We start from the raw sequence: 60,948 nt of genomic DNA on the forward strand, positions 1-60,948 counted from the left end.
CAAAAAAGAAAATATTTTATGAAATTTATTGAGCTAAAAGTGAAAAAGTGATCCTTATTAGCAAGGCTAAAAATAAAAGGGATCGAGTTGATGTACAAGCTCATAAACATCATGAGATCTGTTCTTAAAAATGCTTCTAGGGGATCTATGGATGCCTGAACTCCTGCTGTAAATGTTACCTAAGATCCTATTCTGGATTTCCATTCATTTGAATCAAAATTTGCACTCATGTTATGAATAGAAAAAATCAATGCTATTTCATTTGCTAAAAGTTATCCAGTAACTCTAGATTAGTTTTTGCTAATAAATTCAATTCTTTGTTTCAAGTTTGACTATACATTAACATGCGCTGTTTGTACAAGGACAAGTCACAAAGATTTCCAGGTTTTAAGGAGAAAATCACATGTAAGTTTTTTGACATTTATTACTGTTTTATTTCTTACAACTTACTGTGATTTCTTTATAGAGCATTAGATAAATTTCTTTATTAACTTAAAAAAAAATTGTTTTATTTTACAGAGAGTTTATGCTTCTCCAAGTCGAAGGAGTATGGAGTGTAAAGGAGAAATGGAGGAGATAAGCTATCCACATATATTCTTCACTGTAGATAATTATGATGAGGTAATGCTGATGCTTAATCTTAGGAACCACTGATTTAAGAACTGACACATTTTAATAAACACTGGTCCTAAACACTATACAAACATCTTTCCTTCCCATTCAGAAACTTTGGTTTTCTGATCAGTTCATGAACAAGCATTGACTGTATTTAAATCTGTGCATCGTAAACTATATTTCATTGAGTATTTCAACAAATGAATTACTGTATTTTCTTTTAGTTTTTTCTCATTTTACATGGAACATGGGTAATCTATATGTTTCACCAAAAATTTAACCAAAATGATTAAAGAAAAATTTAATATAAAAATGTTTGCAAATGCTTTCATTATATCTTTATTCAAAAAAAAAGAAGAAAAAACCTTTCATGAATGAATATTCATGAAATTAACCATTCAAAAATGCCATAATTATTTTTCAGGTATTTGAGGACATAGTTGTGCACGATGGAGAAATGATGTGTGTTGAGCTTGTGGCAGCTGATAAAGAAGGTGGTTTCCAAGGGGTTATATTTCTGAGATCCATACATTATGATGCTGTGAAAAGAGTTTATGATGCTAAGGTGATTTTTGCAATAAGCTATTACTCATTACCATTTTATTAATTCAAAATTCAGTCATTTTGCCATGTTTATCAATGATTTCATTTGTTTGGTGCTCTTGAAAAAATTTGTTTCCTCCATTGAGGATGAAATCTTTCAATCTTTTTCTTTCTACAAAATATGATAAACCTTCTATTTGTTCATCTTTTATGCTGAAGACCCCAATAGTTAACCTATTGGGACTTTTAATACTTCAACTTTTAACAAGTGCATCTTGTTTAAATACATTTTTGAAATGTATTTATTATATTTTTAGGCCATTGCAAATTTGCAAATCAGAAATCTATATTACATAAAACAGTATATCAAACATCTTTTGAAACTGTAATCATATTATGCATAGCATCAATAAAATAGTCTGACTTTTGTATAATGTCTACTTTATTTAATTTCACCCCATCTAATAACATTAGTTTTTAAGGGTCTGTAGCAGCAGCAAAATTGTCAGACTGGGCTTGTTATTAAGCTTATGAAATGATTTTCATTTTGGTTTCCAGTAGTGATGTTGTGCCAAGGTCTGGCTGTATTGTATGCATTACTTATTTTCCACTTCCTCTCAATGTTTTTGTAGAAACTTTTAGTTTCTGTGTTTTAGAATTTGAAATGTTGTAGATGCAACACACATAGATTGAAAAAATGTTTCAAGTTTTTGCTAAATTTCCTGTAACATACAAAAAAAAAAGGTTTTTCTAAAACAATTTCTTATTCTCTAAAGTACTGTTCAGTTCAGTCATAAGAAATATTTCTGAATAAATATTGCATAACATATATTTAACAAAAATTGAATTTCCAGGCTAGCCTATCAACTCGAGTTGCCCAGAAAGTGTCCATGGGATGGTATCAAGGTCAACAGAGAATGGAATTCGTCAGAATGCGAGGACCTCATGGCAAAGGGCATGCACAGATTGCAGTGTCTCGTGAAAAAGGTTCTGGTGTTGAAACTCCATCTTCTGAACCTGGATATTCAATCACGGATTGTGATTGGGAAGAACAAGAAGTATGTGTAATTTTAACTGTTGTTTTATTTGTTCATCATCAAGATCTTCATTTTAAATACAATTTGAATTATAATCTGAAAATGAAGGTTGCTGCTCTCATAGTAATGAGTGGATCCAATAGCATGTGATGAATTACTTGGATCTGAGAAATTATGTAGAAATTAAAACATGGAATTACGCTTGTAGGTTCTTCCAGTTTATTTAACAACTCTTTTTTTTCCCCCTTGCAGGATAGTCCATATATGCAGCGTAGAATGTCAGATCCTAGCTCAAATTTAAATAACTACATTAGGAGTTGGAGAAGCCATCAAGACATAAAAAAAGCTCAGTCAGAAAGTGAAGGTGTCGATTATTATTCAAATGGCATTACCGAAATAGAAGCTGGCGATCTTAGAGATGGTATATAGCCAATATTCAGTTTTTTCCCTTAAATTCACCAAATTACATTTACCCATTTCATTAGATCAAATTAGATCTAGATGCATACTGAATATGTAAGAAAGTAGTTTTATGTTAAAACTAAACCCAATCCCAAATCTCATAAACAAAAGTCCTCAACTAATTTGCTCTTAATTTAATTGTTTTAAAACCTGATAAATGTGCATAATTGTTTTATATTGGTAACATAATGAAAACACTTTTTTTCTTCAGTATTTTTATTGCACGCGAAACATGTCAACTATCTTAATTTTAAAGCAGATTCCACTATGAATATAAACTATATTGAGGGGAAAAATATTTATTTAATTAATTTTTGGTGTAAAGTTTTTATATTTCTCAAGCATTTATTCTCTTTTATTCAAACAGAACTTGATGACACAACATACAATCGATTGTGGACTATAAGAGGTTTCGGACAGGCATACCATTTCTGGAAAGAATACAGGAGAGCCAGTTCACCTGCTCTTCATGCTTATCTAACTTATGTGACACTGCCATGGCATCATATAATTGGAGGTATTAATTATCACATATATATATTCAATTTTGTGTGGCAAGAATAAGTATTCATGTAAATTAATTTTTTATTGTTCAAGAATTTTTTGATTTCTATAAAATACTTCATTTATTTATTTTATTTTTTAATATCTAAAAGTTTTCTTTTTCACTTGGTATATGTCTTGGTTTATGTCTAAGTCCACCTCAAGCAGAAATAAAAGGGAGGCAAAAAAACATTGAGTAAAAATCATGTTATAATTTCAAAATTAATAAACATATTTCAAAAATGACAACTTATTTGAAAAGAGCAATGACGTAATAATTTAATATGATAAGACCTGGTGAGGGGAGAGCAACAAAGTTTTCAATGGCAAAGAATGTTAAGTTAATACTGTAGCAGAACTTACATGAATTCATGGTTAGGTTCAACAATAATTAATTCCAAAGCAGGAAGCCAGTTTGGAGAACTGTGAAATCAAATTAGAGCTCGCTATCAACGCCATTTAACATTAAAAACTGTCATCAGTCTATTTGTCTTGTTGAGAGATTTACATCTTAACCGGGTAGCATGAGTAAGGGTTTTTTTGGTTTTTTTTCAAACTGAGCACAACTCAGGTCTATCACCATGGGCAATTTACTACCTAGTGAGTTGTGCTGGAAGTGTAAGTATGTGTACCTAACAGTCTAGTGTTGTGCATGATTTTTTAGTACTGCTATCTATATCTCAGAAGTGAAGTGAGTGAAGTGTAATGACTGAATATTTGTACTGTTTGTAGGACTGTTGCTCTCTGTGGCGAGACTTTTTAACGGGGAGATCGGCTCGAATTTGTGCCTTGAAGTTGGGAACCACAGAAAATCAACTTCAGCCGACCACCACTGTGGTGACGGTGGGGCTCTAACCCGGGTCCCCACGATGCGAGTCTGTCACTATGACCACTCGAACACCGCAGCGGCCATGAGTAAGGGCTACTGCCCCTTATCCAATGGACTTGTCTTTTCAATCCCCATGTGAAATTCTTTACTCTTTCAGTGGCTGAATTCATGATTGTTATTTTCCTGGATAGCAACATTTTTGCCTGAGCGATGATTTCAAAATAGCCCTGACGGTTTTTTCTTCAATTTCTAGAAATATATTTGGATTATTTTTTTGTTTTACTTAATTATAAATGATAAGTAGGCTTATTTGTCTCAATATTGATTTTTTTTATATTTTCCAGACCTTCTGAATTTGAAAGAGCAACCTGTTCTGACTTTCTAATGTGCTAAAGCTTGGGAAAAGAAGTAAGTATTAATTAAAAGGATGGGATTGAAATTCCTTTATTAGTACAATATAATTATTTGTTTGTTATGTGAGCAATGATATATCCTTAAAAACATATTTTCCCTTTATATATTTTGTATTTATTTCTTTATAGATGAATTTACTCATGTGCAGATGGATTCCCCCCCCCCCCCCCAAGTTGAAAAAAAAAATTTAGATTATTCAAATAAATTGCTTGTCTTTGAAGAACAAGCATATATTTTCAATGGACATTTTTATATGAAAAAAAAATTGAAACAAGAGTATTTTCGCTATTTCATAATGTTAGCGTATGTTGTACAGTTCCCATGTTTATATATGTATGTGTCCATATCTCATTGGCAATTGTGAGGTTTTATCGCAAAATCTAATACAAAAGTACCTGCCAACTAAATCATGTAAAAATTATGAGAAATTTAAACATGTTAACTTCAAGTTATCCACAATGTTATATGCTAGGTTCTTATATACTGATGCCACATTTTTTGGTGTAACATTTCTAATGCTCTGAACCTTATAATAGTATTATTTCTCATTGATGAGGGTGAACAAAATAACTATTCAAAGAATTTCTTGTGTGTTCACGGTTTCGTATAAAAAATACTTGGTACAGATTTTGAAGACTTTCTCTTTCCACTTCAATTTCTTAAGTGTTTTTTTTAGTTCCATGTCTTTCTATGTCAAAGATTTTTGTGATATTGATAGAATCACACTATTTGTAGACAAATTAATGACATTTAGATGTAAAACTTTGTGGGTGCATATTTTTATAATATTTTAGCACACAGCACAAACTCTTCTGAGCAGTCAACTATTAAGCTGGTTCAAATAGATTGAAGAAAATGGTTTGAATATTTGCGTACACATAAAAGAATACTAGCATTACTTATTTTACACTGATAATAATTGTACGAAAGGTGTTGTCACTTTATATTTATTGTCTTCATATGTGTGTACTAAGATTGTATAGCAGTGACAGATTTTCTTGGTTGTTTTTTTTTTTTTTGTATGTTTGTTTGTTCGTAAAACACAGTTCATTTCAATTGTTAAAAATGCATTCATTATCTTGGTGCCACTAATTTAAACGTCCTACAAAAGTATTTGTTGTATATATGATAATTTATTTGAGATGTTTGTGATATTTTTCATTCAATTATTTTTATGTCTATTTAGTGCGAAAATGTTATGTTTGAGTTGCATTTTAATGGACTCTTTAAATTGTTTACTTTTATATTTGAGAATTTTATGTGATAAATGTCTCCAGTTTATGTCTCCCTCTAGAAAAGATGTAAACTTTGTGTTTTTGTTTCATTCTTATTAGTATATATGTGATGACAATTTTATTTGTAGGAACAATGTTTTAAATTTCTATGAGTATAGAGTCTACTAGTGTACTTCTTGACACCAGGCTGTTACCATTACTTTGTACTTTCATTACATTGGAAAGATTTTTTTTTTCCTTTTCATTTTTTTCTTTTTCCTTTGCCCTTGTCTTATCTGGATAACATTGTCAGCTGTGATTCACTACTCAGGTGAAAATAGAGTACTGACTGTGCGCAATGAAATTTCCACACACACCATGTGTGCTTTATTCTAAGGGCCACCTCACATGGGGATACTCAAATCGAACTCGAGTAACCTCATCTTGAGAGTTGGGTTAACTTCAACGAGTCAAGTTGCTCGTTCTCCCTCACATGGTGCTATCAATCAATAAATATATAAAAGCCCAGAAAAATTAATAAAAACAATGCTGTGCTTAGTTCACCTACTTATTTCCCTGCACTTTATGAACCGGGGTAGGAAAAAATCAAATTTTTAGTGATTCTAGCAGTTATGAAGTTGATATTTTGTTATAATCATAAATAATTATCATCCTACACTATTATTTCTGCAAAAAAGGGAAAAATAAAGAAAATTATGGGTACATCCATACACTGAAAATAACACTATTCGTTATGTATCATTCATCATACACTATTCATTGCAGCGAATGGAATCAAATTCCTCACATTCTATAGAATTAGAGAAAAGGTCTTTTCTCTAATTCTATAGAAAATTCTAAAGACTGGAATATATGAATCAGCTGATTGCCTGTGAGCCCTGATGTGTGACTGCTAATAAATAGTAATCCTTAAGGTAAGTCAAATTCATGTAAATATCCATTATTTTGAGGGAGTTGTAGTTCTAAAAGATGAGGAAGCTTTACTTCCTAAAGAGCTGATTATGCTGCTACCATATCGAGAGAAAAACAAAGTGTTTATTTCAGAGGATACCATATACTCCCACATGCATGTGTGTGCATGACCTATATTTATATTACACGCATTCCATTCAAGAGGGATTTGGGGTTAGGGTTGCATCAGAGAACATTTCTGTAGAAAATACAAGTTATATAAAATATAACTGTGTTTATATATATTGTTGTAAAATTCAGCGCCAGGTTACTCCTAGTATAATCTCAACTGAGAGACAAAAATATGAAGAAATATTTCAAAAGTTGTTACTTTTGTTGCATTCGACTGGCATTGTGTTGCCAGTGACTCTGTCACGTAGGATATTTTGCTGCTAATACAGCAATATCCTTGTGTGAAGAGCTCCATAGAGATATATATGTTCTATCCTCTGGATACAATTAAACTTTAATTGCCATTTAATTTAAGTTTTCATTAACAATTAACTTAGTTAACAAGTTATTAACAATTAACTTTACAATTTAACTATTTCCTTTGAAGTCACACTTGCCACCTTAGCTCAGTGGGTGTGGTCTCCAAGCTGCGGCATGATGTCACTGCTCTGATACTTTTTAGTACATGCTGAATTCATGTGGCTTATTTCACTATTTTAAGTGAGTGAGTGATTTCTTATTCATGAGGTTTTTTGTCAGTTCTGTGTTAGTTTGGTGATTCTTTATATTAATTAGTGATAAACAAATATAAATTGGTGTGCAATTGCCAGGCTGATCGTGATGCTTGGATACTATAGGGCCCATGAAAGATGTTCTTGAAGATTGAATCATAAAAAGTGACTGGCACACCACTCTCTGACGAGGCAATATGTCAGGAAGAGCAAATTAGTGGAAGTATATATAGAGGGTGTACAGTGAACAAATGCCCCACATGTTACAGGATAGAACTATTTTCCATTGTTTTCCCCGATTCTTGGGGGGTATCTTCCCCTCTGAATTCACACAATCAATGCTTTTAAAAGTTACACCTTATTCAAATGAGAAATCAAAAAGACTACTAAAAATTATCAGAAAGCTCAGAAGATAATTGAAATTATCTGTCTCGAGTTGGCTTTCACACTCAACCCAATAAAATTCAATGTTTGTATTTCAACTGAAATGGATTCAAGAAAAGTATTCTTAGTGAAAGTTACCTCATAAAAAAATAACATCTCTTGCTTTTTGAATTTTTAAATGGTTGAAAGAAGCTAACCAATGAATATGCAGATATTAATGATAATATATGAAAAGATAATTTTGAAAATGATTCAGTAAAATGGGTAGTATAGCAATTACAAACTATCCTAATTAACAAGGTAGCTAAGCAGGTTTATTCATTTCTGTCAAGAACAATGTGGGGGGGGGGAATTGTTTCAAGACGCAGCGGTGTGTGGGAGAGTCCCAGAGTTCCCACTTATAAAATTAGAAAAAGTAGGACGTTGGAAGGGGGTGCTTCCCCCAGGATAACATATGATCACAGCATAATAAAAAAAAGTCCCCCAAATTTTAATTTTTTTTTTAAATACAAAGAAAAGTTCATAGCACTATTTCAGTATCCTATAAGATTGACTCGAGCCAAAGCAAAATGACTTGGTAACAAAAACAATTTTTGGCCAAAACAATGTATTAGCAACCACAGATAATTCTTTTGTGTCTCCTCACAATATATATTAAATTCTTTTTTTGGAGTCTTCCACCGTACAGTCTATCAACTTTCTTTGACAATGCACAGCAAATTATGAAGATGTGTACATTTTTTAAGAATGACGTTCTTTTGAGACCACTTCCAAAAGCACAGTGCAAAATATGCAAATTACAAGGTCCAATGAATATTTCAAGTCAATGTGAATTCCAAGGTAAATAAGTCAAGGTGAACTGCATAGTTTCACTGCACTGCCATCCTTTTTTTTAAAGTGGGGCGCGGTAGCCCGGTCGATAAGATGCTTGCCTCAAGTACCAAAGGATGTTTAGAGGTGTCGCGAGTTCGATACCCGGTTCATCTTTGTCTTTCCTGACACAGGGGTACAACAAAAAACGGCGACTTGACCACAGCAAAAAATTGCTACCGCAGGGAGTTCCCCCATCGAGGGGTTAATGCACCAACCTCTCGATGAGTATAAAAAAAAACAAGCCTGCCCTTCGGAATCGGCAATAAATTGTAGGTCCCGGTCTAATTAGCCCTCGTGTGCAGAAAATGACCGTGGTGCGACAAAAATGATCAAATTTTTTAAAGTGATTTATTTATGCCATTTAATACCAGTGTAATCATTTTTAACAAATGAAGTGCTTCGTTTCTAGCTCTTTGCAGAGCTGTGGAGTTGTTCATGTCTCTGCATATCCTAAAACTACAGATGACAACTGAATCGTCGTGGGTAGTATCGGAATCACTAAATCTATAGAATAAGCCTACGTATCCAACTGCTTTGTTATGCAAACTGTTATTTCACCTATTCCCCAAATGTGCATCATAATTTTGAATGATGAATATTAGTTACTATTCAATGAATGAATAGTCCAAGACCATGAAGTAACAAATACAAAATTATTTTTTTCCATACAGACAGAAGTCTTAATGACTACTCTAATTATTGAACCCTCAAACTAAGCAAATATGAAAAATAAACAATAATATTAATACATTAATATTACAAATAAAAACAATGTAAAACAAATTGGTCCACATACACCCCCAAATAATCTTAAAAATGATTCAATTTCTGCTTTGGTAGAATCATTAATTGCAATCTACTACATTTGTATTACTTGCCAAAATATTAATGATTCCCTCCTCAATCAAAATCAATTACACGATAGCATTTGGTAAAAAAGTAGGACAAGTGGACGCCCTGCAGCCCTTATGATATAGCACTCCATTGGCTTCGCAAATGGAATTGTCTTTTTGTATGCATGAGAAAAGAAACTTTCTCCTCTTTTGCAAATCATCAGAAATGGATTGAGCAGGCATTGAAAGCAATCTATACGAGTATCATCTCGTAGATGATAAGTGGTTTTAAGGGTTAAACAGGAACTCTGAGCTTCGATTCAAACACAAACTGAGCATTGATGTCTCTAGCTTCTATGGACTATGTTCAATTTAATTGACTCTAATTTTTCAGTCTTATCAGCTCATCATAGAGCATAAAATGATTTGATTGAACATTTGACATCATTGGTGAAAAAAAGTAACCAGATAACAATTTTCTTTTTAAAAATCACAAGTAAACGTAAATTTGCCCCACATAAATAAATAAAACACACTGCAGATTTTTCATTGACCATCAACTTATTTTTATTTCATTAAAAGTTTCTTTGATTCTTTTAGTTTTTCAGTGAACCCATCTATATTATGTACTAAAAAAATTAAATATAAATGTTTGGTGTAACATGGCCTCTTACTTGTCCTTGCACGAATAAAATACATCTGATCTAACATAAATGCCAATTACTTATGGTAAAGAAAAGAAAGAAAATTTATAGCAAGCCTTAGGGAATGTCGACAGTGAGGAAGTTCATTAGCTTTGGGTCAAAGTGATAGAATAAGATAATTTATGTATACCAACTATGTGTTACATATATTTTTCTAAACAGTATAAAATTTTATCGCAACAAATTTCATTTATTCTGCACACATTGGGCATTCAGATATTGCCAGAATTATTAGATGCATGCTGTGAAAATACAAATGTTTTTCTTATATTTAATGAAAGTTGAATTCAAGTTTTTGTCCTACTTGTGTTTTGTTATTGTGACTATATATTTAATTATTCACTGATGCACAGTATGATCTTCCATTTCATACTTACTTTGTGAGTTTATGTTTTGTATATATAAAAGATCTTTTATAATATAAACCTAGTCTTTGAAATAAATTTGTCAGTGTTTAATAATAATGTTCAAGTCATCGAAAAAACCTCAATATTTGTGATACTTACCTGTACGAGAGAGAACTACAGGAAGTCTGAGGGGTAAAAAAAAACCCATGGCAATATATTAACATTCAAAGTGCCATTTTTTTGCTTGTGTACAATATTCCTGTTTTGGCCAATTGTCAAATAAAAAGCGGTTTATACTACGTACTGTACACGTACAATACTTTTCTTGTATGTTTGTGTAATGTATCAAGCTTTAATAAAATGTGATATGGAATTTGGGGAAAAGATTCAGTTTCATGAAATATTTAGTCGAACCTCTTTAACTTAATACTTGTATCACTTTGACCTCCTTGTGGGAGACACCATTACTCAACAGTTCATGCACATTCCATTGCAGAATTTCTAATGAATCCGTACATGCTCGGATGCGTTTTGCGTTGAATGTGCTCACCCCCTCCCCACATTTATATTGTCAGAATCGTGCTTGTTTTGTGTTCTTCCTGGTGCTGCCATCTATGTTTTGAAGTGGAGATGGTAAATGTTTGTATTTTCATATTATGTAAGTATCATGTTGAAGGTTTTCTTGCTCTCTTTGGAGAGGCTTAAAATAGGAGACTGTCTTATACATTTGCACACACATCAAAGTTGGAAAACAAACTTCAGCTGACTACCACTTTGCCGCCAACTGGGTTTGAACCTGGATCCTCATAGTGAGGGTCCAGCACGATGCCCACACAGCGGCTGTGCAAGACATTACTATTAAACTGCATATGCACCTCATTCATATTCCACTACATAATTTCTAATGAACAGGTGCAAGTCGGAATGTGTGTGTGTATTGTAAATGCAACGTGAAATTTGTTTCTGTGAAATGGTTATTTGTTGCTTATCAGGTTCTGGCTTCTGAATTTGGAAACAGGCAAATTGACTGGTTTTTTTTCTTGTGTCACACATGAATTTTTTAATGTTATAGGCCTGATTACTCAGTGGAGAATTGCATTTATGCCTCGTAGTTCGCGTGGTAGACACTGAACAGTACTATAAATTATTAAATGTACATCCACCTAGCTAAATGAAATGCTTGCAGAGACCTCAAAATTAGTTCTAGAAAGTTATAAACCAGGATTTGACAAATCCAAGGTGCTGGTTCAACTAAAAAATTGACATTGGTGTCTAATGTTTTTTAACCCATTTGCATCATAAGCACATATATGCACTGAATTTTCCTGGCCATTAATCACCAAAGCGTATATATGCGTGCTAGTTTTTTATGCATAAGAACAAAACACTAGAGTACTATCATACTATATAAAACTATTAAATTTAATTTTTCAAATTATTTTCAATGTGTATATCTTCATTGAACTAAGCATTATAAATTCTTTGTGTACGCCATTTTGAAATATTTAACTTTATACAATAAAATTTTGGTGATATGGACCAATTTTACACTTTTTCGAATGATGCAAATGGGTTAATGTCCTATAACTGACATAAAATCATCTGGGATTATGCCACTGACCCCTATGCTAGCAGACATGCTAGGTCCTGGACAAGTCAAAGTATACACTATTTTAGACAGATTTTGATGGTAAGGTTTAGCTTTCTTTTTTTGGAAATTTTGCTGACAATTATTCCCCCCCCCCAATTTGTCAAGCCCCGCTGTAAACATTTAGTAGTGACGTATCCATACTTCCTCGTCAGCAGAAACTAATTTTAGGCAGTTTCACACAGTTAAAAGTAAACATAAAATTCCATATAACCTCAAGGACTGAGGAGGTTAAGCTAAATGTGCATTCCATGGTTTAAAGGGTGACGAAAGGAATTTTTGATAAAAACGCACAAATTAATTTTCCTATTATAGTTTCACAGCAACAAGTTTCAACTGTAACATTAAAAAAATGTAAGTGCTACAGTTTCGTTAAAAAAATAATTTACTTTTTTCTAATTACGTAACTATTGCATACAACTGGTATATAAAGGGTGTCCTAGAACTCTACTATTAAAAAAGAGATAGGTAATAATGCATATCAAGGCGAACAATTTTTGCAATCCCAGGGTCACAACCAAGGCTGGCCAAATCTCCAAAAATTTACATGCCTGAATCAATATTTTAAATGCTCACAAAATGATACTCGATACTATTACTGGATTTACTTATTGGAAAAATCATCTCTTAAAAAGAATGCACAAAATGTTGCCATGTAATATTTATTCACATAATTTTCCTATTCAACAAAATAATTCATACAAAGATACATAAATTTTTAATATAAATCATATGTCTCATTACTACTGCGACTTGACATGATCAAAATCAACAGTTCCTCAATGATATTTGTCTTACCACCTTTTGTCAGAAATTTTTTCTCCTATGGCCTCCTCTTTATTTGAAGACGTCCCAATTAGATCAGGGTGAATTTTTGGACTATCGATGCTGATCCTTATAAAATTAATGCATTCACCAAATTGGAAATCTATGATAATTTTTTGCACTGTTGTCTGAAAAGGGGCCGTTCAAGTATTACGTAAGCAAATTTTTAGCCATTTTTGACCCCCCCCCCTTGTCAGCAAAATTTCGTCATCAGCTCTGACTCACATTTTCATAAAGGGTGGTTGATGATGTAAGCATTATCCAAACCCCCATCCCCCCCCCCTTGTCATCAAAAGTCAGCAAATCGGAAACCCCCCCACCCCCGATGATGACGTAATACTTGAACGGCCCCAAAGAAGTAATTATTCTTCACTTCACTCACATGAAATCGTAGCCTATTTACATTCCAGGACCGGGCAGGTACAAGGGCCGCTGTAGAACTAGGCCACAATATAAAAGGCATTGACTACATAATTCATGCCAATAACTTTTTATACAGTCCCTGTGTGTCCCGAAACCTGATTAGAAAGTTGTTACCTAGTCTTTCCTGATGCCAACAAAAAAAAATTCCCCATTTCTAAGTGCAATATTTACTGAGATATACGCATTTGAAAAAATGGAGGAAATTAAGGGAACAGTATATTAAATGCGGAAAAACCATTTTACCCACATTTATCACTGTTCTTTCCCAAATTCTACACTTAAAACATGGAACTTTTTTGTTGGCATCAGGAAAGACGGAGCAACAACTTTCTAATCAGGTTTTGGAGCACACAGGGATTGTATAAAAAGTTAATTTTTTTTATTTTAATAACTACACAACCCCTTGCAACATGAATATTTATAGTTATTTGAAAACTTTTTCTAATTGGAAGTATACGTCTGGAATCAAATTTTCGCCAGTAAAATGTCATACCTCCATTTGCTATGCACCCCTTATAAAAGCTGATTGTATTTACCAGTTTTTACTATTTTCACCATGGTAAACTGAAGAGCCAAAAAAACTGGGAGCATGCGTATGCAAATAAAGAGATATGGAACCAATTAGAGTATGGCACTGCGGGCGGCAACGCCTATATAACACAACAAGTGTCTGGCATATTTGTAAGATCGGTTACTGCTGCTACAAAATATGGCAGGTTATCGAGATTTAAGTGAGTTTGAATGTGGTGTTATAGTCGGCGCACGAAAGATGGGACATAGCATCTCCAAGGTAGCAATGAAATTTGGATTTTCACGTACAACCATTTCACGAGTGTACCGTGAATATCGGGGGAATCCGGTAAAAAATTAAATATACGACATCGCTGCGGCCGGAAAAAGATCATGCAAGAACGGGACCAACGACGACTGACAAGAATCATTAAACGTGACAGACGTGCAACCCTTCTGCAAATTTCAATGCTGGGCCATCAACAAGTGTCAGCGTGCGAACCATTCAACGAAACATCATCGATATAGGCTTTTAGAGCCAAAGGCCCACTTGTGTACCCTTGATGACTGCACGACACAAAGCTTTACGCCTCGCCTGGGCCCAACAACACCGACATTGGACTGTTGAGGACTGGAAACACGTTGCCTGGTCTGACGAGTCTCGGTTCCAATTGCTTCGAGCTGATAGACGTGTACGGGTATGGAGACAACCTCATGGACCCTACATGTCAACAGGGGACTGTTCAAGCTGGTGGAGGCTCTGTGATGGTATGGGGCATGTGCAGTTGGCGTGATATGAGATCCCTCATACGTCTAGATACGACTCTGACAGGTAAGCAAGCATCCTGTCTGATCACCTGCACCCATTCATGTCCATTGTGCATTCCAATGGACTTGGACAATTTCAGCAGGACAATGCGACACCCCAGACGTCCAGAATTGCGACAAAGTGGCTCCAGGAATGCTCTTCTGACTTTAGACACTTCCGCTGGCCACCAAAATCCCCAGACATGAACATATCTGGGATGCCCTGCAACGTGCTGTTCAGAAGAGATCTCCACCCCCCTCTTACTCCTACAGATTTATGGACAGCCCTGCAGGAATCATGGTGTCAATTACCTCCAACACTACTTCAGACATTAGTCGAGTTCATGCCACGTCGTGTTGCGGCACTACACGATATTTGGCAAATGTACCAGTTTTTTTGGCTCTTCAGTGTATTTACCGGTAAATATCTAGTTTTCACCAGTGAAAATTCAACCCTGCACTGGTGGTGGATGAAATAAACATGATAGCGGGGGCTGGGAAATAACTGAAACTGGTGTACAAAATGCACTAGCTTGCATAGTTGAGAAATGAAAATGTCGATGCAAAAGAACACACAAAACGACAAATTCAGCATTTTGAAAAGAAACACAAATAACTAGCAATATTGCAATTTATTTACATTTTCTTTTGTTAAATTCACATTAAAATGTACCACAAAATGAATGTTCTCTCCTAACACTCTTTCAACTTCTTCAAAAGCAGCTGAGCGCCAACAAATGTTTTCTTTGATAGCTTTGAATGGAAACCGTCCATTGCTTTCTTAATCTTCTCGACAACAGATGGAATACCAGTTTCCAAAATACTGAAAATAAGAAGAAAAAAAAATTGTTTTTCTCAACCCTTCAACTGGCAAAAGAATTCCATCTTTGTTTTTCATTATCATATTTTCTTTTAGCTAAACAAATATTTGTTTGAAACATATTTATTGAAGAATCATTATCACCCTGCGAATAGCAGTGTGTGACTTTTCAAGTCACATTTGATTTGTTAAAAAAATAAAATTTTATAATATGTGCCAATTTACAGACTTGTTTATCACGTGATGACATATTTTGCATCAAAGAGAACATGTTACACGAATAAAAGGAAAAACTATGGGATCTTTTTTTGTGATTGCATCCACTGACTATAAATAAATGCAGTTTTCCCTGGACATATTTTTTGCAATCCTAATTTTTTTTTTTTTTGATAATTGGTAACTTTGCTTGCTTTTGGCATCATATTTGGCAACAATTACCGATTTTTCTTATTTTAAATCCTGATTTCTCATATTTTTCCTGAGAAAACAGGGTCAGCCTGGAATTGCAAGGACTGAAAGAGTATATTCTTTAGGGATTTTCCATTTGAATGAGCACAATTTGAAGACTTTTAGGGATTTTTCTATAAAGATACAAAAACTATCTCTTCACAGACAAATCGGAAGAATCTGTGATTTCTGATAGAAAAATCAGAAGCATTGGCACCTATGTAATATGCAGTCGATTGCTCAAAAGATTGATAATTGAGCAGCTAAAAGGTTAAACTGATGAAACATAGAAATTAAATTATCAAATAATTATATAATATTACATATTATTATATTATATTTACATTATAATATTATTTTTCAGTAGTCTTGATAATTCAAGCTGAAGGGGACAGGGGCCACCTTGGATTACTTAAAACTCAGATTAGCCAAGAAATATGAAATGGCTTTCTGAATGGGGGGAGGGTACTTCTACTCATACCTATTTTGCTCTTAATTCATTACATAACTGCCAAGACCCATAGACTTTGGTTAAAGGAGACAAACAAAGGGGACAATGAAAGTATTAACCTTTAAATGTGCAAAGGGTCCTTTAAACATTCGTTATTGCAGCGAGTTTCAAGATAAAATTTAGAATTGCTTTTGCACGTAAGGTGAGGTTATATTCTTTCCATTTTATATTTTGAATTTGCTGGTAGATGTCCCAATTAACAACCCCTCTACGTTGTTTATTGCAAAGCATGTGTGGCTGTGGCTTCGCTAATTTGTTAAAATGCTTTGTGTTTTTGTGGCTCTTTTTTTTTTCTTTATGAGTTTTTTCTTATTATAGTTTGAATCACAAAAAAGGTAGTTATATATTTGGAAAGTAATATTACTTTTCAATACATTTATTTTATATGTGACTTTTGAAGCTCTGTACATCTCCTCTTTGAGACCCTGTATGAGCAAGTAGAACTCAAAATTGATTTATTTTCTAATGATTTTTCCAGCTTTCTATACATGTCATTCACTATGGAAAAACTATCAGCTTAAAAAAAATGCATTTAAGGATCGAATTTTTGCACTACAAATCTTACTGTAGAGGATCCTGGGATCTATCAGAGAGCCCAGTCCGCAGATCAAGACAACCTACAAACTGAAATTACTTGCATTTGTGAGGAAAAGGGGACAAAATGAAAGAAAACTAGTGATTGCCAAAAAACAGGTTGTGAAAAGGAATTCTGAACATTTGTGTTGTTCCTTAGATCCTTAAAGCAAGATATTTTGCATTGTCTGCAACAAGCTCTCGGCTGATTGGAAATGTTCTGCGGTAAAAATCACCATAATAGTGTGTGTTTTGTACACTTTTCTCAAAATTCTTTCAGATTGTTCTGCAGTAGCACTGACTGTTCTGTGACCTATATCACAGATTTTGGCATATACTGCTTTAGGGCGTTGGATTATCCAGAACCTTGAATCTGTGAAACATGTTACTAAGTGTGTGATTTTCAACCAGAGTTAATTTTCTAATGGGGAAAAAAGACACAAATCTAAATATCGAAAGTGCACCAATGATTACCCCCATAGATGACCATGGCAATCATAATAATGGTTTTGACAAATTACAAAAAAGTATAGTTATGAGAAAAAAATTCAAGTGACAAAACACATACACACCCACCAATAAGTAAACACTCCCAAATTACTTCTTCAAATCGTGGCTTTGCTTTGATTGGCAGAGAACTTTAACCAAATTTAAAATTATTCTAGTTGCCAGGTGTTTCTTTTTCTAAGATTCTATCTGAATACAAATCTTCTTGAACAGGCAAATGGAGATCTTTGATAATCAACACTTTGAAAAATTATGTTGAAACCCTAGCCTATCTTACAAACTTGCATTTTTCACTAGGATAGTTTCTTTAAAATGCAATATATGAAATACTGAAAAATATATTCACTTTGGAAATAATTTTAAGTTTGATCAAGAAATAGCAAAAAACACAAATTGCTACATGAAAGTTATTACCATAATAACGTGAAACAGCCTCTGTTGCAGAGTGTCCATGATTGTAAAATTGCTGCTGATGCTTCTTCTATCAGGACTTCGGAAAATGTTTCTTAAAAATATCAGAAAACACATATAGAAAAAAAAAACAAGAAAAATCATTCATAAACATGAGAAGTAAACAATCTAATGACCTTATCTAACAATTTTTTAATTTACAAGTATCGATGATGTTAAAGCTAGAATTCAAGATATACAGAAGACTGGATGTTGTGAAGATATTTATTATTTGAGATGTTGATTTTTTAAGGAAGGAAAAAAACTCTCTGCCTCTACCGGGAGAGGCAGAGAGTTTTTTCCTTCCTTAAAAAAATCAACATCTCAAATAATAAATATCTTCACAACATCCAGTCTTCTGTATATCTTGTATTAACAAGTGGAGAGTGACATTCATGTCATAAAGCTAGAATTGTTCAAAAAAAAAAGCACGTGTTTCCACCCTGTTCTTTTTTCATGAAATAAATTTTTCATCCTGTTTCATGCGAAACATTTGCTAGCAAAATTAATCATTTTTAGCAAATGTTTATCCTTTGTTACCCGAATTACTCATTCGCAGGTCAAGATACAATAGTATAATCAATTCCTCAACATTAATTCCTACCCACGATTATAAGATACAGCAGAACCTTGTTAAATCGGCATGCCAATAACTCAGACAATTATTATTCTTATGGTTGGCATAATGCTAAATTCAGTAGGGAGAAACCTCTTTAACTCAACACAAGATAGCTAAATCCAGCTTAAGTCAATTCCTGATGTGCTATCACAACAGACCAATATATGGCCTGTTAATAAATTCTCACTACATTTCTCTGGTATATTTCAACAATTCTTTGTTTCATTGTGTTGTTTTTTTTTTTTTTTAAATGTTTGCAGGTTAAAAATACTTCCTCATACATTGGGGTCCATTTTCCAAAGCCTGGAAACGTGACCTGTGGACTATGAAAGTCATAAATAAGCGTGAATTAAATTTTCGAGTGAGATGATTGAATAAGCTAAAAAATAATGTTTTTTAAGATTGAAAATTAAAAAAAGAAAATGAAAGTCTTTGTAACTTTCTGCAATTGATCTGCTCACTCGCAAATAACCAATATTTCGATACTTTTGCTTTTTTCACTATAATTCAGGATTATTCACAAACTTCTCATTAAAAATTGCAGATAATTTTTCTTTATCAATTTATAGATGATGGAATGGAATTATTCAATTATGTATAAGTACATGTACATAAATGATGTTTAGAAATTGGGAGGGAGAGATCAAATGAAAACTTGCTAACTTCACATCCATTCAAGCCAACTCGCTCATCAACATTTTTGGGGCGAAGAGTTAGAGGGTCTTCTGTATAATTTCTTTGTTTTATTAAAGTACTTAAATCCATCATTGTTTACAAAGTGTTATTTTATAGAAAAAACTGATGAAACTGTGTTGAACAAAGCAAAATATGTAACACATTGACACAGATATTTTTTGGGATGTTATGATGGGGTAAAAAAAGACAAATGTGAACTTAGAAATATGGAAATTGCCAGGAACTTTCATTTTTTTTATGGGATAAACAAAATTATACCACTTACGCCCCACAGCATCACCATCAGAATCCTTATCATCATGAAGTATTTTCTTTAGCACATGGTGTGATCCAGGACATTCTATGATGTGACGATTTTTATTAGCTGTCGAATACTCTTCAGCAGCCAATCTGGCAATACACTTATATGCTTCCAGATTATGTCCTAAAAATGGAAACATGACTTATGAGAAAAGCTATCAAAGAGATTAATACAGTCCACATTCATTATAACGATTCCTCCATTGTTCCATCAAAAACGTTGATATTATATTGGGTGGTCATTATATTGAAAGGAAAAACATAGATAATTGACTTATGAAAATATTTAGGATTTATCCTATCGGTTGCTCTAATGGGGGTCATTACAATAAGTGTGCCAACTGTACTACAAATTAATAAAAAAATTATCCCTAGCAATAATAGTAAATTGAACTTTTAATAGCACTGCTGAGGTGTGTTGGTACTTAGCACTCCTCAACTTAGAGGTAGAAATTTAGCATATATTCATGAGTGTGCAGTAATAGTGACTTACGTGATTTTCCATGGGACATTTACGATCCTTTAATTAAATCATAATTAATAATTATAATGGGATTTCGATTGAGATGGAACAGATTGTGATAATCAAGCAAGACTATTTATTGTCAGACCTACCCACCATGTAATTATGGGGTATTGCTGGAGATGCACAATAATACACATTGTAAACAAGACGTTTTCTATGACAAAAGAACTAAAGAAGTTTGAATGCTTTAAGAAATACTTTTGGCGTAAAAATATATGCTCTAATATAATAATCTAAGTATAAGATTCTGCCCCCCAATGGCTGACCTCCATTGCAAATTTTTAATACAATTCACATATACCATAATTTTATTTATCACGAGTTGAATCATAATCTCCCTTAATAAAGGAAGAACAGTGAATTTGAAGACTATAAAGCAACATTCACTTAATGTGAAAAGTGAGAAATTGTAATAGACGAGACATATTGTCTACTAATGAGGTATTAAGTTATATATACACACACATATATATATATATATATATAGTGTGTGTGTGTGTGCACGCGCGCATACAGTAAATGATTTTTTAATTGGTGAATGCTGAAGGACCCACTTTGGATATACATCACATAAATCAAGAACCTCTGTGTTATATATGTTATATAATACTGTGTTGTCAGAAGACATTTTTCCCATGAAATAGGGCAATCAATCTCTAACAAATAAGACTCATTTTCAAAAAAAAATTTAAACATTCAAGTTATCAAAAGCTGGACACATGCTTAGTAATATGTTAAACTTGCATTGATGTTTATTTTTTTGCCTATTATATTTTTGAATTCAGTTTGGAGATCCCTTAATGATCATCTGTCTGGTAATCCATAGATCAAATTTTACAAATCACTAGCGAACTGTTGATCCTAGAGGCATATTTCAGATTAGAAAAAGTATCCACATAGCATGTAGAACTCCCATACAGATAAGTTACTCATGTTGCAAAGAGTTGAATAGTTGCTAAAATATAAAAATTAACTTTTTAAACAGACAACCTATCCTCAAAAACTCAATCAGGAAGTTGCTGCCATCTCTCCTGGAGCCACAGAAAAATTTTGCATTTCTAACAAAGAAAGGGTCCAAATGTGTCATTCTTAAAAAATTGTGAAAAAATAATACTTCATCTCACCTAGAAACACATATATAAAAAATTAGTGCCAGAGTTCAATTATTAAAGCCACAAAAAACTAAAAAATGTTGGCCACTCGTCACCTCTCACACTTCTTGTCGATATGTATAAAATTTTCTTTTCACTCTCTAGCTCCCCTTTGTTTTCTTTTGAATACTGAGCAAGGAGAAGAAAAAGAATGGAGGGGGGGGGGGAAGAAAGCAATGGGAAACAAAATAGCATAATGCATAAGCAAAAAAATAATCCTTTTCTTAAATTTAGTGCTTTCGCGTGCACATTTCCTTCTTCCCCTTCCAGCTCCTCTCTTCTAGAAACCAGTTATTTCTCTTTTTTTGTGTATGCTGTACCTGATCATGTGTTGTTTGAATGACATCACTAACACTGTAGGGTTATGGGATTTTTTTTATTTTTCTTGGTCTCTATTGGCATTTAAAATATTGATATTTACATATTTTTTTGACTGACCCATAATAATTCTGCAGGATATTTTTATTTTTGTGCATATTTTAATAAGTAGAATTAGTGGTAACTGTTTCGAAACGTTTTGACGATGACATCTTTGGACCCTTTCCTTGTAAGTACAATATTCACAGATATTTGAATTCAAAAATCGGAAAAATGTTGGAAAAGAGCAGCATAAACTAACAGATGTTTCTTTTTCTCGTTTATGCTTCTATTTCTTAACCTTTCTCTGGTATTTAAATTCAAATATCTTAGTGACCTTAATTTATAAATATAGAATTTTCTTTGTTTGGCCTCAGGAGACACAGGGCAAAACGGCGGCTTGACCGCAGGAAAAAATTGCTACCGTAGGGAGCCCCCCCCCACCCACTCCCGAGGGGTAACGCACCGACCTCTCAATGAGTATAAAAAACAAGCCTGCAGTTTGGAATCAGCAATAAATTGTAGGTTCCGGTCTAATTAGCCCTCGTGTGCAGAAAATGACCGGGGTGCGACAAAAATGATCAATGACACAGGGCAACAACTTTGTAATTGGGTTTTTGGACAGGGTTTTCGTTAAAAAAATTAATTTTTATATTTTAATAAATATACAACCCCTTGTAATATGAATGACTCATCTGAGGTCCATCCATTATTTGGATACTTTATCTAATTGCCTCTAGGATCTATGGTTTGACAGTAAAATGAAGTTAGGGGAATTATGGAATCACTCTCTATTACTTGATTGTCTTTTACACATTATCATAATAATGAACTAAAATAAAATAAAAGATAAAAAAAAATAATATATAGTTTTGTATTGTTTTCCCAACACACTAAATTTTACAAACAAAAATTAATTACAGACTCCAAAATATTTGCTTACATTTGATTGCTCATTAAAAAAAACTTTTGAAAGAAATTTTTGTTATGCAATTAAATAGTGAGCAATCAAATGTTCAATCAATAAAAATTCCATATTTGTAAACTAAGGTAAAAGTAAATCCTAGGTATTAGCGATGATCATGGACCAACCAAACTTATATTAAACGTGTTTGACGATATGCAAAAAATAAATATATATTACCCCTACTTACCCCTAGTATGTTTGAGAACCGCATATGCAAACCAGGAAAATGAATTGTCTGATGAAAAATGCCCAGGAATGTGATTTGTCACAAGACTCACCAATGGTTCAACAACACATTTTCGTAGTTCTTCTGCCCTAACATTAGCAGTTTTTTTGCTAATGAGAAGAATGAAACAAAAACACCATAACACTGTTTTTAAACATGGAATTTTTTTTTTATGAAAAAAAAATAAGGGGAATTTTTTTTTTATGAAAAAAAAAAACCAACTAATTTTTACTTTCAATTTAGCAAAAATGCAGAACTATAAATACTAAAATGAAGAATAATCATGTTTTCATGCGCATAATGTGGTTTTTCCTGACTTTGAAAAGATTTGGGTATTCAGCATTTAGAAAAAAATTAACATAATGTACATAAATGTGTTTCACATTTACTTCATTATTCTCAACCTCTTTATTCTCATACCACTTTAAACAATTTTTTTTCTCAGATGCTTTAACCCCCTTAAAGATTACGGACGAGATATCTCATACTCCTGTAAATGGAAGAAATATATCCAAGCTCTCCCTGCTTTCAGGGCTCTTTATAAGTAACTCTGTGAAAGAAAATTGTCTTTTTTCTTTTCTTTCACTACAGCATTATATTTTCACCTTTTCTCCCTTGCAATGGTTCAATGACAACTAAAAAAGAGTGAGAGAGAGATTGGATGACATACATAAAGAGAGAGGGTAGCTGTGGGAAGAAGAAAAATAGAAAACCAGTTTTTTTCCCCTTTATTCCCCTTATTTAAATAATGATACTTTTTCAGGTTTATTTCCATTAGTTCAACTGCATGTTATTCAAATTTGTTGCTAAAAGCTTGTACACAAAGAGGTTAACAGTAGAACTCCATAGCTTATAATGAAAATCTCGCTATTATGAATAATTTGCAAGTGATTTTCAAAACAAAATTTTTGTTTATAGCGAGCTATTTATGGATGAACATCTCTTAGAACACATTCACCATAATAACAGAAACTCTCAAACATCATGTGTTTTGCTTTCCCCTTTCTTTAAGAATTGTAAATAAAATGGACTGCAAAGAGGGATATATATATATACAGTGGAATTTCAATAACTCAACATCTATTATTCCCTTTGGTGGTTGATACAATACTAATTTCAATGTAAGGGAAACTCTCTAATTCGACACAAGTTTGGCTTGACTCCGCTTAAGTCAACTAAGATTTTTGTCCTTTTACCATGACTGGCTTTTACTATTGCCTGTGTGTTACCAGTTCTAAGAATGTTTCGACATTATTCGTGGGTATTTTGACAATCCTTTGTTCTCTATAATGGGTCCCTTTTATGCGTTGGGGGCATGCCTGTGAAGAATGAACATTTGAAACCTCTTGACCAGCTTATTATTTTAATGGCATCTCCAAGAAAGGTCTCATTCCTTTCATTCCAAAGGTCTTTCATAGTAAAAAAAAAGTGTGGATATTATCAATATCTAACAGGGATAAAATTTTTATCTATTGGGAGTTTTGATATTGTCTGTTGCAGAGAATGTTTTTGGCAGAACTTAGTTTTACGATTTCTTATTAAAGAAAAAGAACTAAAACCTGGTTAGAAGCTGAATATGTCATTTGGTTTTCATCGTGAGTATCGATGGCCGTGAATGCAACAGTTCTACGCGAACTTCATACTTTAAAATCAAAAATTGCAATTTTGAAAACACTAAAATCGGAAAGAAAACTCGGAGTGAACTCGCCAAAGAATATGAAGAGTTACACGGAACACCATTTCAACATTGACATTTGCTAAAAATAAGGGAAAAATTTTGCCCTCATTTGAATCTTCTTATGGACCAAGCAGAAAATACATTAGAAATCAGGCTTCAGTGATGTAGAAGGAGCAACTCTTTTGTGGTTCAAATCTGTTAGATCTCACTCAATCCCATTATCAAGACCAATAATTCAAGAAAAAGCAAAAGATTTCACAAAAAAAGTCTCAATCAAGGGTATTTCACAGTGAGCAGTGAATGGTTGACCCAATTCAAAGATAGCCGTGGCATTGTTTTCAGGAAAGTTTATGGAGAGAGTGTATCTGAATCTCAAGAAACTGTTCAGAATTGGAAGAATGATATTCTCAAACCAATGATAGGAGAGTGTTTAAGATGCAGATGTGTTTAATTGTGATGAGAGATTTATTTTTTCGACTTTTCCCTAACAAAACTCTTGCCTTCAAAGGAGAAAAATGTGAAGGATGTAAAAAACAAGGATCTTTTGACAAGTATTTTGGCAGCAACCTCAGATGGTTCTGAAAAATTGAAACCGTTTAATTATCGGAAAATAAAAAAACTTGCAGTGCTTTAAAAAGTTTAAACTCATCCAGTGGACTATGATGGTAACAAAAATGTATGGATGACATCTGAGATTTTCGAACAATGGTAGAGGAAGCTAGAAAATTTTCAAGTGAGAAGAGAAAAGTTTTATTTATTTTTGATATATATATATATTTGCAGAGCTCATCCAAAAACTAACGGACCTTTCAGCAATCAAATTATGCTCTTTACCACCAAATTTAACAGCAATTTCACAACCACTGGATCAAAGAATCATCCTTTTTTGTTTTAGATGCTGTTGAAATGATTGATTAGGCATGAAAGTCAGTCACATGTGCATGATTCAAAACTGCTTCCGTAATATTGGTTTTTGTTCTGAGTCTTTGAAAAACAATATTTCTCCAAAAGGGCGGTAACTAGGATTTTTGCCGTCCGGGCCAAACATTATTTTGATGCCCCCAATATCTCACCATGATGCATTAAAAGCTCTAGATGTGACACGTCGCTTCCTACCCAATCAGGAAAAAGCCGAACAATCGCGGGATAAACTGAATAGTGTATATATATATATATATATATATATATATATATATATAGAAGAATTTTTGTTTTCTCTTCGGAAAGAAAAACAAATAAATATACATGATATTACTTTTCATGAGGTAAATTTTTTTATATGCTTTGATTCTATTATGAAACAACCCAGAATTAAAATGAATGAGAATTAGCATTTTATTTAATGGAATTGTTTGAATGTATATAATTACGTGCACAAAAACGATCAGAAAAAATTTAGAGTGAAACCTTGCTAACTCGGCATCCCCTTAAGTCGACATGTTTGTCGATACTTTTGGGGTGTCGAGTTACTGAGAGTCTACTGTATATACATATACACAGGGTGTTTCAAAAAGAATTATCCGATTTGAAATGCATATATTACTAAAAATATTGAACATGGACACTTAAGATTAATTTTATATTACATGGGTAATTATAAAGTTTTTTACAAACCAAATTAAAGGGGCTCAATATGTTCACCTTGGGATGCACGGCATATGTCTATACGGTAGTCAAATTCGTCCCAAACTTTCGCGATGTTTCTATCTACTGCTGCTGTTATGTGTATCTTCAGTTCAGCTAATGTAGTTGGAAGGGGAGGCACATAAATGCAGTCTTTCATAAACCCCCCACAAGAAGAAATGGCGCACTGTGAGATCTGGCAATCTTGGGGGCAAGTGATGTTTAACTGAATTGTCAGGTCCCTTATGGCTAATCCATTGTTTAGGAATGTGATTGTTCGAAAATTCTCGAATATTCAAGCTCCAGTGTGGTGATGCCCCGTCCTGTTTGAAAATGAAGTCTCCAGATTGGTTTTTAACTGTGGGAAAAGCCAATCTTGACAAACACTGAAGTGGTGACTGTAGGAAGAGCATTAGCACTACCTGTCTGCAACTGCGTGAAACTTGTGAGCTTTCCCTCTTTCTACCTATACGTTATTCGATCAAAACGGATTAAAAGCTGAATAGTTATGATTTTTTTTAAATCGGATGATTCTTTTTGAAACACCCTGTATTTAAATCTCTTCACCCTATTCGTAGGGGCTTATAAATGGGACATGTCAGTACCTCCCCCATACACAAGAAGATTGCATGCTCTATATTTTCTTCTCTGTAAAAGAGGTGGAAAGGGAAAAACACATCATTTTATCTGTAGGTGTGGTGGTTTGGCTGTTGGGACATGACCTCTGGTTTTGACAGTTATTTCCCTTGAAAAATCCCCCTTCTCCAATTTCTTGGAATCTTCAAAAACTGGACATAGGGCAAACAGGTCTCAATCTTCTATTATTGGAGATTTTTATAGTGAAACAAATACTCCAGTTGTAGAAACTGCTGCATTCTGAAATATGCAATGCATAAGCATGGCATATTTCAGCAAAAGTGGTTCAAAATAGAAAGAAAAAGAAAGGTAAATTTATCTATTTCGTTCTTACCCCATCATGTCTATCCCCCTCCAAACTAAAAGTTATTTATAACGAGAAGCCCATCATAACAACAATTTCCTCGATTTTGAACTGTCATTATAACAGACTTTTACTGTATCTAAAAATTTTTTAATCAAGGCATTATGAGATACCCTTGAAAATGATAAAAAGGCCATCAATTTGTTAAGTCCCAGAGTAAAAAGGCCACCACACACAATGTCATGTTTAAAATTTGAGATGTGCCAAATATGGCACATTGGGCATTCTAGCGTTAAGATGACGGAAGGATTGCAAAATCCCTATAGGTCACAACGTGTGTGTGTGTGTGTGTGTGTTTATTCTTTCTCTTTTTGTTTGTCTATACTGTACAGTTTGATGTTCACTGTGTTTTTTGTATTTTTGTCTGATTGTGAGTGTATTTGAAAAAAATGAAAAATAATAATCTTGTATCATACCTGTATGGATTATCATCACCAATTTTGAGAAGTTTTATGATATCAGGCACGAAATATAAAGTGTTTCTTGGACTAAGTAGGTAAAGAAGAACTTTCTTCCCGTGCACATTCTCAGATATATCTAGACAGTTAGTTATCAGATCCTGAAAATATATGTAAGATATATTGGTGGGAGGAGGAGATATATTATTAAACAAACCAGGCCTCATTGATGCACCTCATTTGCATTTGGATGTACTCATTTGAATTTGATTCTCAAAAAATTCTTGGAGCACAATGTAGAAAATTTGTTTAGCCAAATTTGTATTAGAAAAATTTACCACAATCAATACTTACAGATATTACATACTTCTGCACCAAAACTGTGTCATCTACACAATCAAATAATGCCAGCAAGACCATGTGGCCATGCTCTTCTTTAGCAATTTTCACAACATGTGTTTTGAAACTCTTGACTATTGCTTTCCGATCCTATATACACAACAACATTATAACATAAGGTATAATATTATATTAACATAAATAATATATTAACATAAATAATATATTAACATAAATATATATTAACATAAATAAACAAAAGAAATGTATCAGAAATATAGTTATGTGCAAAAAATATTTAAATTTGGTTAACTGCAATTACAATCAAATAATTCATACATCAAAATTTATCCAGACCTTTTATAAAAAAAAATTCTGACTACAATTGTTTCAAAAGGGGGAAAAAATAATGCCAGTAAAAGTTTTTTGCAAAGCTTTCCACCCCTGTTCTAACTTAATACATATTAATATAAGCAACAATATAACTCATAAAATATCATAATTATAACCTCTTACAATTATCTGCAAAGTGAAAAATGGCCTGATTGTCAATATGTCGATTGAATATGAGTTTGATTATGATTCACAAAGATGATACTGGACCTTTCAATTGTTCATGTTTTATCAATATAGGCCTGTCTCAATTACGATCAGGATAATCCAGCATCAACTGTATATACATATGCACACTAGAACTTTGCTAATCCGAAAACCAGATTAAGCTGAGCGGTTCTTAAAAAAAAAAAAGATCATGTGCATGAGAAAGCTAAAAAATAAATAACAGAAAAAAGCTAATGTTCTTAAATTCTGCATTGTAACATGTTAAATATGGACAAAAAAGCATGATCACACCTCACTGCCTTGAAAAAATTGCTCATCTTCATTTTAAGAAGTGACATACAGTATACCTAGAAGACAATGCAGCGTTTATCTATGGCGCTACAGATTAGTCCACTCCAAAGCACCGAACAGGCAATCATCAATGTTCACAGTATACCGTGATGCCCTTAAGAAAGCTTGCAGATGTCGCCAGGAGAACGTTATTGTTAAATGAAATTATCCAGTCTTAAAACTGTAACTCCTACCCCACCCATAGGGATACTCACTATTATCACAGTTTTAAAAAAGCCATGTTCCGGTCAGTTCAGACTAGCGGGGTTCTAGTGCACATCATATTTATTTGAATAAGCAAGTAAACACAAGCACACTGTGAAGGGAATTGCCTAGCTTCTATAAATAGAACATTTTTTCTGACAAAATCAGTCATGATCACACAGACATACACTCAAAGATAAAACTGTGATGAACAACCATTAAAAAAGAATTTTTTTTTTTAAGTGTGATCTGAAAGTATCATAATCTAATCAGTATCTTCAAAATAGCATCTTCAATGAAAATATGAATAAAAGAAATAGTTACCTTCACATTTCCATACCACAAACAATACATTGCTACTCTGGAACCATCTTTTGTGTGCAGCATCTCAACTACAAGTGATCTCAACAATTCTATGATTTCAGAACGAGACTCATTATCTGCATGGACCATGAACTCTCTTAAAACATAGTGAACTATACTGTGCTGGATGACATTCCTATGTGCATAGTAGACATTTTGTTTTTGAGAGAAAATTATAACTGAACAAAAAGCTAGTGAATCATTCAAAATTTAAATGCCATATCCAATCATACATAAAATATTTTTAATTTTTTAACAGTTTATTTATGAAAAATTACATATCAGGCAGTTTTTATAACTTTTTTGTTTATTTGCATAAGTAAAGAATTAAGAAAAAGAAGTTTATATCAACATTTGCTATTAAAATAAGCAAACTTAACACACATACTTCTGAACAACTTTAGATAAGGCTTCTTTCATGTTGTTTATTATGGCTACTTTCTGTTCTGGATGTTTTTCCAGTAACTGATGAAGGGAAGTACACTCGGAGGACTAAAGAAGGGAAAACAAAATGTCCATCAAAAGTTATATTAGTAGGAGAAAAAAAAAAAGAACTGACATTTCATACAAGATTATATTTGTTTATATCCATAGGTTTATGTATGCAAAGGTATCTAAATGTCTTAATGGCCAATAGAGGTTCCCTTAATTTTTTCCATCTACAATGATTTAATATACAGGGTGCCTGGCACTTTACTGGCAAACCATTGATCCTAGAGACATACTTTCTCAAGAATTTTACATCCTTAATTGGGACACTGATCAAGTGCTCACAAGCACAAAATCTGTCATGAGCATCGAGCACTCTGGGTGTTTCACGGAGCATTGCGTGGTGCTTGCAAGCAACAGGTTGAAGATGCCTGGTGTAAAGTATGGTATAGATACACATAGTAAACAGTCACTTATAGACAGTCAGAAATTCCTTGGAATATGGACTGGGCTGTCGTTTGTTTGGCCAGCCAGTCACTGTTTGAACATAATGGATAATAATAAATGCACATTTAAAAAGTTCATAGTAGATACAGTGAATGATGTAAAGAGATTTTTACCACTGGAATAGAAGTTTGGAAATCACTGAGATGAATTTGATAAAAGGTTTCTATGCAGAAAAATTGTTTCACATACCTTGAAAAATCTATAGCTGGCTCCATAAAATTCTTGAACCAACTCTGCTCTCTGTACAGCAGATGCACATTCATTAAAAGCTACTTCAACAACATTAGATGCTTCCTAATAACAAGTAAAGTCAATAATTAATTCATACTAAAATAAAAGTGATACATTTTTAATTTTTATATGTCACAATTAAATAGTAGCCTGTTTAAATTAAAAGAAAAACGACAAAAATATACTAACACTATGACATAAGAGACTTATCACTTTTGAATAAAGCTGTGACATCACATAGTTTTTCTGTTCTTTGGATCTAAACAGAGAAAATACTTTAGCCATTTAAAAGGTGTAAAAGAAATTTTTTGCAAAACACTGAAACCCAGTTTATATGATGAATATATACAGCCTCGATTATACATTATTTCATTTTGACTTGAACCACAAACACTTGGGGAACTATGGTAATGCTATCCCAAGGTGTGTTCTATATAGAGTTAGTTCTCTTTAACCTGAAATTCATATATTAACTTTGGTTTTGTTGTTCAACCAAGGATTTTGACAAAAAACATTTAATGCAAATCTGGCTAAAAATAAGTACAGAGATATTGCATCACTCTTCAAATTTTTGTAATAATGAATGTGTGGTTCCATTTGTACCAAAGGTGGTCCAAAAACAAAATATTAATGGGAGAAACTTTTTTTTCAACAAGCAGCACAGAAGCAAACTTCTAATGAATTAATTTTCTCCAATGAATGATTAAAAGATGAACATACCCACATCTTAAGATCTTTATTAGGATAAATCTCCCATATTTACTTTTGGCAAGCATAACGATAGAATCTGAAAATAGTTTTTAAAATTTTTCATGTTGATAATGCATTATATAATACTGTATATATTTTTCTTTTATCAATAAACAAAATCTATTTAAAATTTAAAAGATCAAAAACCAATTTCAACAATAACAAAATATATACAGGGTGATTATAAAAAAAACTATCCCGACATATGGGCCCCTAACTATCATACCATTCACAGAAACTGAATGAAATTTTGGCATAAGGTATTTTGATGTATGCGCTCAAGAATGATATGGAAAACAACAGTGTCACTCTAACAGTTACGGTTACAGTGAGAAAATTTAGAAAATATCAAATGGCAACACCAAGTTTTTTGTATTGGAATGTGATCTCCATTGTGAAAAACCCTAAATAGCGTTCGAACGGCAACTGTAGCATGAAAATCACCAGCGGTAGATAGGCTAAAAGTGAGGACAACCAATAAGGACTGAGAAGCAGCATAAAATAAAGCTTTTATTGTGTTTCGCAAATTTTCCACATGACCTTGTGGAGGACTAATCAGGCTGGGATCTCAGCCGAAGAAACGCCGTGACGAATGAAACGAACATTAATGCTCTGATGCACGGCAAAGTCCTTTTTACTTTTTCCTTGCCTAGCTCCGGGGATTCTTGTGCTACAGGTGCCATTCCAACACTATTTAGTGTTTTTCAGTATGGAGATTGCATTCCAATACAAAAAACTTGGTGTTGCCATTTGATATTTTCGAAATTTTCTCACTGTAACCGTAACTGTTAGAGTGACACTGTTGTTTTCCATATCATTCTTGAGCGCATACCTCAAAATACCTTATGCCAAAATTTCATTCAGTTTCTGTGAATGGTATGATAGTTAGGGGCCCATATGTCGGGATAGTTTTTTTTATAATCACCCCATATATGATTGATTAAAATTTTAAAAAACCCTGCAGATTTAGCAATTATCAGTACAGACACTTCCTGATTTGCAACCAATCTGAGTATGAATATTCAACTGATTCGGCATTTTATAGCATCATGGTCATTTTTTGTTGGGACCTATAATTTATTTCTGATTACGAATGCGCTGTTTAACCTTTTTATATTCACTGAGAGGTTGGTGTGCTAACCCCCGTCTGTGTGAGACTCCCTGCAGTAGCAATCTTTTTTCTGTGGTCATGTTATCACCATTTGTGTTATACCTCCATGTCAGGAAAGTTTCTGATAGAGAACATCAAACTAGCGACACCTCTATACATCCTTTGGTACTTTAGGCAAGTATCTTATCAACCTGGGCTACAGTGCCCGATTTGGTTTTTTACTCATTACAGTCACAGGCTTGACAAAATTCATAAAAAAATAATTACAATTTACCTGATAAGATGTAGTTATGATAAAACTGTCATGCAATGTTTAAGTTTATTAGCCTTATCAAAATAGAAGAATTATGGGATCAGCAGAATGGCAGACAAAAAGAAATGGGAGATACACAGCTCGCTATTGCATTGAATTCATGTAGGGACATGATAATGCTTTTGATACTATATCTTTCTTTTGGTACAACTCATTATAATTTCTCACTATAGTTGAATACTTTACTTCAGACACCCCCATAACTGCAAAAAATTTGAAATTGAGTTTTTACTGATTTCTTTACTAAAATAATGTTCTAATGTAATAATGGAATCCCCACTTGTCTTCTTGAAGTATTTGTTTAGTACAGAAATTTTTCACAAACAAATCTCAAAATTTGAAATTCTGCTCATAAGGGAATCTGAAACAAGTGTTAAATTATCAACCACATTAGAATTTCTTTTCCATAAATTTCTGCATCAAATTCTGAGGTTAAAATTGGCAGTTTCAGCACACTTCCTCTCCTCCTCCCCCCCCCCCCATTTTAACCAGTCGGCTGGCTAACTAATTTCTCCTTTTTTAAAAGATTGAAGCTAATAAAATATATTTTCCTGATTAAATTTTTTATGAATACATTGAAACTGATGTTCTGAACTGTGTTTTTAAATCATCAACAAGAAAAAATTCTGATAATTGAAATAATTATTAGTTTTATGATTAGATTGAAAATCGGCGCGATGGCATATGCCGCTGTAAACAGCTGACTGGATGGGGAAATTTTTTTCTAGGGAATTTTCTCTAATTTTAGTCAACCCCACAGAATCCCATATCATTCTAGTAGTTCCTACCCCTCCTCCTGATTTATTTGAGCAACTCCCAAGTACAGAGGCAATTTTTTTTATGTTTCGCACCACTGCTCCAGAATAGTAAATAGATTTTGCTACACCTCATGCCGCTGTATGCTTCTAAGGGCTGGACAGCAATATATGGTTGATTACACCTCATGCCAGGTTTTTAATCCATTATGCATATTATGAAGAGTTACAAACAGATACAGGGAGAACCAAATAAGGGTACTGTAATAAGTTTGAGCCATGTTGCCGAGTAAAGTTTAAGGAAACAGTCAGGGATGTACAGGGATGTACAGTCGAATCCCGTTATAACGAACGCCAAGAGACTGGAGGAATCACTTTGTTATATCGAAATTTCGTTATAAAGGAATTCCAGGTTACCTAACACTATTCTTATGTAAACTTATTTGGGGGATTAGAAAAGTGTTCATTAAAATGAGATTTTCGCTATAACGGTATTCGACTGTATATCATCAAAATATGTAGTGTGACACAATTATTAAAGATACTAAAATTCAGAAAAACATAGATCCAGCAATTTTTGAATTTTTTTCATACCATACAATTTCATGCAAATAAAAGATATATAGGCACTTTGATTATTTCTTACATTATAAATAGGAGTTAAAGATGTGTAAAGAAAGTCCTTCAACACACTTACCTTTCAACTCTTCAAATATAGATGATCGCTGTTGTCCTTGTGCAAAGCGAAATACACATTCTATCACACGTACTGTATCATGAGCAAATGCTAGCTGGAAATGTGAACAGTTGATAGTTAGAATTTTAGAAATTACGAAGACTATCATCAAAATGTTTCAGGTGAACAATGATGCCACAATAGTACAATATAACCCACCCCTTTATTCACTCCCAGTGGTTTTGAGATAGATTCTACTGTAGTCAGATATGAAAATATTCAATTAAAAACAAATGCAAAACATTAAATTTTATTAATAAGAAACTAAATATATCTTGACTTAACCCTCAGAACTGTTAATTTTTATACGAAGAATTGTCAAATTCTAGTAGCTTCCCAAATAAAACTTCAAGATGCCACCCCCCCCCCTACTTTTTAGAATGGGTTAGAAAAGAAAGCAATAATCAACATGAAGAAAGAATAAATATGTTGTTGATTTATCTCAAAAAAACCCCATAAAACTTGGCTGTATGACTCATGTGAAAAGTCATAGATAATTTTTCTCGAACAACACATTTCTGCAACTTGACCTATTTGTTTTCTGCGAAAAGAATTTGGGTAACTTTATGATTGCATCTCATATATCGCTTACCTACACTATTGAATGAACTTGATAATTATTTTTTCATTCAGCCAAATTGTTGGACAATTCTGTTGTGGTATTTATATTTGAAAATACATGTTAACTAACAGAGTGATGGGTTTCACTAGTCATGAAGAATCATTTTGATATTTCAAAGTGAACTAAAATAACAAAATGCCTGTCATTATACGAATATCATACTGAAAAAAATTAAATATGAAGTTAGTTTTCGGTTTCATTTCATAGTTACTACCAATCTATTGTACACAGCATAAAACATCCAACTATATACAGTCAAACCTCTTTTATATGCCCATTCAGCAGCTTCATGCACTCATTAACCAATTGAGTCTTCTGTGGTTCTTTGCAGTCTTCCCTATTTTGAAAATCAGAAAAAAAAACCAATTAAATACCATGAAGTGCAATAACTGAAAAATTTGACACCTCACAGAATCTTCAAAAACCAAAACTGTGAGATAAAGTTATTACTAGCAACAAAGAAATCATCTTGCATAAAAACTTAAGTCTATCAAGCTCTAACAAAGATGGACAAGCAAAAAATCAATTTCACACAAAGTACACTAGAGCATAGATCGGCAAACTGCGGCTTGCGAGCCACATGCGGCTCTTTGGGCCCTTGAATGTGGCTCTTCCACAAAATACCACGTGCGGGAGCACAAAAATTCCAGATTTCTGCAAAATGATGTTTAGACATGCATTTTGGCAATTTTGTTCTCGCTCCCTCCCCTCCCAAGTGTTCCTCCATCTTTTTCACGGTTTTTTTTGCAGAAAAACAGAGTTAAACCCTGACTCTAATGTCAATTCCGCGGCCAATCAAAACCGGATTTTGGGTCGAAACTGGGGAGTTCGGGAAAAAGCTGCCGAAAACGAGGATTTTTTCCTAAGGTACTCGGGGTAGATAGGTAGATAGACGCAAAAGAAAATGTGAGTCTATTTTCACTCTCAGAACATGAACAACGGGGGAGGGGGGGGGGGGGGCATTCAAGGTTTTCATACTAAGGAACTAAACCTCCACCCTGCCAGATCGTAGAAGACGATGCTCCTGGGCCACCACCTCTCATGACGATTATCCCGTGGCCACCTCTCTCCATCCAACATCGGTCAACACTGCTAGGAGCCATCCACCAAGGGCCACCACCTCTTATGACGACCCTCTCGTGGCCACCTCTCTCATCTGCATTCAACATCGGTCATCGCTGCTGATGCAATATACCAGAGGCGACCATCCGAAAGCGATGCTCCTGGGGCCTCTGCCCCACAAGACGGCCCTTGGGCTTTCATCGACGACGTCCTTCGTCTAACAGCTTGCCGGACGAGCTTACAGTGAACCCGTCTTCCACACATTTCCCAGTGAAGGGAGCCAGATATCTGTAAGACAACAAGTAAAATAATAACACTTAATAAAATTTATGTAAAGTTTATCAAGTTTATTTTAGGGAGCTTTGTGGAGTGAAAGAAGATTTAGTGTCGAGGATTGAAAAAGGTATGTGGAGATGGTTTGGATGTATATATAGAGAGAATATGAACGAAAATAGATAGACGTAACAAGTATACAAGACGAGTGTGGATGGGAGCGTTGGAATGGGTCGACCTCAGCGAACGTAACTCAATCAGATCGAGGACGTTTTTAGCACAAAGGCCAGCTTAGGACTACCTTAATTAAGTGAATAACAATGTACCTACCTATATAGTTTAAGTTTGAAAAATTTGGCTCTCAAAAGAAATTTCAATCGTTGTATTGTTGATATTTGGCTCTGTTGACTAATGAGTTTGCCGATCACTGCACTAGAGTCTTACCAATCTAGACTAATTGGGACTGGGATTTATTCAGATCAACAGAAAATTTGCATTGGAAGGATTTTTCAACTAACATTTAATAAAAGAGGGAATGACTCTGTGTGTTAGAGACATAACAATGCAGTTTGAAGATGGACATACTGTGTTGTGCTTGAGTAACTCTAGCTGAGCTTCCGTGCAATAAACAAGTTATGAGATAAGCAATGAATAAGCTGTTCATGAGGGCCCATCTCATTTTAGTCCTTTCAAGAGGCTCATGTCATGCCTCCCGAATCTTGTATGGCAGTAACTCCCATTGTGTGGTTGTGTGGGCATCATGCTTGACTCTCATCGTGAGGATCCAGGTTCGAACCTCGTTGACAGTACCGTGGTGGTCCACTGAAGTTGGTTTTCTGAGGTTTTCCTACTTTCAGGAGTGAATGTGAGTTGGTCTACCATTTAAAAAAAGCCTCTCTGCAGAGAGCAGGCAAACCATCGTGATACTTACATAACATAAAAATTCAAGCATTTACCATCTTCACTTAAAAATATGGAAGACAGATGGCCGCACAAACAAGAACACGAAACAAACAGCTCTAACAACATGATTAAAGGCCACACATACACTCACAACACACATTTCAGTATGTACTGATTCACCAGAAATTCCACGAAGGAATATGTACACAGTGATTGTACGGTTAAAAAGTAGTAGTATGTAGTTGCTGCAATGCGGTCAAAATTGTTTTGTGTACAGTTGGGTAAAAAGATCAAAAGTAAAGCATATTCTACCGGAAACCAGAGCATGGGCAATGTGTAGATCTACTTTTATTACAATAATCAATAGAACCCAGCACCTATCGTTCTTTCTCAAATATGCTGTACATGTAGTACAGTGGGCAAGGAAAAAACATGCATGCTGCTGGACATGGCCAGGCGTGTCCAAGACGGTCACGGGGGTACTTTGTTTTCCACACATCTTTTTTTAGCTATTTTTATCATTAGTAGGGCTGTAGCATATTAATTTCTCATTGATAAAAGAGATTTTGCGTTTGATGCAAGAAAAAAAAAAAATTATACAGTGCAATGTTTATTCATTGTTTAGAGACTATGTATGTAGATACATATTATTCTGCCTCGTATATTTTGTATAGGACTTGTGAAAAAAAAATCCTTACTTCCTTAATGCCTCCCAGATGGTCTTCAAACGAGTTGCTCTCTCAAAGGCTCCAGCATTCTTTTTCATTTCGTTTTGCTTTCTTAGAAGCTTCCTTTCTTTCTTCTTCATGAACAAAGTTTCATTTTTGTTGTCTTTTTTGTTTTCAGGCTTGAATTTCTTGGGAAATTTTTTCTTTGGACTTCCAGAATCAATTTCCATTTCCTCTTCGTTCTGCTTCGATGGAGATCCTGCTTGTTGTTTCTTTGCTCCCTTATTCATGGGTTTTCCAAATGCAGCATTGAATTTCCTTTTGAGCTTGCCTTTACCAAAATTATTGCCTTTGGGCTTAGAGTTCATAAATCTATTGCCATTGTCCTTCCCCTTCATGTGAAAATTAGACATTTTTGATACAGCATTGCTCACATGATTTTTTTTAGAAATTTTATTCTTGGCTTTGAACTGCTTCTGCAAATAATAATTTAAAAAACAATGCATAAGAATCTGTTAATCCCAATATATAAGAATTTCCAGAAGAAATTATGACATTTCATTCCACTAATAAAGCATAAAGAGGTTTACAGTGAAACCTGGTTAGTGATTTCCATGACTGCAACTCCAGGAAAAGAAATATAATTCAAAATCTTAACCTTCTGAATGTTTTTAGAAATCCTGTTTTTCCCTCCACAGAATTTTTCTCTGACTTCTATCAAATACTTGCATATTTCCCTGACTTCTGCCAAATATTTAACATTTTTCCTCACCCTTTTTCATTTCCCTGACTTTACAGGTCGCTGGGAATCCTACAATACCATTACAGAACAGTGCAATTCAGGGAGTGCATACCCCTGAAATACTCACAAGGCTCACATTTCCCAAGAAATGAAAACAGGAAGCTTTCATACCCCTTTTGGAATTTGTGCCATAGCTAATGTTTTCACTTTTTCTTTTACTTAACTTGTTTCCTACACCACAACCACTGCTGATAATTTTTTGTGCATCATAGAATCACCCCACATAGAGTTTCTTATTAATAAAATTTAATGTTTTGCATTTGTTTTTAATTGAATATTTTCATATCTGACTACAGTAGAATCTATCTCAAAACCACTGGGAGTGAATAAAGGGGTGGGTTATATTGTACTATTGTGGCATCATTGTTCACCTGAAACATTTTGATGATAGTCTTTGTAATTTCTAAAATTCTAACTATCAACTGTTCACATTTCCAGCTAGCATTTGCTCATGATACAGTACGTGTGATAGAATGTGTATTTCGCTTTGCACAAGGACAACAGCGATCATCTATATTTGAAGAGTTGAAAGGTAAGTGTGTTGAAGGACTTTCTTTACACATCTTTAACTCCTATTTATAATGTAAGAAATAATCAAAGTGCCTATATATCTTTTATTTGCATGAAATTGTATGGTATGAAAAAAATTCAAAAATTGCTGGATCTATGTTTTTCTGAATTTTAGTATCTTTAATAATTGTGTCACACTACATATTTTGATGATATACAGTCGAATACCGGTATTTTGTGGAAGAGCCACATTCAAGGGCCCAAAGAGCCGCATGTGGCTCGCAAGCCGCAGTTTGCCGATCTATGCTCTAGTGTACTTTGTGTGAAATTGATTTTTTGCTTGTCCATCTTTGTTAGAGCTTGATAGACTTAAGTTTTTATGCAAGATGATTTCTTTGTTGCTAGTAATAACTTTATCTCACAGTTTTGGTTTTTGAAGATTCTGTGAGGTGTCAAATTTTTCAGTTATTGCACTTCATGGTATTTAATTGGTTTTTTTTTCTGATTTTCAAAATAGGGAAGACTGCAAAGAACCACAGAAGACTCAATTGGTTAATGAGTGCATGAAGCTGCTGAATGGGCATATAAAAGAGGTTTGACTGTATATAGTTGGATGTTTTATGCTGTGTACAATAGATTGGTAGTAACTATGAAATGAAACCGAAAACTAACTTCATATTTAATTTTTTTCAGTATGATATTCGTATAATGACAGGCATTTTGTTATTTTAGTTCACTTTGAAATATCAAAATGATTCTTCATGACTAGTGAAACCCATCACTCTGTTAGTTAACATGTATTTTCAAATATAAATACCACAACAGAATTGTCCAACAATTTGGCTGAATGAAAAAATAATTATCAAGTTCATTCAATAGTGTAGGTAAGCGATATATGAGATGCAATCATAAAGTTACCCAAATTCTTTTCGCAGAAAACAAATAGGTCAAGTTGCAGAAATGTGTTGTTCGAGAAAAATTATCTATGACTTTTCACATGAGTCATACAGCCAAGTTTTATGGGGTTTTTTTGAGATAAATCAACAACATATTTATTCTTTCTTCATGTTGATTATTGCTTTCTTTTCTAACCCATTCTAAAAAGTAGGGGGGGGGGGGTGGCATCTTGAAGTTTTATTTGGGAAGCTACTAGAATTTGACAATTCTTCGTATAAAAATTAACAGTTCTGAGGGTTAAGTCAAGATATATTTAGTTTCTTATTAATAAAATTTAATGTTTTGCATTTGTTTTTAATTGAATATTTTCATATCTGACTACAGTAGAATCTATCTCAAAACCACTGGGAGTGAATAAAGGGGTGGGTTATATTGTACTATTGTGGCATCATTGTTCACCTGAAACATTTTGATGATAGTCTTCGTAATTTCTAAAATTCTAACTATCAACTGTTCACATTTCCAGCTAGCATTTGCTCATGATACAGTACGTGTGATAGAATGTGTATTTCGCTTTGCACAAGGACAACAGCGATCATCTATATTTGAAGAGTTGAAAGGTAAGTGTGTTGAAGGACTTTCTTTACACATCTTTAACTCCTATTTATAATGTAAGAAATAATCAAAGTGCCTATATATCTTTTATTTGCATGAAATTGTATGGTATGAAAAAAATTCAAAAATTGCTGGATCTATGTTTTTCTGAATTTTAGTATCTTTAATAATTGTGTCACACTACATATTTTGATGATATACAGTCGAATACCGTTATAGCGAAAATCTCATTTTAATGAACACTTTTCTAATCCCCCAAATAAGTTTACATAAGAATAGTGTTAGGTAACCTGGAATTCCTTTATAACGAAATTTCGATATAACAAAGTGATTCCTCCAGTCTCTTGGCGTTCGTTATAACGGGATTCGGCTGTACATCCCTGTACATCCCTGACTGTTTCCTTAAACTTTACTCGGCAACATGGCTCAAACTTATTACAGTACCCTTATTTGATTCTCCCTGTATCTGTTTGTAACTCTTCATAATATGCATAATCCACGCTGGCATAGATTCTAACTATACATCGCATCTTCAAATAAAGTGAACCACAGGGCTGGACAAATTAGAAAAAAATCTAGGTGGCAGAAAAAAATTTTAGGTGATACGAACTTTTTTTATTTTTATCTGAAGAAAAAGGTCCAAAATAATGTTCCTTTTGACCTTTTTCATGGCATAGTGACTCATTCATATGGTTGTTGGCAGTTATGCTGCTATAAATTACAAACATTCTGTGCTGCTCTCAGCCTGCAATTTAGTGACTACACAAAGAAAATTTTAAGCACCAATACCAATTTTTTAGTTGCGATGGTGACCTGTTGCCTGGAATGTGTCCAACCCTGGTGAACCATACAGCCAAACCAGCAAAACTTTAAACTGTGAGTAAATTAGTTTGTGAGCATTTTGTAGGACAAGCAAAAATTTCCAATCAATTTTGACTTGATCAACAGGCAATGTCTCATACAAAAGTCTCCCAGATTAGGACTAGTCTATAAGAGGCTTTATGAATTCTTTGCATTTGTCTGATAAAGATAGTGCCACCTGATTACAACCGAACCTTTTTCTCATTACAGACAAGGCCATTTTAACAAGAACAAATTTTTACAAATATTTTCATAAATATGCATCGTACATATCAACATACATATCAAAAACCACTACTACAGAAAATAATCAAATTTTATAAAAAAAAAAAAAGGAAGCGACAGGATCATGCTTTCCTGTCCCTTAAAAAGAATCCTAGTTATGACCCTGGTTGTGTGCAAATGTAAGCAGATATTTCAATTATTGGCATAGGCTGATGTGGAAATTTGCACCCTTTTACCCACTATGCATACTTTCTGTGATTCAGCCTTTCCCCATTATCGGGGGGGGGGGGCACTTGTATCTGCTTATGATGGTACGTGCATTGGAATAATTAATTTGCGTTTCCATTATGTGTATTTTTTGTGGGGAAGTTCGTTTTCATCAAGTATTTCGAATGACAAGCATGTTTATGGAATGGAATTATGAAGTACAACTGTATTTTACTGGATCATGCTCTTTTGTACAAAGTAACAGTTTCAATTAAGTATTTAGTATTCCAAAAATTAACAAAGAAATGAATTAACATGCACATTATAACAACCTTCGACAATGTAATGAACTAAAAATATACACAATCAATTATACCTTCCCGACATTTTGAGATTCCAGATCAAAAGACACTCTTTTCTTCTTCTTTACTTTGAAGCTATCCCCATCTGACTCAGCTGTATTCCTTTCTTGTTTATGCAGATGTTTCTTGAATTTTCCCATTCTGTTTAACTATGAAGAAGAATTTAACACAGACGAAGTTACATGATTTTTATGATTGAGTATTATAGCTTAAAACAATATTAAAATTGCAAAATTTCACAAAGAACAAAATAATTCAATGACTGTCCAGGTATTCATATATTTTTATTTGCAAGTTCAGCATTTACCGTTATAAGAATATGAATCAATTGCAATGAAAAAAATAATTATGGAATTACACCCCCCCCCCCCCACACACACAGTAAAACTTGGTTTTATAATCAATACCTCTGTTACAACGCAAATAATTAGTAGTGCAGACTGCTTCCCACAGAGAATAATGTCAATCCAATGACATTTTTCCAAAGAAAATTTTAAGATCAGAGCTGATCTCATTAAGGAAATGTTCGTTTGTTGCTCTATTTTTACCTAATTAATGAAAGGCTCATTACATGTCTGGCCTCTGACTTGTTCATGCACATGAACATTATACTGCAGTGACACGAAACGGCAAGGATGGATAAAACATCATTTTACTCAGAAAACAACATTTATTAACGAAAACACATTAAACATAACAATCACACAAATTAAATAATAGATGAGTGCAACCCCGCACACACACTAAACCAACATGACAAGAAACTGTGAACACTTTTTTCCCCCCCTCAAGGACAATACCATTTTTTTATACCCGCAACGTTACTTATTGTCGTTAAATCATTAAAATACAAGGCACTTTCTGTAATTTCCCCCTTACCAAGTTTCTCCTATAAAAATGCCCATTTTTTTTTCAATGATTCAACTCCTATAAACTACTTTTCGTGCCAGAACTGGCAATCCTGACCTAATCTGTCTTTGCTCATTTTGGATACCGAAAATTTCTTTAATTCCAACTCGGGTGTATAATTTTTTTGTATTTTGCTGCACATTTTACACTAGCGCATATTAAATCGATTCATGAAATTGCACCTTTTGTGTAATTGTACGTAGGCAATCTCTCCCATAGAAGAATATGCTTAAAACTTGTGACGTTTGTCACAGAACAACCTGGAAGAATTTCAAGAAGTGTAGTAAACACTATTATAGAAATTAATGTCACAGAACATTTCCAGTCAGCCAAGGGCTTGTTGCAAAACAATACAAAACAGCTATTTTGCGGGCCATCTTGAATTGGCTGTAACGAAAGAGCAATTGCTTGGAGCAAAAAAAGTGTCACCCAGTTGGCGCTGACTACGCTTATGGGAAATTAACTCCAAATATGACTGACGACAAATATTCATCACACACATATTTTGCAAGTTTCATTTTTTCCAGTGAAATACATTTTAGCAGACTTGCTGTATAACTTTATTTTCCGCCAAAGGTTATTTATATGCAATATTTGACAATTGATGCATTCAGTCGAATAATGGTTTATATTACATTTTGGTAAAATAATTTTTTTGACTGAATAATTTCCCACGTAGCTTCAAGTCTTGCAGAAACCAACGTCATTGTTATGCCATTTTAAACAGCTGCAATCGTGAGTTCTATGATTAGAACAACAGTCGATGTCGTCATTGCATCTAAGTTAAGCCAGGGTTTTCCCAGGAGTAGGATTTATGAGTCTCATGCAGCACAAAGGTGGAGATTGGTTAGAAATCCCATTTCAAGTTTTTGATCAATCCCCATCCTCACACTGCATGAAACTATTATAACGACAAAATTTTGCGGGATCTTTGTTGTCGTTATAGCCGAGTTTGATTGCAACCGAATTTTCAGTATTGAATGCTTCACTGTTACAATAAGCTGCTTAATGCTAATAACCGTTTTTAGACTGAGAGTTGAATCTTTATACTGCATAGTAACTAATTTGTAAAAACAGTAATTAGGATCGGAAATTATTTACTAAAAGGGCTCTATTACAGTTGTTTTTCTCATAAAAAGATCACCATTTTGGTTTCAGTACTGCACAGTTGATACTTTCTGCTATGGAGATGTACCACATTACCTGTGAGTGAAACATGCATTAATTTCGAAAATGAAATTGCTTTCTTTTCTCAATAAAAAAAATTTCTTAATTACCTATGAATCGAATTACACGATTATGATAAGAGTCGGTGAAATAACAGCTCTAGTGATTGATCATGTAAACAACATCTACACGTGTTTTAATCAGGCTGCATAGTCATAGTTGTTTGCTTTTCTTTACAGTAAGCTTGACCATATTTTTACCGGAAACAAAGTTGCCAGATTCTTAAATTTTCCAGTTAAAATTACTGCGTCATTTATACTCTGTTCGCTCAGGTGACTGGATAGGGGGGTCCCTATTCTAGTAGCTATAGTTTACTCCACTGAGCCAATACCTTCTAGAGCAGATATCTTCTTTAGAAGGTATTGACTGAGCCAGTGATGGTAACCTCTTCCAGCAAAATTTCCCTCTTGACTAAATTTTTCCCATGCATTCCGAAAAATGTGCTGCCGTCTAGCGGGGAAAATACTTAATCAAGTATTTTACAATAGAAAAGTATTGCACTGCGTTAATTTCTTTATTTTTTTCAAAAAATTCTTTTGTTTGATGAACTCTCAAAATTTCCCACAAATGCTAAGAAATTTCCCACTTGGGCAAATTTTGCCCAATTTTTCCCACAAGTTACCATCACTGCAGTGAGCTATAAGTAAAGTTTGCTTTTATATAGTGGTTCGCTCTAACTTGGGTCCTGATGTAAATAAACAGCTGTACCAATTTTTGATATTACTCTGCATCCTTTATCTTTATTAATTATAATTTTACCCGCCCCTTCATTACGTGTTCCGAACACGTGCGTTTTTTCCTCAAACGTGAGATTGTAAATTCGTTATGAAGAATTTTCCTGGAAAATTTTTTTTCACTGTTCTCCAAATTTTGTTGAAATAAAAACTGTTGATAACACTAATTAAAATAGAGAGATATATATCTCCCAAAAAAAAATTCGATACGGTATTCTGTCGTTATCATGGCACACTCCTCAAGAGTTGGGATGACAGGGCTCTAGCCCGGACATTGCCTGCGACAATTCTTGTCATTTTTTTTATTTTTTTTTTCGCTAAAAGTTTACTATGTAGAAGGGCTGTTGAAAGGTTGGTCTGAGGGCCCGCCAAAGATCACAGCCTGGGGGGGTGGGGTCTTGCGGCAGGATATGGGGGCCCATTATCGTTACAAAAGCTTGTGCGAGTTGTTTATTATTTTACGGCAGATAGTGAGAAAAAATCCTCATTTTTTTTCTTATTACTTTTTTTCCCTCAGAATTTTACAATTTTATTTCTGAGCTAATTTACGCCGTATGATTTTCCTGGGCCGGATATGCTACCAATTATAACGTGAAACAAATTATGAACAACTTACCGTTGTGTTGCCACTTTTTATTTTTCTTGCGGGTCTGTATAATTAAATATTTCATATCCACGGGCTGTAGCAGTTCCAATTTGATGAGAGAGTCATCCACATTATTTCGTTTCTTTACTTCAACCTGTTGTTGATATCCTGTTTTTTGTCAAGACAATTTCGGGTTTTTATCCGTGCGTAGGTTGCGAGCCATGACCCCAACATCCAGCAGCAGCAGCCCCTGGACTGGGATCTTTAATTGGCCCCCAGGCCAGGCTTTCTCACGGTATCTATAGTGTCTGTCATAATGAGGCTAACTGAATTAAAAATGAGCATTACTCTTTGGAATCAGATTTTCAAAACTTTACCTTCATGTCTTCGTGATAATCCTCAGACTGCTTCGGCTCGCCGCCTTCGACGAAAAAAATATCACTTCCTCCCAACAAGCTGCTCAAGCAGAAGTGCGAATTCTTTTGAAATGCGTATATTCACCACGAACGATAAGTGACCCCCCTTCCACCCGTATCCAGTGTACGTCAAAGCGTGTGGGTGAGAATGATTGACAGCAACTTTGTTTATAGGAGTCCAGAGCAGCTGCAAAGAAATGAATTTTCAAATGGCTCTGCCATAGGCGGAGATTGACTTGGAAGCCTGGGGGGGGGGCACGATGATGATGCATCAATTCATCCAGGGGCGTAGCCAGAAATTTCGTTCGGGGGGGGGGACCAAAGTGACAGAACAATGGATTGTCATCTTTTTCCCTTTTGTTCGGTCATTTTCTCACATTTCGGGGGGGGGGGACCAGACCCCCAAGTCCCCCCCCCTCGCTACGCCCTTGAATTCATCTATACATATATACATTACATCAGTCGACTCCACGTGCCCCCCCCCCCCGAATTCCGCCCATGGGCTCTGCCAAACAAAATAGACACGCATATTTCATTTATGTCATCAAACGATAAAGAAGAAAGATCTTTTTCTTGCAAGACCTCTTGAAGAAGGGTATACCAAATCTTTTTGCGAATATGAGTAATAATAATAAAATGAAACTTTCGTTTAAAAAGGGGGGGGGGACGGTAATGTTTGAGTGAGAAGGGGTGAGTCGGGACGAAGGGGGAATCTTGCTCGCGGTGATGTGCCCGGGGATTGGGTGTGTGGTTTTGGCTTGTGTTTGGGGGGGGGGGGTTGGCGGGATGTTGGTCCGAATAGGGAGTGCTTTCCCGGCCGGCTGGAGTTTCCTCCGGCACGCCCACGATCAGTGAGCTTATATCACAAAAGCGACAGAGCCTAGGCGTACTCGGTTCTAAACTAAACCAGACCACCAAGTCCCCCCCCCCTCGCTACGGCCTTGGTTCTTAGCCAACACCAGCTATTGCTCTAGTCCACCTCTCAGACCTCCACAAGGGGGGAGGGCTGATATGGCTCTAGCTCTGGAACCCTGGACAGTTCTCATCATTTTTTCTTTTTCACGCTATAAATTAACTATAGAAGGGGCCGTGAAAAGTCTGAACGGGGTCTCCTCTCCAGGATGTGGGGGCCATGCAGACCTCAACATTCTCCCTTCCATATCCTGTCTCTTATGGGGGAAGTAAACGGTTGTGTTTACTGTCCACTCAGTGCGTCACATGCGTTGTCCTTCAGTGATTTGCTGGACTCCCGTACATAGGGGATACATGCTCTTCGAACTTGGTGGGGGGACGTGGTTCACTGAGGGTATGCAGGATGACGATAGCATAGCTGCCAACTTTTGAAAATGAAAATTCGGGAGATTTTCGCGTAAACCCGTATTTTATGCTAAAACCACTCCCTAATAAACACAATAGGGATTGCGTAGGACAAGCGTAGGGAATAAAATCCCTACTCAAAAACTGAAGTTAAATTAAAATAGGGATTTTACACACATGGAAGTAAAACCCTTGGGAATGTGAAATTTCTACGCAAAAAACAAGTGAAATTGGTGAAACAAGTGAAACGCTGTGAACAAACATTCTGCGCGAATGACCCCAAAATCATCGGAAGATGAAGGAAAAAAGCGTCAATTTTTGAAGAACACTGACTAAGACACTTGCTTGATTTTTGTTTTTTTTTTCCATTTCACGAGTGATGATGGCAGTCTTTCCATGACCGATGATCATGTCCGTAACACAACTTGCACAAAAAGGAAAAGTCGGCCCTCTTCTGGAACGTTTCATCGGAATAAGTATCTTTAAAATTGATGAAATATGTTTTTGTTCATCAGTATTCATGTTTTGTTATATCGCACGTACGTAACTTCAACAAAAGAAATTTTGACCATATACGCGTCACTATAATCTTCAATTATTATCCAGGACTATTGGCTGCTAAGCCATTTCCCTGCACGATGAGACAAACAACTTTCTTGTTACCATCAGAGGGTTTGTAAAACTTCCTTAAAAAGGAAATTTCCCCATTTACGACGTGTGACGTCATTTCGAAAGGGAAAAAAAAGAGGCTTCATGCCCCACAAGAAATTTCTTAGGGATTGTTTTCATGAACGGGGATTTTTTTTAACGAAGTAGGGAATTTTTAGGGACAATTAGGGATTTTTGTGAATTTTGTAAAAATTCGGGAGATTTAAGAACTTTTCGGGAGGTCGAGCGATGAAGCTAAAATTCGGGAGATTCCCGAAAAATTCGGGAGACTTGGCAGCTATGCGATAGGGGTATTGTTTACTTTCGCCCTGCCACCCTAAGCATATTCTTGAAAGGCAATCCCAATCAGGCATACGCAGGATCGAGGGGCACAAAATTCTTCAGCACTAGATCCAGTGTGAATCGATTCACTCGACCGTCGTACGTGTGTATCACTTCTCTGAGAAACGGTCGTATGTTCTTGACCGTGCTCGCGACACTGTAAGTGATAGCCGTTCTGCATTCGGCGATATAATAAAGAAAATAAGTAGTGCAATAAAGTTCCCGATAAATAGAATAGAGTGCATCATTTCATTGCTTTGACTTCGATCGTGGTTTCGGGATATCCTGTCGTACTCTATAGCGAAGGATACCGGAACCGCAGATTTTTGAACGGCGCTTAAGAAACCCAATTACGTGGTTTGGTGTGCGAGGCGTTCTTACTCGCGGGTGTGACCACCCTCGCGATCATGAGCTTGGGGGGGAGGGGGATTCGAAGACGCGAACGAACGTTCCGGAAGACATGATGTCCTCGAAATGCGTGTGTTTCAACCAGGGCCTCAACTACGGGGGAGCAGTCGTGCCCACGGCGCTAGATCCAAGGGGGCGCAAATTTCATTCTGAAACCTCTCCTTCACATTCCAAGGGGGCGTCTAAATGCGCGCTTGCCCCGGGTGAGGGGTGACCAAGCATCTAATTGCGGCCTGGTAACGAGTCCGAATAGAGGACTTAGCGATCGCCGTCTTTCACGTGACCCAGATAATCGACGGTCATGTTCTGGATGTTGTTGCCCAACTTGAAGTAATTGTATCCCGGTTGCCAGACACTGACGATGGAGTCTATCAGGGCGTCGTATCCCAGTTTGATGTGCACGACGTACTTGCTCGGAGTGAGCCCCTCGAAGACAAACCGATTCCCGCGGACGGATCCCAACTGGAAAAAAGGTGAAAGTGTGTGTGTGTGTGCGCGGTCGTTTTTCTTTTTGGTTTTCTTGTTTAGCTATAACGAGCACATTCTATATTTTGGCTGAATTTTTCATTTTATATGAAATGGTTCAAAGAATTTCAGAAAGGGAAGTGGAGGTACATCTGAAAAAATATTCTGAGGTGGACATAGTTAATCAGGCCCTAGTGACAGTAATTCTGCTGATGATTGATACGAAAATTCAGCTCACGACAGGGGCGTAGCCAGAAATTTCGTTCGGGGGGGGGGACCAAAGTGACAGAACAATGGATCTGGCCATCTTTTTCCCTTTTTTCGGTCATTTTCTCACATTTCGGGGGGGGGGGTGGACTAGACCCCCCAAGTGGGTGGGTGCATGTGTGGTGTAGCAGTAGTAGGTAGGGGCTCGGGGATCCATGATGGTCTTAAGTCAGCCACCTCGTTGGGCAATTTGCCTGTTGTGGCGTTGTATTTGTATTTGAAGTGGGGGTCGGCTTATATACGAGTCAGCTTATACACGAGTATATACGGTAATTTAATTACTATTCTGTCTCAAAAAAAAAATTAATATACATGTTCTGATCATTTTCTTGAAACCTTGATTCTACAAATAATTTGTTTTCCCTCATGTCCTTTCAAAGGAATGGCAATCAATGAAACAGTCCTCACCACGTAAGTTCAAATAGAAAACCTTACACCACAACTGAAAGCAATTAAAAGAAACATAGCTACACTGGGATAAACTAATTTTATGTAGGAAGATTGGCACCTGGAGTTTTGAGTAAATGTATATACTTTTAAGAAACTTTCTAATGAAAAATATATTTTATTCCACACAAAAAAAAAAAAAAAAATACAGATTTATGAGAAATGTTCAGAAAAGAATCAACCAACTGTCTCGAACATTATACAGATATAAACAAGAAAAAAGATTTACAAGTATTCCTAGCAAATGAAACAAAAATTTATGTATTTCCTCAATCGTAATTTCATTCTTTCTCTGGCATCTTTTTTATTTTGATTAATTTCTGACCTTGATATATAATATCAACAAAATGACACTTCATTGATTTTGCAATTTCCTCAATAACCTCTATCTGAGTTGGTGTATATGTGGAAGAAAACACATACTCTTCCTCTGAAGAATTTTTAAACTTCTCGATTCTATTTCTAATTACTTCCACAAACTCTGGAGACTCTAACCTGAGGATGCTATCATTATTTTCCTTGACTACCGGGTCCTGTTTGAACATTCTTTGACAAAATTGCTTATCAATAGCAATATATTTCTGTCTCTTATCCTCTAAATTTTTCAGTTCTTCATTGATCAAAGGATCATATGGAGCTATGTGTTTGGCTCTTTGCAAGTAGTCTCTTGCCCTATCAAACTCGTTTTCAAGCATTAGCCCCCTACCCATATAAAACAAAGCTTTGACATTTCTTTCATCAATTTCAATGGCTTTGCGTGAATGAAAAATGATGCGGTTTGATTTCTTCAGCTTGAAATAAACTACAGCAAGATTGAGGTACAGTTTTAGTAAAAAGTTGGTCCTTGCGTTGTCTTCTTCTTCATCTTTGACATTTACCTGCTCTAATAATTTTCTGGCCCTTTGGTAACGAGAAACTGCAGCGGAGTACTTTTTATTATTGTACAGATCATTACCTGCTTTGTGCTCAACTTTGCAAACATTGTATACTTTCTGAAAAGAAGCATTCCTTTGATCTTCTGGTGCCATCTCTTCAAATTCCACTGCAGCTGCGCTTTCAATGCAATTCAGAATCTCAACTTTATAGATAACATTAGCTTCACCTGGAATTCGAGGAGGGCATCCCATGGGGCCAAAAGCATATGAATAATGAATCCAAAATTGAGCAATCTCTCCACGTCGCATAGTGCACACACTTATATCTAGACCTCTGAATAACCTCTGTGAATTGAATCTGAAATGTTAGTCGAGGAACAAAAATTAGTGGAAACCCTTCATAATACTTTAAGAAGCAACATATTAAATCAATTTTTTGGTTCTTAAAATTATTGTTTACTTCATTTGTGTAGTTTTAATTTATTTCCCTAGCTATAAACCGCAACATACACTAAAAACAGTAGTTAAATATTTCACTGTATAGTCAGCCTTTGGTATTCGCATATTCATAGGTGCCAATTCCCAGACCTAAAAAATCTGAAGTTTGTCACATGACAAAATATTTTGCTGCTAAAACAAAGTGTCATACAAGAAAAAGGGGAATGGGGATTTTTCAAGGGAATTCATAGGGTGACCATATTATATATTTTTTGGGATATTCCAGTATTATATTAATATCACTTTATACAAAACAACCTGTCACGTATAGCAAAAAACCTACAGAATGCCTTCACCTGGCTGACGATTTTAAGAGGCCAATTTTCAGGGTCAGGCTTATATCATGAACATCTTGAAAAATCAAGCTAAAGTTTATTTTCTGGTTAGGTTTTATTTTTGGAGAAAACTATACTTTTTGTTCTGTTTCACTTGAAGGTGTTCATTACTAATGTTCAATTCAAGGATCCCACAAAGTTAATTTTCTTTTTGTTATGAGATAATGATATTTTTGTCACTTGATATTTCAATAGTGAAAGTCTCATGTACCTGTATAAAACTTATGAAAAAGTAATGCAAACATGTAAATATTTTTTGAATGAAAATTCAGTTTACATACATTGGTTTACTTCTTCACAGAGGCTTCAATTTATTTATACAAGGATTTGTGTGTGTGTAAAAAATTGTGTATTATAAATAAGCAATAATTTCTTTGGATACGTTTATCACATATTACATATTGCGTATAATACATATATTATACATCTAAGTTCATGGTTACATTTTCTTGTAATGTGTGATTTTAATATGTGAATCTTGAGCCTAAATGCTTACATTCTAAACATTGCACTTTGCAGCAATTTTTGGAACACATAAACTAACATTAAAATAAAATATATATATAAATAGGTTGAACTCTATAACTTCTTCGGTGGTGGGTTTTGTTTAACTCTGAGAAATACCTTAGATTTCCTTTGCTGAAGGGGCTATAACAACTTTCATAACTATTTTTTTTATCTAGAAATATAATTTGTATCCCAAACATCTGATGTCATTTTACTTTGAACCGTCATACAACATGTCTTGAATTTTTATACTTTTTTTTATTTATAATTATACTGTGTACTTGGTAGCAAAACAATAAAAATAGGCATGAAAATCTTTTAACCTTTTGGGCTTCCTAGAAGAACTTAATGTTCCTAGGGGCCACACAGTGTACATTTATTATATGTATACATCTTTTTTCTTTTTATTTTGTATTCCTTCTTGTTTCTGTCCAGTATTTGTGCATGTGTGTGAATTTTTTTGAAATTTGAAAAAAAATTTGACTACATAAAATTTATCAATTGCATACATACAGGAAACGACAAGGTTTATTTCTCTTGTACGTGGAATCAAATGGTTCACTTTGGCCTTCAAAAAATCCCTCATAGTTCATTGTAACTATTGATTTAGCTGGAATTTCTGTACCGCTACCAGGATGTAGCAACTGTAATGGTATAAGAACAGAAAAAATTAAAATGCTGATAAAAACAAAAACACATTATGAAAAAAATAATAATTTAGATACCTGAACCGAGTCTTTTACATAAAGTATGAAATTCTGAAGCCTGAAAAAATTACAATCTTCTGAAAAAAAAGGAGAAAATTAACACACACTGTTTCAAATAGGCAATTTTACGATGTAGGTAATTCTCATAGAGTACAGAGTATGATAAATGCTTTTGACATCATCTGTGTGTCCAATGAGCATTTTTGAAGCATGTCAAGCTTGTTTCATTTTGTTTCTTGCAAGTCAAGGCACTAGTGATACTGTCGATAATATTTCTAGATCTTATATTTTGGTTTAGCTTGAGAAGAGAAATGAACTGTTTGCTGCAACACTGAAGTTTGCACACTTTTCAGATTGGATTTTGGGCTTATTGGAGAAAGGACCAATTATGTCAAACCGAGAGCCAGCCAATCGTGCGAACCGCATGGAGACTCAACAGAGTCATCAAATGGTACAAACGTGTCAGCCCATGGAAACGTTCGCTCGATGGACATTCCCAGGATCACCATTCTCTGATAAACAGACAGAAATTATGTCAAACTGTGACAAAACAAATGACCAATTATAAAAAAGATAAAACTTGTTCCTGTCATGCCAAAAAAGTAAAAGTACACACGATAAAAAAAAAGCTGTGTAAAACAATGTCGCCGATTGTAAGCAACTAGAATTTATCATAAAAACCAATGGCTTCGATGAATTTAAAAATTTGAGATACATCACAATGATCATTTAAAGTGTCCCTAAGTGAAAGATGACTATGACCAAAAGTGGTTGTAAAATGATGACCACAGCAGTGATGTGAACTTTTTGAAGCCACAACATGCTTTTTGACTTTGCAAACTTCATAATTCTATAAACAATTAAAACCCATTGTTTACCAAAAAAAGTACTTGTATAAAAAAAAGCCATGGCCACAACAGCTACAATCGCCCAATGAGGTGAGTGATAGAAATATACCCTAACCACTATGGATGTCAATTATGAGTACCGCAGTACAAAAATACAGAACAAAAGAAATTTGATCAACTATATAAAACAAGAAAAAAATGGTACTTATGTATTATTCATGCCAGGGAGATGAACTGCCAGTAATGGCACTGGGGATATTGTGAATTATTCAGCAACACCCTCCTTTTTTTGTGTGGAAAAACCCTGATAAGCATATATAGCTAGCTCTTGTTTCGTGTTGGCAACTCGGCATGAATAATAGGTAAGTACAGAAAAAACTATGTTGCCAGTAAGTTTGACTATGGTTGATATGAATTCAGAATGTATAGCTTCTCCATTGTTCCTTACATGAATATATTTTTAAACATATCAATTGTGATTGAATTCAATCATTTCACGGTTCTCAGGAAAATTTGCTTGATCATTTCCCAGATCAAAACTCTGGAAGAAAGAAATATAACTCAAAAGGTTAACCGTCTGAATTTTTGTTTTTGAAGGTTCTATTTTTTCACTTCACGAAACTTTTCCCCAATATTTTTTCTGATTTTCAGGCCGCTAAGAACCCTTCATTTACATAATGTAGGCCTACTTTTTCCAAACCCTGATCATTTTCAACAAGATATACTTACAGAAACACTATATGGTAATAGCCAAAGGGGTATGCAGAGGGGGTTTTATGTGTATGCCTGCCCTCGTGATGATTATTAAATTAAAGTTTTTAAACATTTTGGTAGAAAAAAAAATTAAAATTTCTAAAGAAAATACCATTATATGCACTATTTTAATCATTTTCTGTTCATTCAAATGCTTTTTTTAAAGGATGGTAACTCTAAATTTCTCTGGAAGAAATTCTTCGTGCTGCACTTCAATGATTAATGATGTGTACCCCCGCCTTGGTAATAGTGCCCGATTTTGCACTTGAAAGGTTCCATTAAGTAACAAATATCAAAATGTGTTACATACAAACTTGAGAACCAATTTGTCTTCTGTGATGGGAGTCATTCGTTCCTTGAGTTCTTCAATGGATAGATTTTCCAGTTGAGTCTCCAGGTTCTCTTCTTCGCCTGATTTTAGCCTTGCCATTTCACTTTTGAAAGATTTTGATGCTTCATCGTCAAAATACTCATCTTCAGATGACGACTGGTAGTCATCCTCGTCTATTTGGAATTCAACTCCCTTTTCAAGGTCTCTGGAATAATTCAATATGTGAAATGTAAACACATAGTTTGGAAAGAAAGAGAATAAACTTTTAGGTATAACTGGAAGTGCCAGTCAAGTCAACAACAGTGATTTGGCAATATCCAACCCCCCCCCCCCACGCCCTTATGCCAGACACACGAATGTGAAAATTTGCACTTATCATCTGGTTGGATAACTTGCTTTGCTTTTGCTATTTAAGTTTTGACAGAAACACAAAAGCGTACATCCCCCCATTGAAAAAAACATGCAAGGTTGGGTTTTTTTTCTGCCAAAAAGTGAAAAAAACCATGCAGAAATTAGCAAAAACGGAAAAAAAAACCAAATTGAAACAAAAATTTAAACCATAAACCATACCAATGTTATGTAATTACCAATCAGTAAAACTACAATCTTAAAATAGATAGTTTTCTACTATTTATCATTTTCCACATTTCTGTTGATATTATTGACTTAATAATAGAGGGACTCGACAAATTGCAAAAAAATCTAGATGCCTGAAAAAATTTTTAGGCAATAAAAAAAATGTTTAGCTGAAGAAAAAGGTAAAAAAAAATAATGCTTTCTTTGACTTTTTAAAAGAGAGCATAATGATCCTTTTTCACATTGGCAGATATGCTGCTATAAACCCCAAACATTTTGTGCTGCTCTCAGCTGGCAATTTAATAACTACACAAAGAAAATTTTAGGCACATCAATTTTTTTAATCGCCAGGGCAACCTAGGACTAGGATTTGCCCAGCCCTGTTAATAGTATTGATTGTGGGAGCTTTTTGGGTAAGTGGTGAGTATTTTGAGCAAAACTGTTTGAGCATGGTTTTTAACAAGCTCATTTCCTTTGAAAAGGATGAGGTTAAAATGCTACATGAAGAAAAAGAGGGGGGGGGGAACACCATCACCATCGCTCCTTATTTTCAGTTGCATTTTTTATTGTGCAAACATATTCAAGGTTTGATAAACAGTTCTTATATAACGGGCCAAATTTAAATTTTGGTTGTTGCAATTATCAACTTGAGCAGTAGGGAAAATATTCATATAGTAGTGAAATTTGTCTAAGACGGACACTGTCTGAGACAGAAACCTGTGTTAAACAGAATCGAAATATAGACTTTTCAATTATTAGTTGCTTTTATTTGTACCTTTAATAAAACTGAAATCTAAAACAGAACACAATTCCAGTCTATTGAAGTTCTGTTTCATTCAGAATCCAATGTAATTCTACACAAATTAAGGTAAATAAAAATAATAATACAAGGTTTATAATTGTGTTACTCTTTCATGTGCTTTCATCTTCTTGCATATGGCCAAGTCCCCACATTTTCCCATCTACTTTTATAATCTATGGAAATAGTCCTTATATCATCCGATGCCAAAATATTATAAATTTAAATGATCGATGAAAACTTTTTTTTATATTTTGAAGCATATCTTCATGTACTATCACTTGATGTTGATATAGATTAAAGAAAAAAAATTATTTATGATAATGACGTAATAGAGTGGACATCTGACAGAGAAATATCTGGTACTAAAGACAAAACGTGAATATTAAGTCGTTTTGTAAAAATCAAATCCAAAATTTTTGATCCAGCATTAAGTGTTATTAGATTTAATCTGGAATAAAAATACTTCCTAAATGACCATAACAGAGTGGAAATTTCAAAATGGGAAAAATTTCGGGACACAAACAAAAATTTTTGTTCATCTATAGCACATATATGAAATGCGATTCCAAGTTTTCTGAAAAAAAATTCCAGAGACACTTGCACCAAGTCTTTTTTTTGTTTAACACTTTTTTGTAGCTGGGACAGCCAGATTTTGAGGTTTTGTTACAATGATTTTTTTAAAAAATTAGATAATATCTGAAACAAATTAATTTCATGACAGAGAATTAAATGAAGAACTAGAAAAAATTAAAATTACTAGCAGTGTGCTCTGAAATTTAGTAAAAAAAATTATAAAGTCTCGGAAAAAGTTTGAACTTTTTTGGGAATGACCCACTTTTCTTAATTAGATATAAAATTGGTAACAAGTGTTACAAAAAAATTGATTCCGTAAGTGATATTAAAATGCAATATATCATCATTAAATTTTATTGTCAGTATCACGGCAATAAAAATTTTCCAAATTGCATAATTAAAATTCAATATCAATTATCTGAAATTACCAATATTATTTTTAATTCAAAACACCAATTTTATTTATAATTGTGATGAATCTTAAGAAAATTTATATTCAGCTGCCGAATATTCAATATTCAGCCAAAATATTAGCGAATATTCGGTATTCTGCGAAATCACTATTTGTCCCATCCCTATCAGAAACCAAAGTCCTGATGTGATCACATTAAGGACAGTGGACTGTACCATTTTCTCAGAATGCTATGTTTTTCTTGTTGGAATATGCTATTAAAAACCATATTTCAGATTTATTTTATCAAGTTGTACATTCTATTTTTATTAATTTGTTGCATACTTGCCATTACAATTCTAATCCGGCAATTGTGTTTTTATTGAAACAGATTGTTTTTGGCCAAACCCAGAGAGTTTTTTGTCCCAACCATTGTATTATTTAAAAGAGAGTTTGTACAGCACCGCGGGACAGCTCTCACCAAGACATCAAGTTAATATTTTATTTGGAAAATTTTTTGTTTCATAGCAGCTATCTGTTGGTTGTCTTATTATTTTTTGAGTGATTGAGCCCTACATGTTTTGTTTGCTGCAATGTGAAAGGAATGATATCATTATCAGTGATCCCCTCGAATCTCATGGTACTCCAACGGTAATCTTGCATCATACAGTCCAATAAGGATTTTTTGTCTCTCTCAAATAGTACTGCAACTGGTACGGTTGTCATCCAATCCCACTGTCAAACAGCAAACATGCAAAATGGGCGAGTGTGTGGCATGTGCTCAGCGACAATGTATAAGATGACTGATGTCCAAGGGGTTCCAAGACAGATTTTTTTAGGCCCCCCCCCCCCAAATCAGCTAAATAAATGTAAAGTTGTGTTCATATTTTTATGGAAATTTAATTAAGGTGCACCTAATCTTAAATACTAATTCCAGATCTGTGAATATTTGATGTTGAGTAATTTTAATTGATAATGATGTGTAAAACCTGTTATAATAATGAGAAATGATATGTGATTCACCCGTTTGTCTTTCAACAGCAACAAGAAACAATGAAAAAATTAAGCTCCCCACTTAAAATTTCATGGACATACTCATTCAATGTGTTATATCAATTAATTTGATTGCACAGCAGTCCCTTTCACAATGAACCTGAGTGCCGATGGGATGGGTATAATTATCTCTAGTGAAACACCCTCTTATATTAGGAAACACCACCCTCCTTTTGGTAGAGGCATTAATCTAATATTGAGATGATCACAATTCAATGGATGAAATTTTTTTAAAGTAATTTTGCAGCTGGATGACCAAACCTATCAGGGCAGGTCCTTAGTTTATATTTATATTCTAGAAAATATTTATTTATATATCAGGAGGATAGTTGTTTACGAGTCCTGGGGCCCTACCATCCCCCTAAAGGATATCAGAGAGAAAACGATGTCCAGCACTCTTGATTACTATGGGTGTCCATTATGAGAGCACATACGCATTAGAGACAAATAGAATTGATATATTTAATTACGAACTGCCAGCAGCAACTATTGAGCAGTTAGTACTTTAACAAAGAATCAAAAGCAACTGAAAGGTTCATGGTTTGAATCCCACACAAAAACTTCCCCCACCTACTTTATTTCTTTGTGTTTTCCTCCCAATACACAGAGGGAAACGATGCTTGTTCAAGAAATGGAGGGAACCACTGACTGATATTCGGATTATGGTAGGCCTATTTTACACTTGAGATAACATTGTGTTTGTGAAAAATTTCCCTATTTTGAGAAAAGTAATTACAATACAATCACAAAATCTCAAATACTTTCATTTTACTACACAAAAACTAATGAAATGTGTGGGGCGGCTGACTGATAAGCCATCCCTTGCAGCAAGTGCATTGTGACCCCACACGCCTCCGGGAATGTAGGGACGTTTAATATAGATGACATTAGATCTGTCCACTCCACTTTTGACGCTGGGGGGGGGGGTGGTCCATGATATGATACATAAAAACAAAACGAAAACATTTTTTTTAAGGTACTCACTTGGTTGATATCCCATCTTTGAAGACTAAAGGCATGGTTTTGAGCCTTCTCTGAAACCTAATTAAAAAATGAAAACACGTTTCATTTTCAAACACGAAAGTCTAAAAGAAAAAAAAAATTACACTGGAGAAGCGTTTAATGTTTACTAAAAGAGAGAAGTTTGATCCAAATGGTAAAATAATTAATTCGTTTCTCATAAAATTAGTAGACTTTCACATACCTAGAAGCCACCAGTTGAATTTTTCAGAAAGGTACGGCCGGCTTTAACTCAGAAAACGCGATCACTTCAGGACAGAGTTGCCAGATCTTTAATAAATTCCCAACCAAAATCATCCTTATAAATAATAAGGATTAAAATATTTGAACTTGATATGGTCAACGTTGTATCAACGCGATTTTTAGGTCCATGTCGAAATACTGCAGCTTTTGCTGTCATCTATCCAGAAACTTGAGAACTTCATTAATACAAATAGAAATGTCCATTCGTCAATACAAGATTCATTGAAAGACTGGTTATTTGTGGAGATGAAGATTAAAACGAAGAAAAGCCATCACTGCCCCACGGGGACTCGAACCCCTGTCTCTCGCTTGCCGGACGAGTGCTCTACCATCTAAGTTATGGAAACGGTATAGAATGTTATACGCTCCAAAGTTGAAACATTCGATCTGCCAAGTGTTCCGAATAGACATCATAATCATCATCAGCATCACTTTGAGGGACAGGCGCAGGATGATCCCCGTGGAAATCAATGTTAAAATTGTCGATTTAACTGTACAAATGAGGAAATTTAGTAGGGGTTTCCATCGCATCAATAATTAAAATTAATTGAATTGCATTCTCTATTTTCGAAATATTGAGTTCACTTAAAGATACGAAGCCCAAAAAATTAAATATAAAATAATTAGCTCGACCTAACTTTTGAGTTGGATATCCATGTGATAACATTGATTTCAATTTTTTTATTTATATCTTATGAGTGTGAAAATTGGAGTTTATGTCCTCATGTCTTTTAATATTAAACTGCTTCAATTCATATAAATTTTTAAGGTAAAGATTTTTTTTTTTTTAATTTATAATGGCTCATGAATTACATTGAAATAATTTCACAGGCAAATAGATAACTTGAACTTAAAAAAAAATTTGGGATATTCAGCATCCATAAATGAAAAAAATCTTTCATTTCTACATTTCCTCAATTTATATTTCTTCTTTCAATCTCTCACGATCTGCCGAGGAATTCGCCATGTTGGTTGCTTTGGATACGGTTTGTATGTCCCTTGAAGAAAGAGGGAAATATCACGTGATCCAAAAAGCCTCATAGGATGTTTTTGCACCACTAGTCTTAGCCATCCGAATTTTTGTGTCAACAAACATGGCGGCGCACTTGTTGGATTAGCAGTCAAGTTGTAATTGAATATTCCTGATGATATTGCTGATACGGGCTACTGTCGACGTAACAAACTCTCCTTAAAAAGAGCCAGTCGAATAGAAAACTTGCCAATGGTTGTCCAGATAACCGACAAGTACAAAATAATCTGTGAACGTACATAACTAATGTAAATATGGTCGGTCTTGACTCACTACCACGACTACTTAACCATACATGCACTTCGTACACATTCCTCTACGGAATTTCCAACGAATCGGTACATGCCGGAATGCGTGTTTCGAGTATGAGTAGCCCTAACGTATTTATGTTGTCGAGCTGCGCTTGCTTGGTGTTCATGCTGCCATCTGTCTCAGATTTTTGAAGTAAAGATGGAAATGCCTGAACTCTTCATGTTATGTCAGTATCGT

At 34.5% G+C, this 60,948-nt stretch overlaps 3 protein-coding genes across 3 annotated transcripts in view; 1 reads left to right on the forward strand and 2 right to left on the reverse strand.

Moving 5' to 3' along the window:
- The window catches only part of LOC149083388 (uncharacterized protein KIAA0930 homolog), a 12,289-nt gene extending 5,824 nt beyond the window's left edge, over positions 1-6,465 (forward strand). The window contains exons 4-11 of the mRNA XM_089236659.1: positions 328-405; positions 520-621; positions 1,040-1,180; positions 2,013-2,216; positions 2,448-2,616; positions 3,025-3,174; positions 4,374-4,437; positions 4,572-6,465. Coding sequence (XP_089092785.1) covers positions 328-405; positions 520-621; positions 1,040-1,180; positions 2,013-2,216; positions 2,448-2,616; positions 3,025-3,174; positions 4,374-4,414 — 885 coding nt within the window. The 3' untranslated portion in view covers positions 4,415-4,437; positions 4,572-6,465. The remainder of the gene's footprint in view (positions 1-327; positions 406-519; positions 622-1,039; positions 1,181-2,012; positions 2,217-2,447; positions 2,617-3,024; positions 3,175-4,373; positions 4,438-4,571) is intronic.
- Positions 6,466-15,283: 8,818 nt separating this feature from the next.
- On the reverse strand, positions 15,284-44,655 carry peng (Pumilio and CPL domain-containing protein penguin). Its single transcript, XM_089236660.1, has 16 exons — positions 44,338-44,655; positions 42,166-42,300; positions 37,703-38,148; positions 35,028-35,103; positions 34,106-34,199; positions 31,200-31,266; positions 30,669-30,738; positions 30,438-30,542; positions 29,701-29,804; positions 29,274-29,448; positions 27,870-28,004; positions 27,534-27,676; positions 22,778-22,926; positions 19,555-19,713; positions 17,939-18,029; positions 15,284-15,489 (listed from the first exon to the last, which is right to left on the reverse strand). Exons 2-16 carry the CDS (start codon positions 42,289-42,291, stop codon positions 15,360-15,362), a joined length of 2,070 nt encoding a protein of 689 aa, XP_089092786.1. The 5' UTR covers positions 42,292-42,300; positions 44,338-44,655; the 3' UTR covers positions 15,284-15,359.
- A 5,360-nt stretch (positions 44,656-50,015) lies between these two features.
- Positions 50,016-59,454, reverse strand: LOC149083390 (inactive peptidyl-prolyl cis-trans isomerase FKBP6-like). Its single transcript, XM_089236662.1, has 5 exons — positions 59,371-59,454; positions 59,151-59,207; positions 54,751-54,976; positions 52,646-52,776; positions 50,016-51,150 (listed from the first exon to the last, which is right to left on the reverse strand). Exons 2-5 carry the CDS (start codon positions 59,183-59,185, stop codon positions 50,199-50,201), a joined length of 1,344 nt encoding a protein of 447 aa, XP_089092788.1. The 5' UTR covers positions 59,186-59,207; positions 59,371-59,454; the 3' UTR covers positions 50,016-50,198.
- Between the last annotated feature and the right edge of the window lie 1,494 nt (positions 59,455-60,948).

Source organism: Pholcus phalangioides, unplaced genomic scaffold, assembly GCF_987345545.1.
Source record: "Pholcus phalangioides strain wild (caught in Gottingen) unplaced genomic scaffold, Ppha-v1.0 ptg000009l_1, whole genome shotgun sequence".
Classification (NCBI taxonomy): Eukaryota; Metazoa; Arthropoda; class Arachnida; order Araneae; family Pholcidae; genus Pholcus; species Pholcus phalangioides.

Bases quoted from the DNA above. Each gene is read 5' to 3' on its own strand.
- LOC149083390 (XM_089236662.1), bottom strand. From the start codon at position 59,185: ATGCCTTTAGTCTTCAAAGATGGGATATCAACCAA. The intron at 54,977-59,150 runs GTGAGTACCTTA...GAATTATTCCAG, and splicing joins AAAGATGGGATATCAACCAA to AGACCTTGAAAAGGGAGTTG. The intron at 52,777-54,750 runs GTATGTAACACA...ATACCATTACAG, and splicing joins ACAAATTGGTTCTCAAGTTT to TTGCTACATCCTGGTAGCGG.
- peng (XM_089236660.1), bottom strand. From the start codon at position 42,291: ATGGGAAAATTCAAGAAACATCTGCATAAACAAGAAAGGAATACAGCT. The intron at 31,267-34,105 runs GTAAGTGTGTTG...AACTATTTTCAG, and splicing joins TATATTTGAAGAGTTGAAAG to ATTCTATCGTTATGCTTGCC. The intron at 29,449-29,700 runs GTATGTGTGTTA...CTATGCACATAG, and splicing joins TTATCTAAAGTTGTTCAGAA to GAATGTCATCCAGCACAGTA.